The sequence below is a fragment of the Sinohyriopsis cumingii genome, unplaced genomic scaffold (genome assembly GCF_028554795.1).
Source record: "Sinohyriopsis cumingii isolate HCF-2022 unplaced genomic scaffold, ASM2855479v2 utg002790l, whole genome shotgun sequence".
NCBI lineage: Eukaryota > Metazoa > Mollusca > Bivalvia > Unionida > Unionidae > Sinohyriopsis > Sinohyriopsis cumingii.
In genome coordinates this window covers 7,559-79,647 of record NW_028316300.1, presented here as the reverse complement: position 1 = coordinate 79,647, position 72,089 = coordinate 7,559, and positions in this window count along the sequence as shown.

Sequence of the window (72,089 nt, the reverse complement as noted above, 5' to 3'; positions counted from 1 at the left end):
AGATACCTGTTATTATTGTAAAGAAAAAGGACATTGGTCTCCAGATTGCCCAAAAAAGAAACAAGAGGAGTCAGAAGAAAAGAAGGATTCTTCAGAAGAAGAGAGGGATTCTTCGGAAGAAGAGAGGGATTCTTCGAAAGAAGAGAGGGATTCTTCAGAGGAAGAAGAGGAAGAAAGAAGACAATTCGATTTAAAAGAGGCAAAGAAACAGGAGAAGAAAAGAAGAAGGGAAGAAAATGAGGAAAAAACGGTGAAGAAATTCAAAAAACAGAGACTAAATAATGAGAAAGAAGAAGTGTACGAACTTTTTAAAGTGTTCTGTGGTGAATTGTGAATTGGATTGTAAAAAATGGATAAAAGAATACATGAATGATATAAGGTAAGTGTCTTTGAGTTTTGATTTTAAAATAATAGGGGTAAAATGGGTGGGGTTTATTTTTGAGTTATTGGCAAATTGAAATTGTATTTCTTTTCGAGAAATGTGGGTGGCCCTGAAAAGGGCCTTTTTTCTTTATGGTGTAGGAGTGAGTTTAACCAATCAACTTTAACTGCCTTAAGCCTTTGCCACGGCCGAGGCCTACTTCTGATGATTGGGTTGAAATCACTAAGGGTGGTACGACAGGCTTAGTCACAGGGTTGGCGTGTTTAGCTCGGGAAGGTCGTATTCTCTTCGGTCGTGATAAAGAAGTCTGATACATTTGTTTCAGACTTCTTAACTCCGCTAAAATGTCCAACAGTACCGTAGCCGTTTGATTTTCACCGTCTTGTTTCTTTGCTGCTACTTCTTCTTGCTGTTGTTGCTGTTGTTTTTTTCTTACCTCTTCTTGTTGCTGTTGCTGTTGCTGTAGGAGAAAAGCTTGTTCCGCTTCCTTTTGTCGTTGCATAAATTTCTCCAATTCTTCTTTCTGTCTCTGTCTAAAATTCTCCACTTGCGGTAATGAAGAAGGTAACGAAGGTTCCGGAACAAATTCTTGCGAGGTAAGAAAATCAACAAAATCCCAATGTACCTCTTCTGAAAGTAAGTCCGGGTTCCCTTGGGCAGTCTCCCCTGCTGGTGCACCCCAATGGATCGTTTTCTGAGTTTCCGTCATGTTGAATCACTGTCGCATAGATTGACTGCACACAAGCGCTAACGAATCTATATAGACCACGTGACGTCACAGACTGCTCTCTTCGGATTGGATGCGAGCTGACTGAATTTTGTAACGCGTGTTCGGATTGGTGAATGAATTCAATCCGTTTCAATCCTTCCTGTACCTATAAATAAGCGCAGTTCACTGCATTGATTCACCTATTCTCGTCGCTTCAAGATGTGGACCACAGTTGAGTCATCCACCCTTGTGTCTTCCATGATGTTTAGGACGGACATGCTCATGTATGTCAGGTCCAAGTGGACTGTTGTTGATAGGACAGATACTAGTCAATGGATGAGGAGGGTTTACATAGAAAGACAAGGATATCTCAAGAGGGTACTTGTGTATGGACCGGCAGTTAGAAGGAGTTTAAGAAGAAGAAGATGTGACAGATGCCATCTATGTTAATATTAATATTAAATAAACCCAAAGGCCCTTTTCAGGGCCAGCCATATTTCTCGAAAATAGATAGCCTTTCCATTGCCTACCCTTTTTTAAATTTAAATTTAAATTTAAATTTAAAAATACTTTAAAAAAAATAATAAAAAAATCCCATATTCAATTCCCCTTGTCCCTAGACAAACCCAAACTCTATTCCCATGTTCAATTCCCCTTGTCCCTAGACAAACCCAAACTCTATTCCCATGTTCAATTCCCCTTGTCCCTAGACAAGCCCAAACTCTATGTTAAATTCCCATTGTCCCTAGAGTGGCCCAGCGTTTTTCTCCATGTTAAATTTCCATTGTCCCTAGAGTGGCCCAGGGGTGTTTTTAATGCTAAGTCCCATTGTCCCTAGGGTGGCCCCATTCACTACTGCTAGGTGCTGGTAATTAATTATAATGGAGTCGATTTATTATTCCCCAAAAGGATAATTGAGGGGTAGCGCAGCAATTAGTAAACTCGCTGAAGCAGCAAAAGTTACACGCGATACTGCTAAAAAGTGGTTATCCAAACAGGCAATATGGCAAATTTACCAACCACCGCCTAAACAAATTCACTTTGCACATTTTGATGTTAGTGTTCCTAATGAAGTTCATCAGGCTGACATATTATTTCTGCCACATGATACTATTAAAATCCGAAGACGTCAAATAACATATAAATACGCGTTAACTGTAGTTGATGTTGCAAGTAGATACAAAGATGCGGAACCGTTAACGACTAAAACAGCATCTGAAGTAGCCAATGCTTTTGAACGAATTTATCAACGAGGTGGTCTGCGATGCCCACATCTCTTACAAGTTGATCCTGGCAAAGAATTTCAGGGTGCAGTATTATCGCTGATGAAACAACATAACGTCAACATCAGACGAGGGCATACTGCAATTCACCGTGATTAGGCAATTGTTGAGCGATTTAATCGAACACTTGCTGAGCGGTTATTTGGATATCAATACGCGAAGGAATTCATTCAAGACAAGAGGTCACGCGAATGGGTCGCAAGATTGCCAAATGTGATAGCTGCATTAAATAATGAAATTACTGGAACAACCAACATGAAACCTATTAACACAATTACCAAAAAACATATACCACAACGACGTGATTTTTCAGCACAACCAATACTGGGTGATGTCACTGTGAGATATTTATATGAACCAGGTGAACTTGAAGGTGGTAAAAAAAGACTGATCCTATTTGGAGTATTACCACAAGATATCTAACATAACTAGATCTACTGGTAGACCATAAATCTACAAGCTGGATTCAACTGCTCCTCAACGTGGATTCACACGTGAACAATTACAAGTAATTCCCGAGGACACACAATTACCGCCCAGATCACTTAACTAGCACCCCTACGCCGGTTGCACTCCAGAAAGGACAGCACCAAATTCTCGCGTGTATGACCAAGACGATTATCTTTTCTATCTACGGTGAAAGGTCTTGGATTGTTACTCGAATACTGCCACAATATTATACAATTACAGCTCGCACAGTGATTATTCTGCTGTTGTTTCAGTGTCATGATAAATTCAACATCAAGGTCAAATTCTCTATTATTTTTTTTTGTCACTCTGTTTTTAACCAGTTATATTTTTTCTTATTATATCACTGTTGTTTTTATTATTAATTTCATCAGCCATTGTCTCATCCAAGACAATTCTTCGCAGTTGAGATATTCTTCTGACTCTGGACACAGCCAAGTAAACTAAGTTTGAGCACTCGATTCGATCATCAATGATCAAAACAACTGTATCAGAGATAGTCCTTGAGATGAATGTATCGTCATTGCGTATCCTAGCGTCCACGGGGATTTATGGACGCGCAGTGCATCTTCAACAACATTGATATCAACTGCAACAACATCATTTAATACGAGATTTTGTTTCCCTGACTGTCCTGGTATATCAACGTCGATATTCTGTAACCGCGTATCAGCTGGTCTATAACACAATGGCACTGGCAGTGTTGGAAAATTTTTCTTGTGTAATTGAAACAACTGTTGTTGAAGTGTGTCTCTGACTATCTTTCTACTTGCCACTATCAAATCGTTTGGTCTCCACGTTTGCAGAAAGTCGTTCAAGGAAGTTTCTGAAATCACCTTGAGCATTATTTCACATTGAATTTTATTCGGTTGTAGTCTGATTAATTTCTTAAACTCGTTTAATTCTGCATCAAGTGCTCTATAATCATCAGTTATCTCCTCGTAATAATCAACACAATCTTTTAACCACAAATGTGGGGATGGTCCAACAAACGGAGGTGGCTGACCGTGATCGCCGCACATTATCACAGCTGTATTTTTTGTTAATAACCAATCGAGAAATATTTTTAATGTTTCTAACGGTACCGTACATATTTCGTCCCAAACGATAATCCTCGGAATATATTTCTCCCCCATTCGATCAGGAGTTCATGTGTCACCCTTGTATCTGAAAAGGCTGTGATAAGTGCATGAGTTAACCCCACGTTGTTTCATCTCTCTCGCGAGTCTGTGTGTAGGTGTTAACACGATCATATCTGGATTCCGAAATAATTCAATTGCTCGAGTCGTCTTACCAGACCCGCCTGGCCCATTGAGATAAACAGTCTTGTGTCTGGACACTGGATCGCACTCGACATTTCTGATAATTCTGATTTATAATAACTATCTTTAATCTCAACATCTGCGGACTCACAATAATCATATACCATTTCTTCTTTCTATCTCCACGAACCCCATGATTCATCATCAGTTGTAAAACGAGTTACCAAATTCAGGTGTTTCTTGTTGATGTAAAATGAGTCCGTTGCAACTCTAACTGCAGTGTCAGGGAATCTATTTATCATCGATAGCAAATTTATAGAAACATAAGCTAGCATTGAAGATCTTAAATGATTATACTGAGGTGACTCGCCATCAGTATAACTTACAATCGTACCCAGCCGAGTTCCATCAGATAAATAAGCTTTTTCTCGACTTACAAATATACCTCTCGCAGTTGCATCAGCGACCACAAATTTATACTCTGCGGGATCCATAATCATTCTTGCATAATGTCGTTCATGATCATATGCACCACCCTGAGTAAATTTACCAATTATTCTTCTACCGAGATCCTTCGCGTTTCTTTTCTCTTCGAGGTTGGCGATTAATGTATCGTAATCATCACTTTCGCAATCAACCAGTTCAGGTGTTGGTAACCAAACTTCAGTCTGTGCCCGATATGATATAATTGCCTCACTGACCGTCAACGATATCAGTATTTTACAATCAAGCATATATCGTAACAACACTGTTGGTGCCCAGCGCTTTTCACTAAAATGCCGACCAAACCAAACATAACAAATAACATGAAGACCCATAGCCATTTCGAATGACACTACACAAGCGAATCCTGTTAGGTCAAAATCGGGTAATGGTCCATTAATAGACACCCGAGTCATCGAGTTTGTGGGGTGTCCAAATTTTTTAAAGTATCCAGAACATTCTCCCATCCCGAGAAAGCTTCCTGGATAACACGCAACCATATCAACTGATATCATTTCCTTGTAATTATACTTGGTATTCCACAATCCGCCGTGTCCGTATTCACAACAACTTAATTGTATATCTTCGAGAAACTCACTTCGGGTTGGCTTCCAGGAATTTTTTCTTTGGCAGCATGGGCTACAACTGATGGAATAGTGAAACAATTAGTAATCGGTCAGTATCTTTTGAGTATCTCTGAGCAAGTTTTCTCATTGTTTCATGAAGAGATTCTTTACGGTATATTTCACAGTTAACGCGTACAAACTGATCATATATTTCATTATCTGAACTCGAAAATAACCACACTGACACAGGATCGTTTTCACCTATCTGTTTAATAAAATCAAACATGACTCTCGCAGAGTTCCTTCCTTTGGAATATTCCGAAGACGGGTAAAATCTCACAGTTCGATTTCGTGGAAATATTGTGACTGCACTGGTCCAAGCGTGAGCGTTATGATCAATGATATTTATTGGAGCTCCGATCCGATTATATTTTTATTTGTATAATACTTCCTCTGTTATCGTTGCTACGGTTATGGGGAATCTTAATGCTTTTTCTAACTCGGCAACATCGTTTATTGTAGCTCCTGTATCCTTAACCGATTCAGCCCATTTGTTTATTTGTTCACGTCATAACGCCGTTAGACCGTTTCTGCGCATCGCATTTGTAAAATGTTCTGTTACTTGTTCAGCTACACAATTCAGCTTTGAAAATTTCATTGGGGTAAGATCATTAATGTTGGGTTTTTTTATCCGATAAATTCCGTAAATGACCGCGATCACAGGATACGCTCGAGCGTAATATGGTTTATCAATCTCAGTCAGCGCTCCTGGTTTGGAATCGTTGCTTAACAGAGCAGTTGTTCCATTAGCAAAGACAGGGTCGCGTTTGTCACGGATAATCCACGTGTCATCATCCGAGCGCATAATAAACTTTACTCTGAAAAAATATTTTTGATTGAGGTAATCGATAATTGTTTTCGTTCGTGCATCACTCATTGTAGCGTCCTTGACATCGTCGTCGTGTATAATTTTGAATGTAGACCACACGTGAGATGCCCCATCATTACGAAATTCGTCTTTGGCATCTCTGATAATATCAAACAGACCAGTCAGGGCTTGCCTCTGCGAATCAGGGGTTAGTCTGTCAAGATCAGATCTAGAAGCTTTCCAAGGCTTGATTCTGGATAATCTCTCAAACTCTTCCATATTATATTTAAGACAAATATTTAAATAAGAAATATTATATATAATGCCTCCAGCCAATCAGTGCAAGTGGTTTAAATTGGGATCTGTAACTTTTTATAATAAATCCTGTAGAAAAGAATTCTGCGGAGAACATTTACAACGCATTCGGAAGGGAGGTTTAGGACCAATACCGTGTCTGCAATGTGGTATTGGAGTCAGGGGTAAAACACAGTTATGCGCAAGTTGCGGGGGGGGGGGGGTAAGATACCGTGAACTTAAAAGATATTATAACAAAAAAAATAAAAATGATGCGTTGAAATGTGAGCGCGATTATATAACTAAGTTCTCAGACAAATATAAATTAGACAAATAACATTATTATATAAAATGAACCAGGAATTTGTCCGACACCCCATCATTAATAATTACGAAGCGTCACGTGATGGCACAATTAGAAATTGCAGGTTCAAGAAACAGTTGGTGCTTTTAATAGTACTGGTTATCTAAGGTTCAGAGTTGGGGGTAAGAAAAATTATCTCTGTCATCGTTTCGTATTTGAGGTTTATCACGGAGTGATCGAAAATGGTCTTGTGATCGATCATATAGATAAAAATAAACTTAATAATTCTTTATCCAATCTGAGAATTGTCACACGAAGCCAGAATTGTAAATTTGGAAACGATAAAAGCGCAAAGGCAATTTTATCCATAAATTTAGAGATAAACGAAGAAAAAATATTTCACTCGATGTATGCAGCTAGCAAGTAATTTGATATTTGCAGCGCTTCAATACGAAAAGTCGCAGAAAATATATACAAATCCGCCCTGTCTAAAAACTATAATCAAATGATTGTTTTTCATTATTGCTAAATTGTTTACTTCAATCCGAGGGGTTTTTATATAAATTTAAGGGAGCTAACTCCATTAAGCATGTGTCATGCAATTAATTCCCTCCCCTTGACTTTCAGAAGATTTCGATGTCATTACCTTTTGCGGGTAATTATCCTGAAAAGTAGAACTAATTTCAAGTATTATTTTGCAACAATCAAAAAAGTCAAATGGTATACAGTTAACTGTAACGAATCGTATACACAGTACAACAAGTAAACGGTTCTCCGTGTTACCTAACAGGGATACACACTACAACAGGTAAACGGTTCTCCGTGTGCTACCTAACACGGAAGTAAATATCTCCAATTACTTCCCTTGACAAAGTCAAGGTGACAAAGTCAAGGATTTTATCAATAACTACAGGCGTAATCGTTTATTTACAATTTTTTCACAAACAATATACTTATTTTACTAAATTCGTTTGGTTTCTTGGTTCATCTGCATTTTTTCCGCGATTATATTTAAGATAAGAAATACGAAAAACCACGCCCACCATATGAGCTATTTTTGAATCTCTAGGTATCAGTCAGTTTATGTACTATAGCGTCCGAATTATATACTGGGGTTTCGAAACCCAATAAAGTTGCACACCTTCCGCATTATCACCCTTCGCGGTGACATTTTACACCTCGCGGGATTGATTTTGGGGAGGGTGTGCAACCTGTTGAGCGTATAATATAACCCCGTGTATGTCTGTGCTGTCCTTACACTACCCGTCAAACCTGCAAAAATGTTATAAAACAATTTGAAGGAGGCACGGTCAATAGTGTAAAAAAAACCACACCATTTCTGGACTTGCTAGGATGTTATAAGACAACCTAGGAGTTCACATAAACATAAATAAATGTAAATACTTTTCTTTTAAATATATAATTATATAAATAATGAATTACGAAAATATCAATGATGTAATTTCTGCGATTAAAAAATTAGAAGAAAACGAAATTAATATATCTGATGAATTAAATCCTGAAAAAATCATGTCTGATTTTGAAGCATTATATGTGGCTAAATTGGAAGGTCGGTATATTTTGCCTGCTCAGTATAAATTTATAAAGAAAATCCAGACAGAGTTATATACATCACTAGCTACAATAGAAGAACATCAGCTAGATGAATTTGTCCCTCTCTGCCGTGCAATCGAAAAAATTAGATTAGCATTGTCTGAAGAATACGAATAAAAAAAAATAATTAATACTCGTGTAAGACAATTGAGAAAAATTATGTCAGATTGTGAAGCGAACGAGAGTTAGATCCCTTGATTTCTTGGAAATGAAGTCAGGTACGTGGAAATGAAATTGAAAGTAGAATATCAGTCTCGTACTGACAGTAAAAAAAATTATTTTTTACCTGCATCAATCTGACCTGCATGATTTTTTTTACCTACCTCAGTCTGACCCACATCAATCTCACCTACATCAGTCAATCTGATGAGTTATTTTCACTTGTATCATCTGCATCTGCATTAATCTGACCTGCAGAGTTAAATAATATTTCCTTAATCCGATCAAATTTAATGCAGGAATGCGTGTAATTTAAAATCTGATCTCTGTCACATGTGATCACACAGATACGTTTTTGCCGCAGTTCATCTAACTGTCCCTGCGTTAATAAACAGTCTTCATTACCGAATACATCAATAATTAAATCAACTGTGCTGACCGGGGACTGCATAAATACCTCTTTGATGTAGTTTTCAAGTCTTTGCTTGTCGTGTATAAAAACCTTCACGTGCTGGTACATATATAATACTCGTTTGAATAATTGGAAATCGGGTTCTGTCAGGAAAAATTCTTTGCAGGTATATTTTTTTTACTGAATTCGCATGACTTTGACTAGTAAACCCCATCAGAATTAGCAAAATCGGACGATTTTCATGATTTTAACAGGCATATTACCCTTCCGAATTAGCAAAATCTGACGATTTTCATGACTTTGACAGGCATATTACCCTTCAGAATTAGCAAATCGGACGATGTGCACAAAATATACATAAATAAAATATTTTTACTGTTGCTTGTACACAAAAATAAAATTATTATACTTGCTTGTGAATTTCAGTTGATTTTCATGACTTTGACAGGCATATTACACTGCAGAATTAGCAAATCGGTCGATTTTCATGACTTTGATAGGCATATTACCCTTCGAATTAGCAAATCGGACGATGTGCACAAAATATACATAAATAAAATATTTTTACTGTTGCTTGTACACAAAAATAAAATTATTATACTTGCTTGTGAATTTCAGTTGATTTTCATGACTTTGACAGGCATATTACACTGCAGAATTAGCAAATCGGTCGATTTTCATGACTTTGACAGGCATATTACCCTTCCGAATTAGCAAATCGGTCGATTTTCATGATTTTGATAGGCATATTACCCTTCAGAATTAGCAAATCGGACGATGTGCATAAAATATACATAAATAAAATATTTTTACCGTTGCTCGTACACAAAAATACAATTATTATACTTGCTTGTGAATTTCAGTTGATTTTCATGATTTTGATAGGCATATTACCCTTCCGAATGGAGAGCGTTGACAGTTTTTCAGTAAAAAATAAATTTCTTATAATTCTGAGCGACAGTAAAAAAAAAATATCCACGCTGACTCAGGATTTTATTTTGAATGAGATTCGTAGGATTTCACAAGTAGATTAATATGTAGTGTTTTATGTCTTAAATCCAGAAGGTGGCTAGATTGGTCTGTTAGTTTGAAATTTATTCTTGATAACAGTGGATTATAAAACTGCAAATAAACCTGATTGATCGGCTCTTGCACAATCAGATACCCCAGGTGGTTCTTTCGGGGTGAATGAATAAAGACCAAATCCTCGCTGGGCTTGATTTGATACTGTTGTGTCTGTGCTGTAGCTGCCATCGATTACATCACACACAAGATTGATCGCGACCACAAGGGTTATATTTACAATTTCCGGGGACACATGTTGGCGTGTCCCTTCTGGGTCATTGTTGTGCCCGAAAATAGTTGCTGGTGGCAGTGTTTTTCTCCACGCAGCGAGTATGTCAGGAAAGAACTCTTCAATGATTTTGGTGGTGGAATTTTTAATTCATCTGCGTTATACCCGGGAAATTTAAAATTCGGCAGATCTGCTTCTGTTATTTTATATGCAGTTAAAAACTGTTGTTTATTCCATCCCACTGCTGTTTGTATAATAACTTGATGAACGGTTTCTATGTCGAATACAAGCTGATTTAATATTTCAATTTGCTTAATAATTTCATTTTTTACAGACGACGTGTCAAGGAGATACTCGGTAAATAATTGACGTAATTTTTTTTGTTGCGTCTCATACTCGCGGCTAATATCCTCGAGAGTAATTTTGATATCTTGTTCGAGATACGGTCGCTGCGGCGATCCATAATACCACCCCCAACGTTGAGCATCACCCGAAGTAATATGAAATCTGCTATTATCCGGTTTAGTATTTACCCCTTTCCATAACAGAATATTTTCATATTTTGGGATATAACCATGATACGATCTTTTGTCCGTGACATAATCAGACTTTTTCGGTTCGGGTGGTATCGATGGTGCTTCAGGTGGAATTTCAGGCCATCCTAACACTGTTCTGATCGAACTCTGATATATATCTACGGCGTAGTCTGGGGTGCTTATTTCGATCGTAGAAGACAGGGTTGGTTCATGAACAGCTATTGCTATCTTGGATTCTTTTCCTGTGAATTTTTTTATTCGACGTTGTAATTCCTCATTGATTTCTTCGATTTGATAAGACCCGGTTGGTATCCCAATGACGTTCCAGTCTGGTGTACCATCTTCTTTATTTTTATGTGGAAACACAAATGAATTATTTGCTGGTAATCTACCGAACGATTTTGATCTGATATTGGGCCAACTGTGATATACTCGTAATTGTGCTAGTGCGATTTCTTTCACGAGAATTGCAGTTCGAAAATTAATACTAAATTCAGGGTTAGTCGAACTTACCGTTATCATTGAAATTCTCTTGGGGCTTGTATTTTCGACTATCTGTTGAAGTAATTCCGTCATTATTTATCTTTGTTGATTTTAAATGGCGGGTGCAGTCTTCGTATATCTTAACCGTGTTCGCGAATTCGGAATCTGATATTGTCTCGTCGTCGATGCTTGATGATGTCAATGACGATAATTTTGAGTATGCTGCTGTGACTGTGTTTAGTTGTATGACATAATCGTGCAATTTTGTGCTCGTGCACGAGGATATTTTTTTCGCGATTATATTAAAATCCCCTGCGATGGCAGTTGATGAAGAAACGCATATCGTTACTACGATTGTTACTGGTGTTAGTGCTGATAATACTACTCCGGTGGATGCAACTAACGCGGATACTGAGTATACTTACGCATCCAGGATGACTGCTCGTCGTTTATATTTTTTTTACTTTTAGGCTGTATTTGTCGATGAGGGTTTTTAACTCTGATTGCCAGTCGCGTACTTGATCGTATCTATATTGTTGCGCATCTAATGTTGTTGTTGTTGCTGTCATGGTCATTTATTATCTTACGCAGTAACCAGTTGAGATGTTACAGCTACAAATTCCAAAAACCACCAGTAAGATGTTGCATTTAATGTCTTATAGGCTGCTTCCAGTATAAATTCCTCTTCGGTTCCCTTGTTTAATATGATAGCTACAACCCCGGAAAACTTGTCGGTGGAATGTCGCCAGGGATATTTTGTGAAAATCTCAAATTTTGCAGCACTGAACACAGAAAACCTGTACACGCCAGTGGCTGTTGCGGTGTATTTGATAGTATTATTTTGTTTAGACCATGTTGCAAATCCAGATAATACCGTGTACACTATGTTGTTAATATCCCCAGGAATAACTCCAGGTGGAATTTTAATCAAATTGGTTTTGTTAACAATTTCAGGAATCCCACTTACGATATCTTGCTGTGTTTGTTTGATCGTGTCAGTGTTGGTTTTGATATCTTGCTGTGTTTGTTTGATCGTGTCAATGTTAGTTTTGATATCAGAAAGATTTATGTCAGCGGTGTGCGGAGTACCGAAGAATCCTTCTGTGGTTTCATTAACTTTTTGAAAGTTTCTACGAAGTCTTGAAAACGCGTTTACGTGAACGTCATACTCGGCCCGAAGCGTGGATAATTTCTCGTCAACGGTGCCATAGTTAACGTCAACATATTTTTTCGTTGCAGCATCTTCGTCGGATGTTGAATCTCTTAAAACAACTATTTTGTTCCCGTTCATGTTGAGTTCACCTGTCATTGTGTCACCGGTATTTTTTAAACGATTTGATACAACTTTTTTCATCTCGTCTCTGATGGTTGTAAACGATACAGTTGAATCCCTGATTTTTCCACTGTCAGTGAACACAGGAATGTTATCCGGGGTAGCTCCAAGAACCCTGCGAACTATGTCATTCCATTTGATATTACTGGTTTTTACTTTTCCGTATCGGTCCTGAAAAATAACCTCATCTGGGTCTATCCCGGATAATGATAAAAGATTGTCGATTTCATCTTTGGTCGCATATTTTGATAAATCTATATCACCGCGCTTTTTTATCTTTGCTTCGATGAGAAATCTTCCGTAAATATCTACCATCATTCTCTTAAGGATTGTTTAAATCGACCCGCGGTATACTCGTGCACGACTTTGTGAGGCGGTTTGGTTGATTTTAATATCGCGTCAAGCACATTTAATACTTCACGACCACATATTGGCGGATCGGTTAGTGTTTGTGTTGGTAGCGTTGAATACCAGACTGGAATAGTGGTTGGAGTGCTTCGTACTCCACGTGCGTATTTGAGGAATTCAACTGGCGGTGCTAACCCATACGAATCGAAATAGATAATTCCACGTGGATCGATCGCGTATGCAAACCAGTGAGTTCCTGGACCATCGCTGTTATCGAGATTAATAATTCCAGTTTCTGGATTATTCGGTTGTCGCGGTAACTGATCTCGCATAAAAGCACCTTTGAAATTTTTTATTTTAAGTTGTTTAGCAGCATCGAGTAAATCAAAATTTGACATCGATGTTAAAACCGTTTTGGGTACCACGAAGGCGGAGTTCCTGGAAGTCTTAGACCCCGTCCCTTTTTTTTGCATCCTTTTCCAGTTGCTTTCTTTAATACCATCCAAGCAGCTGTTCCAACAGCTCCTAACGCGGCTGCTTTTGCGACAGCTGGGGTAGCAGCAGCTATCAGCGCTGGTATTGCTGCGAGAAGTGGAAATATACCACCGGTTTTAACCATATCCTTGATGGCTTTTGGAGCGAAATCAAGTTGAACTCCGGTTTTTGCCTGCTTTGCTTTATTGAAATGTTTTAGTTGAGTTTTAGTCAGCGATAACTTGTTTGGGCCACCATTAGCGATTTGATCGTTTTGTAGTGTTAGCGTTGCCCCCCCCCCCCATGCACTTGCATTTTTTGATTGTAATTTCTTTACCTGATCAGGAGTCAGGGTGACATTAACATGACTGTATGACATTTTATTTAATACGAGATTGATCTAATTGTCTACATGTTTTCCACTGGTGCATCAATGACTTTCATTCGTCCACCAACACCTTCAAGTATCATTGCCTTATCGGAAAGTATAACAGCGATTGCTCTGTAATTAGCTATAGCTCCTCTATTCACATTAGCCCGAAAGTGCACATCAACGACAGACTGTCTAGTTAAATCAAAATGCTCTAGTGAGAAGTAATAGATTGGATAACGTGCCATAAAATCCAATTGTGATATTTGCAAACCAGTATCGATATTTATGTCACGCGCTAGATATTTCATCAAGCGATGATATACACGTGCAACATGATAATTAGCAAAATTTAACTGTACATTTTCAGACGGATCTTGATGCCCGTTTATTCTTAAAGAAACGCCAGTAACACCAAGTTGATCAAATATCATGTGACTAAGTGTTTGTGAGTTTCTTCCTGTAATATCCTGAAGAGCAATGAAAATATGTCGCGGTGCAGAAACCCCTTGCTGTAATGCTACATGCCATGTAAATAAACCGTTAACGGTACTCTGAGCGCTGTCTGTGGTTACTGAAAGCCATGATAACAACGATTTACCACCTTGATCCATAAAAGAAAGCAGTCGCTGTTCTTTAGCAATTGTCGGAGTATTACCGGCATCCACAACAGAGGTTTTGTTATTAATACTTTACCAACGTCATCAGCACCACCAGCTTCTCGCCATAAGGCATCATTGTCATCATTTTTTCTAAAAAAACACAACCGTATGTTTTGCTCCAAAAATTACCTTTTTGATATCTCTACAAAATCCAAATATAAGCGACAGCGGAAGGGGACAAGAAAATTTTCTATCAGTCCTACTCAGCATTTGTTGACGTGTATGAAATCCTAGATTAAAAAGATTATTAAAACCGTGAACCACCTCCTACACATCAGCGTCGGCGTTGTTGGCAGAGTTTCTTGGTCGTCTAATATTGTACTGATTATCATCAGGACGATCAGAAGTGTCCTTGACAAACATCATTGATGGGCCAGGTGGTTTTGTATAATCATCGGAGTATCTTGCTAAACCTATTATTGTTGTAACCACATCAACATTGTTCTCAATTGACTCAATTTTTTTTCCGTCAATGAGATACACAGCGCTTTCAAATAAGGCCATAATTCCGTTATTGACAAAACCGATTTTAAATCCATCGTCATGTTTTGTATTATTTGTTCTTGAAATTTCACCCTCTACTTCGATAAACGCTTCAGCGGGCAAGAAATATCTACTTGTGTCTTGAACCTGTAATTCAATTCGTCCTCGTTGATTTGGATGTTCTATGCCATAAGAATAATACAGAAAATCACGCACTGATTCGTCCTTGAGTACTGGTGCATCCATGTGAAATGCTGGGTCAGATTGACGTTTAAACATTTTATTATAATTTGTTATCTTCTAAAACGAAGACCACTTCCCCACACCAGACTTGTATTTATTTGTTCAGCCCCTTGATTTATCAACTCTGCTAGTTTTTGATTTGCGGCTTGATTTATTACTTTATTAACATCTGCCGGCATCACTTCACTGCTTAGTAATTTCACCGGTGGTTTTGGTCTACATATTAATCGTGCTAGTCTATCCTTGATTGCCAAGAGCGCTTTACTAGCAGCGCTACCAACAGCACCAGTAGCTTTATCACGAATAACGTCAATAGCTTTCATTGATAATTGTTTTGCGATCGATATTGCTTTAGGAGCCATTCCCGCAAATAAGCCTTGAACAACATCATCAAATCCATCTCCGTAAGTTATTTTGTGTACTGGCAATCGTGAATTTACCACCCTGACCCTAACTGGCCTACGATGAGATTCGTGTATGATCATTTATTTAATTATTTATTTATCTAACAACTAGTCACTGTGATAGTCATCAACGAGTTCATTAATAAGTTCTTGGTAGATATCGATATCCATGATGCCACCTTGAAATAATCGCTGACAGATATCAGCTGCCTCATTTATTATTTCTGGTGAGTTATTCCCAGCTCGTTTACCTCATATGAGAACTTCTAACCGTTGCGCATCATTGATGATATTGTTAGAAGACTCAATAAAACCAATTCCTAAACCACTACCAGTAGGGCCGGGTGTTTTTTTTCGAGACTGTTAATATGCTTTGACATCTTGTTTAAATTTTATATAATCCGGATCATTTGGATCAATACGCGAATCTTCAGCAGCAAAATATACTGCAAGAGGCCAATTATGAGGCGTTACATCCTTAACATATTTAGGTCTTAGATAAAGTCCTCTATGTTCATAATCACTTGCAATACTGATTACTTCTTCTTGGTTCGTAAAAGTAGAGACTGTATCTGAAGTAAACATTTTTCTAGGGTTTACTGGTATCCCCCCCCCCGGCGAGATTCGGGTTCTGTTTGCTCAGACGATGAATAAGGAGGTGGTGGCGATCGTGATGCAGAATCAGAAAGTTTTTTCATTTTATTTATCAATTCATTATACTCATAACTCTTGACTTGTAGCTTGTGGAGACACACGCGATACATCCATTTTACAAATTATTCATTACCTATTTTGGCATATGCTGGTTTTAAATTTTATCTTTTTGATTTAAATTTTCTAGTATTACGGCGGGTAAATCATCTTCAGTCGTTGCTTTAAGTCGTTCAAGTTCATCTTTGTTACATTTTGCAATTAGTTCAACATTTTCTCCTATCTGTTTGGGTTTAGGCGCGAGTTTTTCTTTTACGCCAGCGACTTCAGTACGAATTTCGCTGATACCTCTAAGTATTTCTTCACCGGGTCGAGGTTGAGCTGCAGCTATATCAGTTGGAAGATCTCGTAAAATCTTTTTTGTTTTTTTAGTTCTCGCTGCTATTTTTTCAGTCTGCTCAGCGGTCTGTTTTAATATTGGAAGAATGCCCTTTCTTCGTTCCTCTTCCTCTTTAATATCGTCCTTTGGATCCCCCAATAAAGCTCTTTCAGTGACCGCAGCGGCTTTTTCAGCAGCTGTTATAACAAGTTTAAATGATTGTTCCGCGCCTGTAGCGTATTCAACTTGTGATTGTTGCCGCGCTTGTAATTTTTGTCTTACAGAATCTCTCACAGGAAGAAATTTTTTGATTGCTTCTAATCGCTCTCGAGCTAGTCTAGCGGAAAATGCTTCTCCGATGTTAGCCATTATCAATAACATAAATGTTTAATTCATAGCAGCGGGGGGGGGGCGACGACAACTAATTGGTTCATTTTTTGTAATCGAAACGCCATTAATAGGTTTTTCAACCAGAAACCGTATTTGGACTAACTCAGGAGGACCTCCCAAGGAGGTTTCTCCCTTCGAGAATTCCTCTTGAAACATAGTCGACGTTATTTCCGGTAGAAACCTTTTTTTTTTGGAGGGCTTATTTCGACATTTGGAACCTTCTAAATTTTGTAGGATTCGCCCTCCCTACTGCTCACCTTACGCGAGATATTAGATCGAGCCGCCTATCAAATCGCGTGACATGACATGTTAACCTCCGACTGGAGCTATTCCTATATCGGCATATGTTAAGATGAAAATACCCGTTTATTTAGCAGTATTTTACTCCCCCCACCCCACGTAGAAGAATACATCACAATATCAGATTGCATCCCAACAGTTATCCAACCCCTTTAATCTTTTGAGAATGTTAAATTCGACACACCGACCAGAGCCGGATCAGGTCATAAATTGGGAGGGGGGTCCAAAATTTCAAAAAAGGACCCTGGCTTTCCTCGAAAGGGCACAAAAGCAGAAGTCTATGCGTCTATCTACTCAAAGTGTGCATAATACCTAACAAACGTGCGCAAGAATAAAACGATGGCCAAATTTCAAGTGATAAGTGACTGTAGGTTTGTATATGTCTATGGGGGGTTTCTTAGCGGGGGGTGGGTGGTCAGGAAGACCCAGTACCCTCACCCTCCCGATCCGGCCCTGTCGACCTTGTTTTAATATCAAATATTTGATATTTCAAAAGCAAAATCTAAGTTGCAGGCTTTCCCGTACTTATTTATGTTTCGTCTAATGATGTTAGCAGTTAACAGGACGACTGGGGCTCAGTGGGACTTCGATGCAAAAATGTGAAAAAGGAGCGTAGGGTCAAGTAAATTTATAGGGTCAAGGGGAATTTAACATGGTGGGGCAGCATAGGGTCAACGGGAAATTAACATGGGTGACGTCATGGTACTACACACTGTTGAAAAATAGCAACAGTGTTACAAGTGGCTGACCTCAACCGTTGGAAACTTAGTAACAGTGTTCGAGTCGACATCACTACGCACTACTGAAGGTATGTATGGAAAGAAGGCTATATGAAATTGATTTATTGGGACAAGGGTTTACAAAGGGGTTTATAGAGACAAAAAAACATAGATATACACAAACAAACAAATACTTATGCAACACAAAGACACAAATTTGTGTGGGTAATAGTGAAAGGGTATATCTTTTCCAGGCAAGTGAGTGGACCTGAAAAGGGCCGTTTGGAGTTCTTCTATTGTGGGAAAAGCCTATGGAGGAACCCTGGTACATATTTATAGGTTCATATTGTGGAAAATTTCTATCGAAAAAACTGAGCATATATTCATTGTCTAAACTTGTTGGAAAATCATTTGGAAAAACCTATTTATAGCTACAACTTGAAGGAATTGAAGGAAATCATATGGAAAAACCCAAGTATATATTTATAGCCTCAAAACGAAGCAATATTATAAGTGGCTGACCTCTATTGGGCGGTGAATTAGTAACAGTGTTCGAGTTGACCTCAATACGTGCAAGTCTACGTAAGTATTAGATATCCTATGTTAAACGGACCATAGAGTTAATATCACTGGTCAACAGTGAAATCATTACTGACTTGAAAAGGCCCTAATCTGTAGTATTTTGGTGTGCCGAACACGAATATAACCGTGAAAAATTTGTATTGGCTCTCGTTTTGAAGATATTCATATACCTCATTTTCTATGTTTCACTGTGTAAATTTCTCCAGTAGGACTGCAGCAACATCCGGAATAATGATGTAACATTGCATAATACCATCATGCTCACATCATCCACAGTTGATTGCATCATTTTCTGATGCAGTGCAATGCTAATGCCATGCGGCTGCTGAAGTAAGTTGACGTCAGCAGTGTACTATACATGTGTAGGCCTATTATACTAATGCCAGGCGGCTGCTGAAGCTGACGTAAGCAGTGTACTATATAAAGCCCAATCAGATAGGTTCAGCATTTAAAATATTTTAGACGTTGTGCGAGACAGTTCAAGCTACTGTTACATAAAACTTATTATTTTATCCATTTACGTACAATAAAGAACAGTAATGCCTCGAAAGTGTGTTAATACCGCGGACAATTTTTGGTATATTTGTGGGGAAGTGACATTTGCCAACCAGAAGAAAAGTATCAATTCTCAAGTGAAGAAGGCATATCATCTTTACTTCGGATGCAAGGTTGGTGACCAAGACAAGCCTTGGGCTCCGCATATATGCTGTGCTACATGTACAACACAGCTTTCACAGTGGTTGAATTGCAAAAGGTCATCAATGCCGTTTGCAGTCCCAATGGTGTGGAGAGAGCCAAGCAACCACCTAAATGACTGTTACTTCTGCTTGGTTCCTCCTCTTTCCGGCGGAATAACGAAGCGAAAGAAGTCGAGAATAGTCTACCCAAACATTCCGTCTGCATTGAGACCAGTTCCACATGGTGAGGGACTTCCTATTCCAGAACCTGCAGCAGAATATTCTCTTGATTCATCTGACGAAGACAAAGGTGAGTCGACCTGTTCTTCTCCTGGTCCATCAGCATGCAGTGATCCAGATTTTCACTGTGGTGCATCATCAACCCCACACAGAATAACACAGGAAGAACTAAATGACCTGATTCGTGATTTGGACTTATCAAAGAACAAGGCAGAATTGCTAGGATCAAGACTCCAACAATGGAATCTTCTAGAAGAAGATGTCACAATTACTGCATATCGAAAGCGCCACCAGCAATTGGAGCCTTTCTTCAGAAAGGAAAGTAATCTGATATTCTGTTCCGATATTGAGGGCCTCATGAATGCTTTAAAAATCACTCATGACCCACAAGAATGGAGACTATTTGTGGACTCTTCGAAACTGAGTCTCAAGGCTGTGCTTTTGCACAATGGAAACATTCTTCCATCTATTCCAGTAGCGTATGCTGTCCACATGAAAGAGACATACGATAACTTAAGGCAGCTACTGAATTCCATTGAGTATAACAAGTACAGCTGGCACCTCTGTGGTGATTTGAAGGTAGTTGCCCTTTTAATGGGACTGCAGCAAGGATATACAAAATACATGTGTTTCTTATGCGAGTGGGATAGCCGAGCAAGGGAAATGCACTACATGAGGAAGGAATGGACTCACAGGCAGAATGTAGCCATTGGAGAGAAGAATATCCAACACCCAGCTCTGGTTGAGGCTCAGAAAATCTTGCTACCACCCCTTCACATCAAACTAGGTTTGATGAAGAACTTCGTGAAAGCCATTGACCGGACTTTGCCAGCATTCCGATACCTGCATGAAAAATTCCCTCGACTCAGCGAAGCAAAGATTAAAGAGGGAGTTTTTGTGGGTCCTCAGATTCGAGAGCTTTTCAAAGATGACCGGTTCAACAACTTGCTGGAAGGTGACGCGAAACAAGCATGGAATGCTTTTCGCCTAGTTTCTACAAACTTCCTCGGAAATGTTAGGGCAGAAAACTATAAGGAACTAGTAGAAGACATGTTGATGAAGTATAAGAAACTTGGCTGCAATATGTCTCTAAAGATTCACTTCCTTCATTCCCATTTGGATTTCTTTCCTAGCAACTGTGGTATTGTTAGTGATGAACACGGCGAACGTTTTCATCAAGATATTGCAACAATGGAACAAAGATACCAGGGAAAATGGTCCACTACAATGCTGGCTGACTACTGCTGGACACTCCTCAGAGATGCTCCCGAACAGCTGTACAAGAGACAGGCGAAGAAATCTAAGATGTAGTCAATGACTTGATTTTTTATAGGTAGGCTATTACAGTTGACCTTTTACTATTGGAATGCATTTCGTTATGTAAACATTAATTTCTTGCAGATTACAAAAAAACTAGAGCCAATTTTGCAATTTGACTGTCATATTCGTGTTCAGCACATAAAAACTGATAAGAATTGACTAATTTTATTTCAGTAACATGACTTTTGTAAAAATTTGTTGTCCAGTGTATTCGGCGGGCTCTAAGGCCTCAAAAGGGGTTTATATAGTGAAAACGGTTTATATGGTCAAAGGAAAATGGTCATGGTAAAGGTTTTAAGTTTCGATGGTCAAATTAGAGACACACAATACCTTGTGTTAGCTTATAGTGTAAGCGAGGAAGATGAAATCCTACAAAAATGCTATCACATATCTTATGTACCATCCAACATCCTATTATACACTCCATCCAAAAATGCCTTGTGTTAGCTTAGAATCTAAAAAGAAGATACCTCACAAACATAATATCCAAAACATCACCTATACCATTCAACACCCCTTATACACACTATCTAAACACCTTTGTAGCTTAGAGTATAAGACAATGAGACGAAAGCAGATAAACATACTATCCATCACGTCATAAAAATATTCTCAATCACCACTATACCACCAAACACCCCTGACACATATACTATCCTAAAACGCCCTGCGTTAGCTTAGAGTGTATGAGGAGTTGAAATCTCACAAACACACTCTCATACACTTTATATACCATCCAATACCCCATAACATACTATCCATTACACCATCTATACCATCCATCACCCCACATGCTATCATAAAAGCCATGGGTTAGCTTAAGAAAAAGAGATGAAATTTCACAAACCTACTATCCCTTACACAACAAAAATACTATCCATCACACCACTATACCATCCAACATCCCAATACCACCCAATACTCCTTACACACACTTTCTAAAAAGGCCCTGTGGTAGTTTTGAGTGTAAGAGAAGGATATGAAAGCAAAGAAAAGCTACTATCCATTACACCATAAAAATACTATCCATCACACCACCTACACCATCCAACATCCCAAACCCATTCAACACACTTTACAAACACTATCCCAAAGCGCCCTGTGCTGGCTTAGAGTCTAAGAGGAGGAGATGAAATCTTACAAGTATAATCTCACACATCTTATATGCCATCCAAAACCTTTTAAAAATCCTATCCATTACACAACCTATAGCTCTATACCATTCATCACACCCAAACACTATCGAATAATCGCCTGTGTTAGCTTAGATTGTAATAGAACGAGATGAAATCAAATAAAACATATTATCCATTACACCATAAAAATCCACCACGCCAACTATACCATGCAGCATCCCTTTACCATTCAACACACCATACACACTATCACACACATCCTGTGTTAGCTTAGAGTGTAAGAGAAGTAGATGAAATCTCACAAAATATACTATGCCTTACACCGCAAAAATACTGTCAATTACACGATCTATACCATCCAACATACCTCACACACAAAAACACACATACACACATCCAAAATCCTATTTAATCCATCATTCTATGATGTCAGTGTCTGCGTGTGTGAATATTTATCTAAAGTTAACAAATCAAGACACAACAATGATGGATGAAGAGAATGATAAATTTTCTCACTTGCATGCATTAAGCGCGTACATGAAATAAAACATTCCTTCCATTTCATTTCCGTCTAAAACACGACCGAGATGGATAGAGAGAGGTTAAAGAGAATATATTCATACAGTGTCAATAAAGAAAACAGCATACATCATAATTATTATTAAAAATCAAGATCAATAGACACGTACGTTTTGTTTCTGGTATATTCTCTCCTTTTTGAAGTTACAATGAATTTTCACAATACATCACTAAAAGTCCACTGCTTCTTCTTTCACTCTTTCTTTTTCCATTGTTTGAATTTTTTCACTTTCACGAGTTTTCTCTACTTATTCACTTTCTTCTCGTTTTCTTTTCTAATCTGTTTTCAGTGGTATGGGTTCTTCTTTTTCTGAGGTTCTTGTTCATTTTCGGAAGATTTCTCCATATCGTTTTTCTTTCATCAGTTTTCTTTTTTATTAGGGCTATCTAAAGACCAACGTCCTCTCTCCTGACAATGATAACATACATGTTGACCTTCGTCTCTCATTTTTCCTTTCTTGCATTTACATTGTTGACATTCTGAAGCCTAATGTCCTTTTTCCTGACAGATATAGCAAGTATCTTGAATTATATTTCGAGAGAAGTACTCCGTCGTCTTCTCTGAAGTAAACTTTTGAATGAGTCTTTCTAAATTTCTGATCACAGCAGCTGTCTCTTGTGCCAAATCTCTAACCAAAAGGGTAAGTTATGTGGACTCTTCCATCTTCCTGATCGTTTGAGAACTGAATGAATACTCTAAGACACTATATATATCCACATATATATATCCACACACACACACACACACACACACACACACACACAGTTGATCTTTCAACCAGGTATAACATTATCAACTTTTTAGGGAACAGATGGGCCTGTACTTTACCATTCTTCCGTGGAATGAACCAGAAAAGTATCGTTTTCAAATGTATTATAAACAATACGTCTGCCGCATAGGAAATGTATATACGGTACTTCACTTTATCCACAACAAAGGGGTCAAAAAGAACAACAACACAAAAAATCGGTAAAGCGTGTGATAGTCGCACGGTGTTGATATATTGTCCACTAGTAGAGCACATACCAGTCAGCTACTTCACAGGCAGATAAAACCAGACGTTGTTCTCAGAGCAAGGTCAGTATCAGTAGTATATGGGGGCTATCTAGGACATGTGGAAATCGCATTCAAAAATGTCATGGGGCTGTTTAGGGTCTAACGGAAATTTAACATGGGGCAAAACCTTGGGGTTGTATAAAGCCAATCAGACTCCCAGTCAAAAAGGTGTTCCGGCACTATGGGGTCAAAATTTAACTTGGGCGGGCATGTATAGGGACAACGGGAATTTAAAATGGGAATGTCACCTGGGGAATTGAACTTGGGTGACGTCATGGTGTTTATAGGGTCAAACTATTTATAGGGTGAAATGCATTTATCAGGACAAAGGTTGATAGGGACAAACATAGACATACAGAAACAAACAAATACACATTCAAACAAAGAAGATGGAAACACACACAAAAGAGGACAGAGATGTTTTAAAGAAAGGCTCACATATATAATAGAGAATCGAAAAAGAAAAGTCTATTGTATGGGTACAAAACATTTATTCAAGTATATACATGGGCTCTCTGGCTTGTGTTTTGGTCTAAGCACTATCCATTTTATACATAAACATTTGGACATGAAACAAACCTATTTACGAGTTACTTAGTTATTGGTTCTAGTAAACTACTTTTTAAAATTAAAGTTCACGCAATTCTAAAAATCATTTCATATACAACGTATTAACATGAAATGTTCATTTATAAGAAAAAGCTAAAACAAAACAAGTCACAAACATTCAAATAGGTCAAAGTTCATGTTTCTTTCTATATTAGTCACACACGTTGTTTAAAATCTGATCAGCTACCACTTGTGTCCCAGCATAGATGTTTCTCATCACGTACTCCTTTTCATTCGTAAATCTGCTTTTTGTCCATCGTGCTAGGTAAACTTATCGGTAAGCAGATCAAGTGCAGTGAACGTCTTCTTCCCATGGAGGTACAATGTATGCCATATGAATGGTCACTTTCCATCAGTGATGTCAAGTTTTTCTCTCAACGTCTGCACGTCTTCAATAGCCCTCAAAAGTTTGGAAGAAGTTAATTCTGCAGGTGTGCTAAACCCGAGACATACAGGCGAGTTCAAACTGTCGTGATACATAGATAGGATCAAACGACCCCAATCTTTGACTTGGCACCGACGTCTGCGTTCCTCTGAATGTGAGTCAAGTAGGTCCTTAGTGAAACCTGTTACTTCCTCGGGTGGAACGTCAGACGCAAAGTCTTTAAATTTTTTCGTTTAGGTGTAAGTTGTCGTCCTAAATTTTCTCAAAGTGTCGCTATCTGAATCATTTGGATGCTAAAATACTCCTTAGGTCTACTGAATCATTTTCCCTCTAAGGCGCACTTTGCTGTGACGGTATGGTGGTGAAAGAGGTCAATGATGTTTGTTCCTTCTCTTTTTTCATCTGCGTAGAGTGATTTATCTTTCTCGTCGCTTGTCCTCACAATGAAGTGTCGTTCCTGGAAGTCGTCCCTTTTTTATACTGGGTGATATCAGCATGTCCATAAGGTAAAGTCTTGTGGTCTAGAAGTTGCACTGGTTGCACATAGTTTATCATGGCGTTAGTACATAAACAACTAAGATGTGGTACTGTATTGGTGATGTGATCATGAGGCATAGCATCACACCGGAGTTTCTCGTTGGACTTGAGTCTTACGCTCGATACTTGCTGTTTCAAAGAATTCATCTTTCTCGATTGAAGTTGGTAGTTATAATGAACCATCGGCCTTGGACGTTGATCCTTTTTATATGCTGACCAATATCAACGTGACCGTACGGTAAAGAGACGTGGTTGGGAAGCCCAACTTTCTTCTGGTACACGATTTGATAGACTTTTTCCAAGGGTCGACAGATGATTTGGAGTGTGCGTAAGCGTACAATCTTGTTCTTTTCACGGGTGGTCACTTTAAAGTTTTCATCCTGCGTAGACTGCAAGGCTTCTTTCAATACACCAAAGTTCACCAGCCGACTGTTGGGTTAATTGAGAGTCAATATTTTCACTTTACATTCCGTGTGCACTTTTCCTTGTGGGTCTCGGTATTCGTAGCCGTAATTTTTAGGACCACTACTAGCAAAACGTAGAATCTTGTCGTCGGGGTGCTGGTCCGTCCAGGCTCCTAAAAGGTTTCCTTCTATGTCAGGGTCACGTTGACCCAGGCGATCGATGTAGATGAAACCTGTCCGTATCAAAGTACAGGACACGATCACCTAACAGTTATAAAGCTTCGTCCAATTTTAAGCGAGCATGTGCTGTCACGTAAGCCACAATGATGACATTTCCAAATTCGTCGGCTTCTACAAAGTCCAGGTCTTCTTCGTAATTTCATAAGATCAAGTCCTAACGAACGACGTCCACGTGTTTCATGTATTTGGTTTTGTACTGAATCATCTGGAAGTAGCGGAAACGTTCTGTCAAATACTCCGTGTTGGGTAAACATGTTCCTTGTGCCATTTTACCCCACAAGCAATTTAACATCACTTTGTGAAACGATCGCCTTCCATCGTTTTCTCCACGTTGTCTAAAGTGATGCCTTCCTGCTTCCAATACTTTTCTTTGAATTTCTCTTGGTCTTCGGGAGTGTGGCACTAGGAAGTATAGCCGCTGGCTTCTTGTTTCAGATTCAAAATGGCATCCACGTAGTCTGCGAAAATGCCTTTCTGAGTCTCGTCGCCCTTGTGGTACTGATCTGTCTTGGGAAAGTGGTAAATTTCGTACACTTCAAACAGTTGGTATCCCGGGTCCAGAGCTTGAAATAATTCCAGGCTGACCCACTTTCCCGTCTAGGCGAATTCTTCCTGGTTGTGCTGACAAGGTCGGTCCTGGTTGTACGTTTTGGCTCAAGAACGGCACAAGGGAAACATCAGTTTTCCATGGTAATGGTGAGATAAAACAGTTCTTGAAATTTTCCACAGCAACGCCGTGAAATGTCCACGTCGGAACGACAACACTTTAACATTTCTTCCTGAAAGTCGAAGGGGTCCGAAGCGTAAGTCTGGTACCAAGCGTAGAAAACTTGTTGTTGTTCAGTACGCATGTTGTCGGTAACGTAGTAGTGAGCCTCAGGCAAATGAAGCTGAACGGCGTGTTGATTGGCTTCGGTATTGAAAAAGTGCGGAAAAAGCTTTTGGTCATTTCTGTCATTCGAAACGTTTTAGGCATTCGACTCAAAAGCATGGTCAAGTAACTCATCGAATCTTTAAACTTGCATGGAAATAATTTTGGCTCCGTTCAAAGTCACTTTAGAACGTTCGGTACTTTGTTCCGTAAAGTATCTCAAAAGAAACTGTCCTTGGGATCCCGAGAAATTGTGAGCCATCACCGTGCATGGCGATGACAATCTTCGTAACGTTCGATGTCCTCTTGGCTCCACGTCTTGTCGATGGGGTCTAAGATACATTGGGTGAAATCGGCTAGAGTGTTCGGTCCCCGAAAGAGTTTTTCACGTTCTCCAAGAACCTTCCTGCAGTGTGGGCAATGACTAAAGATGGGCTCTTGAATGCACTCTGGTCATCCTCCACCTCCTCTTGTTTGAAATGGTATTTTGAATGTAACATTCGTTTCCACGATTTGGTGACAAATTTGACATCGTTTCCTTCCTGAACATATGTGTGTCTTGGCACTATTGGTACCTATGCCTTGTCTACAAGTAGGGCACAATCTCAGGAGTTGACAAGCACGTTTCTGCTGTGAACCTTGCGTCTTCAGATGTTGGTAGCAGACAGGGCTGACGAAAGTTCGCTGATAAGCATGGCAATGCACTTGTTCTTGTCCTTCGTCAAGACAGGGTTTAGAGGCCAAACATCCTGAGCATTTCGATCCACAATGCTTGTGTTGCTCTCGATTGTTATAGCCATAGTCACATTTCTCACGATAATAACTGTACCCCAGGAATGGGGCGATAATGATGATGGCATTAAAATGTTCATCGCGGTGATAGACGTGAATGTATTTTCCGTCTTTGAAATTTTTGCCTCGAAATAACAGAAGTCCACGAACTTCTTGAGGGTACACTTTCAAAGTATAGCGTGGAGCCAGGAATTCTTGCAATTTTTGCATTTCAGGAATGTCACAGGGTGTGTCATTGGATAGTCCCGCATTCTATAACAGTAGTTCTGCTTCACTTCGTTGTTTGGCTCGGCCCCATTGTCGAATGTTCTCACAGGCTCTTTTCCATTTTGCCGTGTCGTTCTTGTCAGCACACGTTCGTCCCACCACGATGGCACGGTCTAAATACATCTGGTCTTGAGTGTTGTTAATTTGAACGAGGCTCTTTTTGGTGCAGCGAAGTTCCTCCACCAATAACACCTTTTTTCGTCCTGTCCCTTGGGGAAGAGAAACGTGGGTCATGAACAATCTCGCTCTTCAATCGGTGAAGTCAAACTAGTCGTTAGAATTTTGTGTTATGTATATTTGATTTAATTTATATTTGATTTACTTTAATTGTTTGTAAGTTTTAAAATCTTTTTATTTTTATTTCATTACATGTTATGTAATGTAATTTTGTTTACTTGAATTAGATACTTTCCAGAAATTAGTTTAACCTGACTGTTTAGTCTAAAGCACCTAAAAATAGAACTTTGTATCTTTTTGCTGACCTAGTTTCTGGCCTTGATTGAGAATCAAGTATTTTTATTGTGGGATACATAGAGTGAGATCGAGGCTGCACTGAAATACGTGACCATACGTGTACTTTTGGAAATTGTACATGATCTAAGAACACTCCTAACTAACATGTCTGATCCCTTGTGCTAAATAATCAGCCTGAATTAGTCTAAAGTACATTATCAATAGCAGCTATTAAAATAGGGAAAATGAACTTTGCCAGACTAGACAATACCAGCTTCTGAAAGTGCAATGAATGAATTAACAAATATATAAAATGTAAAAAAACGTTATCAGCTCTTTTTTATACAATTTACCTCTGAATTTCAGGAAGTGAAAATGACCAAGCACTTTTTTGAAAGGTGCACATCTGGAGCAAAGCCAAACCGTATACACTATAACCCATTGTACACCGATCAATCATACACCAAAATAAAGGGAATTAAAGGTTCTTTGAATTATACCTAAGATAAACAAAGTCTTTTTTTAAAGAGCCAGTATAACCGATGAGGAAAGCGGGGGAAATTTTTTTTCTTTAAAATTCTAACCCTATGCAAAATACGAAGAGCGCCACCTAAACTATTCTGGAATGTGATCAGGTGACCCTCATACAGGTATCTATTTTGCGCCTTATTTGACTGTATAACATTTGTCTGTAGAGAAATTAGTCAGTTGGGCTTTTACACTGGAAATTGTGTGTTTGTGACCAGTTTCGAATTAAATTTTAATTTTTATCGAAATTATTTGAAAGATTAATTCTTTTTCCTGGAAATATTTTAGTGCTGATACAGAATTCTGGGACTAAAACATTTCTTGAAATTTTATTCGGAAATTCAAACACCGGAATATTGTTTGTGAAACAGCAAAGAACTGTAGACATAACAGCACAATACTAGCTACAGTATACGTCATCGCCTTCCATTTTGGAAATTTCGTCGGGTCTCGAACTTGAATTCATTAGAACATTTCATTACTAAGACTTCTAAAAATTAATTCGTGGATTATTCTTGGATTATTTCTGGATTTGGTTTCTTAAAACCGTAAGTTCTTATTTATTCATTTTTACATTGTTTTTCCAGGGAAATAAATTATTTGTTAAATTTTTCTTAGCTTGTTGTTTTCACTTTTCTTTGTTACTGTTTATTAGAGCCTAACAATGTAACATAAGAAATTTGGCTCTCGTCTTTGGATATTTGAATTTTGGCATTTATTTCAGAAAACTTTAGTTTTTGAAAATTGTAATTCCCCATGCTTTTGAAATTTAAAAAGAAAATACCTATTATTCTTTTACAATTTTGAAATCTTTTAGTCAAATCAATAGTCTTTTTCATAATATCATCAAACGTAGAGATATCTTTTTTTATTGAATTCTACCCAGTAGTGGTTGGACATTTTAAAAATAGAAGTACAACTTAAAGAGATGGAATTAGATATAAGACAGGTTTAGTTTCCGATAGAAAATATACAAATGGAAAGAGAGAGGGAAGTAAGACAAATGCAGTTTCAGAAAGAGAACAAAGAGAGAGAAAGACAATGGCAAATGTAAAGGGAAAAGATGAAATGGAATTTCAAATTCGGTTTAAGGAATTAGAGTTGGCAAAAGGAAAGCACTCCCCTACTTTTGATGTTTCAAGAAATATCAAGTTATTACCTTCTTTTCTGGAAGAAGGAGTTGACAGATATTTATCATATTTTGAAAAAATTGCTGAGAGTTTTAAGTGGCCAAGAGAGGATTGGTCTCTATTATTGCAATGTGTACTCACTGGTAAAGCTAGTGATATTTACATTTCACTGTCACTAGAGCAGAGCGCTGAATATGATGTAGTTAAGGACTATATATTGATGGGCTATAAGTTAGTCCCTGAGGCTTATCGGCAAAGGTTCAGAAACTATAGAAAAAGAAGCTGATCAGACCATTGTCAAATTAACATGGGAAAAAGCACGACAATTTGGTAGGTGGTGCTCTTCTAGAAAGGTGAATAAAGATTACGAAAGTCTTAGACAGCTCACATTGGTTGAAGAGTTCAAGAACTGTGTCCATATTGACATTAGGATTTATTTTGATGAGCGTAAGGAAAATGCTGATCGTGCCGCTGACGCGAATTCTTTAGCTCATGAAGATTATTTTGTATATAAGACTTCATCTCATCAGTGTTCTGCCAGAAAGTTTTTTCAGTCTAATACAAGCCATTCTAAATCTCAACCTGGCACTACTTTTAAAAATCAAGCTTCAGATAAGCTTGATCAAAGATCCCTGTCTCTTCCTACGTGTACCTATTGCAATAAGAAAGGACACATTATTTCTGATTGCAACAAATTGAAAAATTGGCATCATAATCAAGACAGACATATTCCAAATGATCTTATTTCTAAGAGATCAAGGTCACGGTCATGTATTGAAAGCAATACATGGATGGGTCTAATAAACCTCAGTCTGATTTTATTATGGAGATTTATGAACCATTCATATCAAAGGGTTCTATATCACTCTTGGGTGATTCGGCCAATCCTATCCCTATTAAAAGTTTAAGGGACACAGGAGCTACTCAAAGTCTTTTATTGTCAGGTACATTGCCTTTTTTCTGAGAAGTCTTCTTCTAATGAGAGTGCTCTTATTCAGGGTGTAGAGTGCTTTGTTACTGTTCTTCTCCATTGTGTAAATTTGTCTTCAGATTTAGTCTCAGGACCAGTGACAGTCGGCACAGTGTATGTTTTACCCGTTGAGGGCATACATTTATTACTAGGCAACGGCCTAGCTGGAGACGAGGTGTGGTTAATCCACTTGTAACTAACAAGCCTTATTTGGATCAGAAAGTCCATCCAATTGAAAAAGAATTTTCTGATTTATTCCCAGCTTGTCCAGTTACCAGAGCTATGGTAAAGAAAGCTCTTGAGAATGATGTTGATAAGGAAAGTATTCCTTTAGCTGACACATGTATTGGTCAGGCTTTTGATGAGGTCACTTTCACACCTTGTTTGAATCAGTCAGAAAGTATTGATCACAGTGATCCTTTAACGACTCATTCTCTTTATTCTAATCAGGGTGTCAAACGACAATCACTAGTCGTCGAACAGGGAAAAGATCATGAGATCTCCTGTTTGTGTCAAAGGGCCATAAATTAAACTGAAGCCACTGAAGTACCTGTCTATTATTTCAGTAAAAATGGAATTCTTATGTGAAAATGGAAACCTCCCGAGGTACCTGCTGGTGACGGATGGTCTGTGAACTATCAAATTGTAGTTCCAAAATCATACAGACAGGAAATTTTTAGTCTGGCCTATGAAACTCCTTTGGCTGGTCATTTAGGGATTAATAAGAATTATCACAAGATCTCGACTCACTTCTATTGGCCAAAAATCAAAAGTGATATTTGTAAAGACTGTAGATCTTGTCACACTTGTCGAATGGTAGGAAAACCCAATCAGACGATACCTAAGGCTCATCTGCAACCTAATCCTGCATTTGACGAACAATTTAGTAGAATTATGGTAGATTCTGCTGGTCCCTTACCTAAGATAAAGTCAGGTAACCAATACCTGTTGACCATTATGTTTGCGTCAACAAGGTTCCCAGAGGCAATTCCTTTGAGCAATATAAAACTTTGATGAAGACTTTTACTCAGTTCGGGTGAAGGGTCAAATTTTAGGTCTGGAACTTTTCCAGCCTATTATGATTGAATTTGTCATTCAGCAGTTCAAGGTAAAAGTAAAATTATGGTTTGACAGAACTAGAATGGAGAAAACTTATGAGTCTTGTAAAAGAGTTCTGTCACTCTTGCTCATTCTTTAAAGTTTCCTTCAGATTAGATATTGCGGCCATTATAAAGTTAAGAAGAAAATGAATTAGTTATATAATAATATTAGTGCTCCTGGGACCTCAATAAGAGATAGCCAAGTTAACCATGCACTTAATTTAGTTTATTGATTCAAGATGGCCGCTATCACGTAACCGGCTTGAAGCAGCTGTTCCTTTTTTTGTGCCGTTTTCATTATATTTGTGCTTGTTGCCTGTCTTCGTCTACGTTATTGTGTTCATTATATATTGGCTCTTCAGTTCGTATGCGTTTCTTCATCTACTTGTTTTGGAAACGAGATACATTTTCTCAGCTTTCTTGCTCCACTGCTACAAGTTCCTTTGTTTTTGAACAAACCGCCATCACGTGATACTCTCCCGTCAACCCATTTATGCTATGATGGACCCTCATTAATTGCTTTAAATTACCATTCCTTGGCTCTCCACACTACATTGTGATCTACACTAAACGAACTGGCACTACATTCATCATTACCTAAATATAAACAGAAGGGAAAAAAGAAATTTTGTTTCAAAGCTGGCCTGCGTAGAACAGGAAGAAGAATTCCAGTTATCTCCCTTATGCCCTTTCCGGCTCAACAATTTAAAAATTTCACCGTTAATTTAGATAACATTTTTCAAATCCCTATTAATTCGTCAACCTTTGTGTCAACTATCCAAGAGATACCTCTGCGTATTGCATTATTTAATGTCCAATCAGTAGGACCACCGGAAAAGCGCAGAGAAATAGTTAATTTTATCAACGACCAGAATATCGACGTCTTTTTCCTGACAGAAACATGGCTAAAAACATCAGGCGATGAGCCGAGTGGGCGGATCTAACAACCACTCTTGACTCCATTAAGTCGTTCCACCGTACTCTCGCGGAGGTGGAATTGCTGTCATCACAAAGGACAATTTCGACCACATATCGTTTGAACTAGTCCAAACCACACTCACACTGGAGCAAAGGTCAGTTCATTTTTTCTGCCTATACCGCCCTCCTCCTAGTAGAAAAAAGCAAGCTGACTGAACCTTTCCTTTGGAGCAGTTTCCGAATCTCCTGGAGTATGGAAATTCGATAGGTGGCAACCTGATTATTCTTGGATATTTCAACTTTGACTGTCCCGGAAACCCAAACACATCAAAACTCCTAGATTCCATATATGTTTTCAACCACAAACAATCAGTTAACCAACCCACCCATTAACATGCTCACATTTTAGACTGGAATCTTCATAGACCTGATGATAACATTCTACGGTCCTCCCTGGTATCCCATGAACTTGCATCAGATCACCTCTGCATTATATGCCATCTTGACGTGTCAGTCCCTAACCCTCCACCTTTATCTGCTACTAAGAGAATTCTCCATATGATAAATTGAACCAAACTAATGCATGACATCCAAACAAACCTAACAACTTGCTTACCTCCTAAGGCAGAACAACTCGGTAACTGCCTGCGTTCATTCCTCGACAAACATGCCCCAGCCACCAAGTGCAGAGTATCAATTTAAAAGTGTTCTCCATGGTAGAGAAGTGTTAGGGACCAGCTTCGCACTGCTAAAAGAGACCTCCGTAAAGCTGAGAGGCTTTGGCTTTCTTCTGTGACAAAGTACAAACCATTAGAGATAAGCCTGGCACCACAATTTGAATTGACTCGTCGTCACCATGCAGTTGAGATACAGAATTTGAGCGGCAACCATTAGCAGCATTTGAACCTGTCTCTATGGATTTCGTACGTACAATCCTGATGAAGAGTGCACCAAAGTCATGTGAACTTGATCCAATTCCAACATCACTGCTGCTTGAGTGCTTAGATCCAGTATTGCCTTCAAAACTGCCATTGTAAATCCTCTGCTGAAGAAACCAACACTAGATCATAATGATTTAAAGAACTACCGCCCAGTTTCTAATCTCCCATTCATATCAAAATTCTTGGAAAAGGTTGTTCTATTGCAGTTTGTATCTGATCTGAATTCAAACAGTCTTTTTAGCAATGTACAATCTGCATATCGCCCTTGCCACAGTACTGAAACTCCTCTTCTGCAAGTATTTAGTAACATTCTGCTTTGGATAGCGGAAAGATTACAGTCCTCACCCTCCTTGATTTGTCTGCAGCATCTGACACAATAGACCATGATATATTACTTCACCGTCTCCAGCATGTACTTGGCATTCATGATACAGCCTTACTGTGGTTCAATACCTACTTGGTCAACAGGACACAAATTGTCTCTGCAAATGGAATACACTCCAGCCCAGTTGATCTATGTTGTGGTGTTCCACAGGGGTCTGTTCTTGGACCTGTTCTCTTCATTATATACACTCAGCCGCTCTCAAGTGTCATAGGTCATCATCCAGTGTCTCACCAATTGTACGCTGATGACACCCAAATATACAAATCTAGCCACACAACTGAAGTTGATGCTACCATCCAAGGTGTAGAGAGGTGCATTTCTGATGTGAAATCATGGATGACATGTAACAAGCTGCAGATGAATGGTGATAAAACTGAGGCCGTTCTGATCACAACACAAAGACTTTCTCATTCACGTCCTTTACCTCAAACAATAAAAATCAGCAACACCAACATTAAATTCACACAATCAGTACGAAACCTAGGTGTTACTCTGGACAGTGCTCTCACATTGCACCAACATGTCATGAACATATGCAAGGCTGCATATCTTGAGATGAGACGCACCAGCTCCATTCGCAAATATCTTTCAGTTGACGCCACTAAAACTACTTGTGTGTTCCTTAGTACTTTCAAGACTGGACTATTGTAACTCAGTTCTGTCTGGTTCATCTCAATATCTACTCCAGAAACTTCAAAAAGTTCAAAACACAGCTGCTCGGATCATACTTAGAGTACCACGATCAAAGCACACATCCCCTCTGCTCTGTACCCTACACGTCCTATCCATTTGATCCAGAATCAAACACAAAATTTGTTCTCTGTGCTACGTCCAACATACCTATCCGACCTCATCCATGTGTATACATCAGCAAGATACTTACGCTCCTCTTCTGACAATCGTATACTCATTATTCCCACACAATGAAAACAAAGTCATATGGACAGCATTCTTTTGCATATCAGGGCCCAGCAACGTGGAATGAATCGCCCACTGAACTTAGACACAAAGACACAGTGATCACATTCAAGGGGGCTCTCAAAACTCACTTATTTCGACTGCAAGAACAAACCTAAAGACCTAATAATGTTTCCTACCTTAAATATTTTCAGCATGCTCTTTATGTTTTCTAATTTCATGGTCTTTGTTTTTGTAATCATATCATTATATATGTTTTTTATGTTATAGGTGTTGTCTAACATTGTAAAGTGCTAAGAGATTCTAAAGATTAGGCGCTATACAAAGTCCTCATTATTATTATTATTATTATTATTATTATTATTATTATTATTATTATTATTATTATTATTATTATATCAATCTCAACGGATTCTACTAATATTGGAGTGACAAATCTTCGGAATTCAGATCTAGACCAGAAACTTTCACATTTGCAAGAGCAAGAAAAAAAATAATTGAAAGAGCTATTAATTCAATATGAGCACTTATTTCCAGATGTTCCTACAAGAACAAACAATATTTTCCATGATGTTGAAATTGTAAATTCCAAACTTGTGCAACAACACCTGTACAGGATGAGCCATCTCAAAGAGGAATACTAGAAAAGAGAAATTCAATATTTGCTGGAGAATGATTTAATAGAGACCAGCAAAAGTTATTGTAGTTAACGATGCATACTTGTTCCGAAACAAGATACATCTGTCCGTATGTGCACTGATTATAGGAAGGTGAATAGTGTCACAAAACATTCATTTCCATTACCAAGAATCATGACTGTATTGATTTGATTGGAAATGCCAAGCATGTCACCAAATTTGACATTCTGAAAGGATTTTGGCAAATTCCTCTAACGGAAAGAGCAAAGAAAATTTCGGCATTCGTGACTCCAGATGGACTTTATCAATATAAAGTAATGCCGTTTGGTATGAAACAGTCGCCATGTACTTTTCAACGTCTCATGAATATGATTACCTCTGGTCTAGACAATTGTGATTCTTACATCCATGATGTCATCATTTACAACAACACCTGGAAAGAACATTTAGCGACAATTCGGAAATTATTTGACAGACTTACAGATGCATGTTTGCTAATTAATTTATCCAAATGTGAGTTCTGCCGTGCTAGTGTAACTTTTCTAGGACATATCGTGGGACATGGACAAGTTAAACCAATAGATGCTAAGGTCAAGGCTATCTCTGAATATCTCAGCTATATAGGGTTATCATTTTCAGAGAAAATAATAATCAAATTCTGGAAACCATTGCAGGTAATTGCCATGATGACAAAAAGAAAATAAGCGCGACTTTGATCTCAGTGCTGAATTTATCATGACGCTGAAACAACAACAGAATAAACATTGTTCGAGTTGTAACACAGTAATGTTATGGCAGTTTTCAAATAATAAACTAAGACAGCTTACCGTAGATAGAATTAATAATAGTCTTGGTCACACACGCGAAAATGTCATGCTGACCCGTCTCGAATGTAATCGATGTCTAGGTGCCAGTTCACAAACGTGAATGCGGTGGTAATTGTGTCTTCAGGAATTACTTGTAATTGTTCATTACAAATCCACGTTGAATCTAATCTGTAAATTGCAGGTCTACCCGTGGATCTTATCACACTGGAAATGTTATGTGTCGTAATACTTCAAATAGGATCAGTCGATCTTTTTTTACCACCTTCAAGTTCACCAGGTTCATATAAAAACTGACAGTCACATTACCTAGTACAGGTTGTTTTGAAAAGTCATGTCGTTGTATTGGTATGTGTCTTTTTTTTAATTGCATGAATGGGTTTTAGAGAAATTGCACGAGTAATTTCATTATTTAACGCAGCTATCACACCTGGTAGTCTTGCAATCCATTTGCGAGATCTCTCGTCTTTCTGAATTATTTCCTTTGCATAACTATATCCCAAAAATATTTCAAGAAGTGTTCGATTAAATCGGTTAACAATTGCCTGTTCGCGATGAATTGCGGTATGTCCTCGTCTGATTTTGACGTTATGTTTTTTCATCAGAGGCGATACTGCACCAAGAAGTTCGTTGCCAGGATCAACCTGTAGTAGTTGTGGCCATGGTAGACCACCACGTTGATAAATTCGTTCAAAAGCAGTTACAACTGCAGCTGCTGCTTTAGATGATAGTGGTTCTGCCTCTTAATATCTACTTGCAACGTCAACGACATCTACTACTTCTAACAGTATCGTGTAGGAAAAGCAAAATATCTGTTAGTAACAGCCGTAAAGGTGTTATATAAAACATGCTTTATTTAATTTTGTTAAGCATCACCATTGTGCCCCTGTACAGGATGAGCCATCTCAAAGAGGAATACTAGAAAAGAGAAATTCAATATTTGCTGGAGAATGATTTAATAGAGACCAGCAAAAGTTATTGTAGTTAACGATGCATACTTGTTCCGAAACAAGATACATCTGTCCGTATGTGCACTGATTATAGGAAGGTGAATAGTGTCACAAAACATTCATTTCCATTACCAAGAATCATGACTGTATTGATTTGATTGGAAATGCCAAGCATGTCACCAAATTTGACATTCTGAAAGGATTTTGGCAAATTCCTCTAACGGAAAGAGCAAAGAAAATTTCGGCATTCGTGACTCCAGATGGACTTTATCAATATAAAGTAATGCCGTTTGGTATGAAACAGTCGCCATGTACTTTTCAACGTCTCATGAATATGATTACCTCTGGTCTAGACAATTGTGATTCTTACATCCATGATGTCATCATTTACAACAACACCTGGAAAGAACATTTAGCGACAATTCGGAAATTATTTGACAGACTTACAGATGCATGTTTGCTAATTAATTTATCCAAATGTGAGTTCTGCCGTGCTAGTGTAACTTTTCTAGGACATATCGTGGGACATGGACAAGTTAAACCAATAGATGCTAAGGTCAAGGCTATCTCTGAATATCTCAGCTATATAGGGTTATCATTTTCAGAGAAAATAATAATCAAATTCTGGAAACCATTGCAGGTAATTGCCATGATGACAAAAAGAAAATAAGCGCGACTTTGATCTCAGTGCTGAATTTATCATGACGCTGAAACAACAACAGAATAAACATTGTTCGAGTTGTAACACAGTAATGTTATGGCAGTTTTCAAATAATAAACTAAGACAGCTTACCGTAGATAGAATTAATAATAGTCTTGGTCACACACGCGAAAATGTCATGCTGACCCGTCTCGAATGTAATCGATGTCTAGGTGCCAGTTCACAAACGTGAATGCGGTGGTAATTGTGTCTTCAGGAATTACTTGTAATTGTTCATTACAAATCCACGTTGAATCTAATCTGTAAATTGCAGGTCTACCCGTGGATCTTATCACACTGGAAATGTTATGTGTCGTAATACTTCAAATAGGATCAGTCGATCTTTTTTTACCACCTTCAAGTTCACCAGGTTCATATAAAAACTGACAGTCACATTACCTAGTACAGGTTGTTTTGAAAAGTCATGTCGTTGTATTGGTATGTGTCTTTTTTTTAATTGCATGAATGGGTTTTAGAGAAATTGCACGAGTAATTTCATTATTTAACGCAGCTATCACACCTGGTAGTCTTGCAATCCATTTGCGAGATCTCTCGTCTTTCTGAATTATTTCCTTTGCATAACTATATCCCAAAAATATTTCAAGAAGTGTTCGATTAAATCGGTTAACAATTGCCTGTTCGCGATGAATTGCGGTATGTCCTCGTCTGATTTTGACGTTATGTTTTTTCATCAGAGGCGATACTGCACCAAGAAGTTCGTTGCCAGGATCAACCTGTAGTAGTTGTGGCCATGGTAGACCACCACGTTGATAAATTCGTTCAAAAGCAGTTACAACTGCAGCTGCTGCTTTAGTTGATAGTGGTTCTGCCTCTTAATATCTACTTGCAACGTCAACGACATCTACTACTTCTAACAGTATCGTGTAGGAAAAGCAAAATATCTGTTAGTAACAGCCGTAAAGGTGTTATATAAAACATGCTTTATTTAATTTTGTTAAGCATCACCATTGTGCCCCGGTTGAATCAAAAATATACCTACTCTATTTAATGACAATGCACTTACCAGCCAGAAGGAATCATTTATCCGCCAACACATTAAACCATAAGAAAATTTCACTGTAGCACTTGCCATATTTCCAGGACAGAAAAATAAATGTTCAAAGAATCCGTGAACTTGAAAGTCTAGCACATGATTATCCGTTGGAGTCCGATTTTGGAGGGTCTATTTATACACGGGGGTAAATTTACAATCAATATTAAGGAAAACACAAGTATGTCACATGCAGTTTCACCTCCTCCAAAGAAATTAATACTTATATACGATATTGACACAGATCTCTAATTACCCATGAATAATCTAAAGAAAGAAGTTACTTTTCGGTACAGCATGTACTAAGTATAGCTACAGTAGAGCTGAGTAGCCAATATAGTTTTTTTATTTACAATAAAGCTTTTTAAAATTGGAACTGATGAAAATAAAACAGTTTCTTGTAATAAATATTAATTATTTATTGTCAATTTCATATAACATCCATATATTAAATGTGATAATACCTCATTATTATGCGACGTTTTATGTTGTTGTTTTTCTTTGCTCGCGCGTATAAACTGTGTACTTCGGACGCAACGGTCACACCACAGCCCTCATTCACATATTTATATTCACACGCCGCATGTAAACATTGGACGTGAACACTAGTGAAGAATTATTTTTACTTTAAAGGAAAATATTGGGTGAGAAAAATAATCTACGTTGGGGTTTGGACCGAGACAAGGAAATCCCAGTCGCGGGTTTGTATTATATGTCTCCCCACTCGGGCAAGCCTCGTAGGGAGATAAATAATATAACCCTTGACTGTGATTTCCTTGTCTCGGTCCAAACCCCAACATAGATTATATATATCTTATTCATGAAGTGAGCTCTTTCATGCAACTAGGAATGATCCTATTAGATTATACGCAATTGTTATGTTTAAAATGTCCCAGTTTTAAATCACAGATCTGCAGACTTTTTTCGGCAGACGTGATTTGAACGTTCATTCGTGCGGAGCAAATGTTGTGTATTACTGCTGTGATGTGTCGTAGACGGATGTTGGAAGAAACGTATTTTGAACTGATTTGACATTTTGATCATACGGCTTGTCTGCTTACATCTTACATGTATGACGCCTTGTGTAGTTGCATTTTATTTCTAATCATTCGTGTGGAAATCTGTAGAATTAATTCTTTAGGGTGTCCCTTGTTCTTGGGTCTTCATGTTTATACGAGTACGTCACTTTCAGCGTAGATTATTTGATGCTTGATTTTGATTGGTCAGTAATTCTTTATTGCCCGATGATCGCAAGTGCTAAATTCTGATTGGTCAATAATAATAGTATAAATAGACGTCAACGTTCACGAACTTTGTGTCTTCCTAGTCTTTGTCGAAGGCGCTTAATACAAAATGGTTCAAGCAACCTTAAAATCAGATGCGGATATGGTAAAAAAATAATGTTAAAGTTGTCTAACTAATTCCATTGCATAAAATAACACTAGCAGAGTAGTGTTATTTTGTTACTTTAGCAAAATTACGTGTTTTGAACTTATTTCTTTTGGAATTTAAGTAGAAGGTGAATAACCTACATCTGCATATAACAACTTTATATTCAGTGCGCCTATAATGTATTATTCTAAATTCACAAACATTATATTGATACTTTATTCCTTTAATAGAATTTACACTTTTTATGTGAAATTCGTTATTGGGTTGTTTTCACAGACGTCACGGTTGTGTACGCAAATACACACAATGTAATGCGCGCGCACCTTATGCCGCCATTGAGTCCCGGTCAAACCGTTTTCGAAATCAATCATCACGTATATTCACGATAAAAATTTAATTTAATCGTCGAGAAGAATATTTACTTCACATAAATGATACAAATATTATATATGAAATTAAGAGCCCCTAAAGCACAAAAGACAAAATAAAGCTGGAAATACCCTGGCTTATATCGAAAGAGGGAATATTGAAGTTAAACCGTAATTACGCATATTAGTACCAAACATAAATGCAGTGACAGAAAATATTGTGATTTGTTGTTTTTTCTCGTTAAATTATCTTGCATAATGTCATTAAGATTGTCCGCTTAAACGAGTAGTTCCGGACACAAATCTTCGGGATACAATACCAGTTACGGAACATAATAGCCCGTGTATTATGCCAGAACTTGGATATAAAAATACTTGTCACTAAAGCAAGTGATTGTGCCAAAGACAGCTGACAAACCACTTTTAATTAATACGATCAATTATTGTATTTTTGGTGGACATCATGAACAGGATGATAATAAATGAAAGCGAGCGACAATTGTTCAAAGATGTTTCATATTCGTAATAAAATTAAGCATGTGCCTAATGGAACACGTTTTTGCGTCCAATGTCACAATCGATTATTCTTGAAATGCTTAATGAAATATGAAATTACATAGTAACGATTGTACTTGTTTGTGAATCCATTTGTTTATGCGTCTGTTTCTTGATAGATCTATTTATTTATGAAAGAATAACAAAGATGATTGAAATGTTAGTATTTAATTTGAGAAAACAGGGGCGAAGTAAAGAATTCGGTCTCGTGCGGTTGACATACACAACAGATTGTGGTGCATTAAGATACCTTTACGCACAAAATGATACGCGCGTTCATAATTATGTGGTTGAAACAATGTTTTTAGGTGTCGGTTTGCGTCGCTAGGGAATCAATATGGCGGATATGGAAGTGCACAAGTTTTGTGACGTCACGTGCAAACATCGGATAGAACTTTGTCGTCTGCTTGTGAGCAAACCATTGCACCAAGATGGGTAAAAAATCATAGCGGCAGTGAACCAGACATGCTTGGTCACTCTTGCACCAAAACCTGAAACTGTGAACCAGAACCATATGTTTTGAGTGCATCTTCACCCAAACCTTAGACACAATGAGCACCAAAGACTACGGTGCACCAACAATAGTAAACATTGAACCCAGATTAGGTTCATTTATTTTTGTTATTCCCCCCCCCCATGAATGAATAAAGAATAAATTAGAAAATATTGAACACCAATAGTTTGCATGACTCGATACTAAACATGTTAACAGTGCATATAAGAAATATCAAAATACACATGAGTATTTTAGTCTTTATTGCTAATTAGTTGCTTGACACACTGCATCCTCATGCACTTCCACGCTTCAGCTCTGTACATGTGTATTTAATAGTACTTTCGGTTAGAAAAGCATATGTAATTACTTGCTGCTTCCTGCTAGTCATAACTTATGTTAACAAACTTTTTGAACAAATTTGTGTTTTACTAACAGATGCAGCTTACACTAACATTACTTTATATCATAATATATTGCATTTCATAATGTTAGTCACGCTATAATTTCACAATCATTTCCCATCAGTCACTTGAGTTGCTTGGCTCATCTTTTCTGTCATTAAATAATGTTACCTTCATTTGACGCCTCTGTTCATTGATTGCACCCTTAGAATAAGATTGTTCCCATAGAATACGATAATACATGCATATCCTCAAGTGAACCAAAAGCTGATGACAAGACGGACCCTTTCTGAATCCGTCGCCCGTCTATGAGGGGCGACGTGACACTTCGGTAATAATAAATATGATTCCATTATGATAATAATCGGTTGATTAATTACTGGCCTCTAATACTAGTTTACCTTTCATGGCAGATCTTACTAGGAAGCTAGCAAGTTTTTTTATGAGAGATTTATTTTGTACGGAATTTAACGAGTGAATCAACTTCACATCTGCAATATGTCGTTGTTGTAAATCCTTATTTTTATACGCTACATCATGAACGTGACATGCTTGATCAATCGCATTTATTGGATACCCTCCAGGTCTTGGTTGATCTCGTTCGTTAAGTCGGATATCAAGTCGGGTTCCAGGACCACAATAATTATATCCAGGAAGATGTTCTTCTCCTGGATATATAGGTCACGGAGCTCCTGGTAATTTTCCTAATGAAGCAGCCATATCACCACCACTTTTTGTACCACATTTTACACGTTTACCTGTAAGTGCACTCTTTTTATTTTTTGTTGTTATTGTTGTTAATCCACTTGTGAAAGTTGGCGCTCTACATCCAACACAATTTAAATTCATAATTTTTTATTATATGTACAACATGGATGTCATTGATTTCTCAGCGACACGAAAGCAAGAGCTAGTAAAACATCATCCAGCGCTACCAAATTCTATTAGAATAATAATAATGGGTCAATCTGGAAGTGGTAAGACACAATTATTACTTAATCTAATAATGAGATGGTTAAAGTAGGATAAGTTGTATTTAGTAGCACCATCTTTGGACGATCAACCATGATACTATGTGCTTAAAGATTTTAATGAAAATGCAAAATTGTTGGACCTTGATGAAATCAGAATGATATTATTGGGTTTATCACCGATATTGATGAAGCTCCATCCATAGACGATCTTGATGGATTTATTAATAATTTAGTAGATTATGATGATGTGATGATGGACAATCAAATCCAGCTGGAATATTCTCACGATGCAGCATAAAGATACTGATATAATTTATGTCATTCAAAGATATACACAAATACCTAAAGTGATCAGAGATAACTGTAATATTTTAATAGTTTTTAATGGAGTCGATACACATACTTTAAGAAAAATTTATCAAACTTGGTGTAGCGGAGACGTGGATATAATCAAGTTTAGAAACTTTTTTCAAAGGCGCAGTCAATTCCACGCGGATTTATAACAATAAATTTGTATGATCCCAGGTCGCTATATCGTATAGGTCTGGATAAAATATTTGGTTGAGAGACTGATTTAATTGATGATTTAATTACTCACATATTTATAGGGAGGATCCGACCACAAATAAGTGTCCGAAATGTAAACAAAACATGTACAAATTTTTGAAAAACACGAACGACAAAGATGAAGTAAGAAAATAAACTAACCCAAGTAGAGAAACTCTTGGTCAGTTAGAGGCTATTTTTTGACGTTATTGCGCTTATATATTTCATTTTTTCGCATGAGGTTTTATTTTTCGTAAATGGACTTTAAAGCAAGTGGTCTGTTCACCCTCCCTGCTTCTGTACATCCAAACATGCCTTGATGTATTTCGCACAAAGACTGAACTTTTTCAAGTCACCCATGGTACGATTGTTTGTGCATTAGTTTTATTGTTTGTAAAGTGACTTCTAAACAGATACAGAAAAACACGTTTGATCTTCTCGCTGTGAGAATAACAACTGAAACCGATTTGAAGCTAAGGCGGTGGAAAATATCGGTTAGCCAATGAAGTCACTTACAATGAGTGGCGCATTGTTTGGTTCTGAATTCAAGGCAGATAGTGTAGTGGTTAGACGCAGAAAAAAAACCATGTCTGATCTTGTCACTGTGCGAAGAACGACTGAAGGAGATTGGAAGCTAAGGTGGTAAAAACATAGGTGCAGCCAATAAAATTGCTTCTAAGACTGACACATTGTTTTGCCCTGGCTCTTGCATTTTAAATATTGCAGTCCAGACTGACTCGAGTGAGAACTTACAATCATGTGTTGTGTATCGTAACATTTCTTCTTGCCACACCAAATACTTGAGTGTGTCATTATTGTTCGCGTTTTGAAACTGACCAAAACAAATTATTTTCTCACTTGGACATTTTGTCATGAACACATTCGCATAGGTAGACAGAAATTATATAGTACTGAGTGGTAGTCTTTTTCGAACTAGTGAATTTGGGGTTTGTATGAAGTAAATAAACTAAAGTACAGTGAACCTCAAGGATGATAACCCAAGATGTATGCCCATTGCTGCGTGTATTTACATCAGAATAAGTATGATCTCTGAAACACAAAGAAATAAGGCAAGCATGATTAGAATGAACACAAAGAGAGCAAACTGTAGTAACAAAGGTATGTTTTCCTTCACGTCCACATAACTTAAAGTTTCAATCTCCTTGCAAGACAATCTTGGTACATTTTGTAGAGTTTGAAATAATTTTTAAAAAAACTGAACAAACTTAAGCACTTTGATATATATATATATATATATATATATATATATATATATATATATATATATATATATATATATATATATATATATATATATATATATATATATATTCTTTCGCAGCAACAGATTAAACAACATAAATACCGTTACAACAATAAACAATCTTACAACTTCTATAAAAAACAAATACATCAAGAAATAGAATTAAAGATTAACGATGACTAACCAACAAAACCGAATTTAACAAAGGCAATGACATGTGTAGAAATGCTTCTCACTTTGAGAAGGTATTTCGACGTAATCTGCCATGCACCAACAACTTGAAAAGAAAAGTACAAACAGAGAGAAACCTTAATTCAAAATTAATTTTGTTCAAAGTTGTTGGTGTCTTTAGGGAAGATACCTAAGCAATAACAAAGGTTGGAACAGGGAAGATACACATAAAAGCTTTGATATTTCTGAAAAAAAGAGGGGATATTCCTACGGTTCTTAACCAACTATCTATGCTGGGACGGGTCTGTGGGATATCCACAAATAAAGAAGTATATATACTGGTCAGGTTGCTAGTGTGTGCTTGGTTTGGAAAATAGTAAAAATCGGATAGATATTTTTCTCGTAACACTTATTAAGTGAAGAGTCTGTGCAAGTGTCAAAAGCTATAGTCACATAACTTTTGTACGGCTTGTAAACATGTCCACTTTGGAAAATGTGAAGTATCGCAAATTATTATCACAAACAGAACTGGAACATAGGGGCTTGACAGTTGTTGTTTAGATGCTTCCGCTCAACTTTACAACTTACTTGTTCTGTCTCATAATTTGGTCTTAGGAAAGATAGTCTTTGTAGGTGCAGCAACAGTGGTAAGAGCAGGAGGTGACATCGTAGCTGCTGCCGTTAAAAGGTAGTTCTTTTAAAAATGGGTTCATTTTAATTAAAAATAAATCAAATGAAGAAAAGTGCATATTAAATCAGGGTTGGTAGACATCGTGGTCAACGAAAAGTAAAAGTGACAGAGAGAATGAGACATTGTAGTCGAGTAGCGTGGTTTTCTGGAATATGTACGTGTCCTAACGGCACAGTACCGTCTCTAGTTCTGTTGATGACACCAACCGTCTGGGCTTTTCTCTTGCAAATTTTTCTTTCGTGGTAGGATTTGAATCGAAGGGTCGTCAAGATGCATGAGGTGCTTAAGACGCACCATTGTCATTCGCATAAGTCAGCCAGGGTTCCTAACTGTTTGGACTTTCACTTGCCCTTGTGAAATATAGCAAGTCATTGTCATATAATCAACAAACGAGATGAAACGATCTCACGATTTCAGTGAGAGAGAAGAAGTAAGAGGAAGCGACGTGACATATCGCCTCTCACACGAAACAAGGTGATTCGCTCAAATCGAAGACATGAGCGAACCTAAACCAACACCTTCCACGTCTTCAACCAGACCGAGAGAGCCTATTCCAAACCAAATCCACCACCACCACTAAACCCTGAAAAGTACTACCACATTCGAGAGACGGAAAAGCGCTCCTCTCGAAAATGTAGAACCACGGCGTACACGTACACGGTGAAGTTTAAAGATTTCACGTCCGACGTACCGGTGGAGAAAGCAGTGGGGTTCATAACCGATGTGTGGGATTTTGTGTTAACCACACTGAAACGGCAATGTGAAGCCAACGAAGACGATAGCTTGACACTTTCCATTCATCACGATAGTCTGAAGTCCCCCATTTGCATTGAGTTTAGCAGCCCCGCAGAATTACATCGTCCAAAATCATCGACAAGATTCAACACTTGCAACTGTTACGTGTTTAAGAAATAATAAACAGTAACAAAGAAAGAGTGAAAACAACAACCTTTGAAAAATTTAACAAATAATTTATTTCCCTGGAAAAACAATGTAAAAATGAAAAAATAAGAACTTACGGTTTTAAGAAATCAAATCCAGAAATAATCAAAGAATAATCCACGAATTAATTTTTAGATGTCCTAGTAATGAAAAGTTCTAATGAATTCAAGTTTGAGACCCGACGAAAATTCCAAAATGGAAGGCGATGACGTATACTGTAGCTAGCATTGTGAAGTTGTGTCTACAGTTCTTTGCTGTTTACAAGCAATATTCTGGTGTTTGAATTTCCGAATAAAATTTCGAGAAATGTCTTTGTCCAAGAATTCTGTATGGGCACTCAGATATTTCCAGGAAAAAAAATTAATTTTTTGAGAATCCTAGTAACTTGAATAAAGATTAAAATTTAACTTCAAACTGGTCACAAACAAACAATTTCCAGTGTAAAAGCCCAACTGACTAATTTCTCTATAGACAAAGGTTATACAGTCAAATAAGGTGCAAAATAGATACCCGTAAGATGGTCACCTGATCACATCCCATAACAGTTTAGAAGCTATTTACATGTCTAAAGTCACGTATTTTAGCACAGCCTCGATCTCACACTATGTATCTCACAATAAAAATAAATAAAAAGTTGTTTACTTGATTCTCAATCAAGGCCAGAAACTAGGTCAGCAAAAAGATACAAAGTTCTATTTTTAATTTTTCGACTTAACAGTCAGGTCAAACTAATGTCTGGAAAGTATCAAATTCCAGTAAACAAAATTACATTGCATAACATGTAAAGAAATAAAAATAAAGATTTTAAAGCTTACAAACAATTAAATTAAATCAAATTTAAATTAAATCGAATATACACAACACAAGAATCCAACGACAAGTTTCACTTCACCGAATGTAAAGTGACGCTGTTCATGACCCACATTTCTCTTCCCCAAGGGACAGCACGCAAAAAAATGTTATTGGTGGAGGAACTTCGCTGCACCAAAAAGAGCCTCGTTTAAATCAACAACACTCAAAACCAGATTTGTTTTGCCCGTGCCATTGTGGTGGGACGAACGTATGCCGACAAGAACGACACGGGAGGATGGAAAAGAGCGTGGGAGAACATTTGACAATGGGACCGAGCCAAACAACGACGTTAAGCAGAACTCCTGTTACAGCAAGCTGGGCTATCCAATGACACACCCTGTGACATTCCTGAAATGTAAAAATTGCAAGATGTCCTGGCTCCATGCTACACATTGAAAGTGTGCCCTCAAGAAGTGCGCTGACCTCTGTTATTTCGAGGCAAAACTTTTAAAGACGGAAAATACGTTCACGTCTATCATCACGATGAACATTTTGATGCCATCACCACTATTGCCCCATTCCTGGGATAGTTATTACTGTTAGAAATGTGACTATGACTATAACAATCGAGAGCAACACAAGCATTGTGGATCGAAATGCTCAGGATGTTTGGCCTCTAAACCCTGTCTTGACGACAAGAACAAGTGCATTGCCCTGCTTGTCAGCGAACGTTTGTCAGTCCTGCCTGTTAACAACAACATCTGAAGACGCAAGGTTCACAGCAGAAACGTGCTTGTCAACTCCTGAGAATGTGCCCTACTTGTGGACAAAGCATACGTACCAATAATGCCAAGGCACACGTATGTTAGGAAAGAAACGATGTCAAATGTGTCGCCAGATCGTGGACTTGGAACACGAATGCTACATTAAAAAATACCGCTCCAAACAAGATTAGGAAGATGACTAGAATGAAGGCAGTTTCATTTTTTTCGATTTCGAATGTCTGCAAGAGACCGGCATCCAAGAGCCCATCTTTAGTCATTGCCCTCACTGCAGGAAGATTCTTGGAGAACGTGAAAAACTCTTTCGGGGACCGAACACACTAGCCGATTTCACCCAATGGATCTTAGAACCCATCGACAAGACGTGGAGCCAAGAGGACATCGAACGTTACGGAGATTGTCATCGCCATGCAATGTGATGGCTCACAATTTCTCTGGATACGATGGACAGTTTCTTTTGAAATACTATACGGAACAAGTACCGAACGTCCACAAGTGACTTTGAACGGAGCCAAAATTATTTCCATGAAAGTGGGCCGAGTGCAGTTTAAAGATTCGATGAGTTACTTGGCCATGCTTTTGAGTCTAATGCCCAAAACGTTTGGATAGACAGAAATGACCAAAGGCTATTTTCCGCACTTCCTTGAGTAGAAAAACCACTTCCTGTAGCACCAGGAGGATCTTCTTCTTATTCATCATGTAGTAGTGATTCAACTGCATCTTCTTCTTTTTGTCTTCTTATTTCACGCTTAAAATGAAGAAAACGCGAGTCATCTTCATTTTTTCAGGAATTAACATATCTAGGTTTTGCATATTTTTCCGTTTGGCGGTACCCCCGTGCGGCAACTTTTACTAATTCATCGTATCTTAAATTGCTGATATCGTTAAGACCTTTAGTTGTAAACTTATTTTTAATATCAATTATTTCTGACTCATTTTTTTAGGAGATTTTAGTTTTTTTTTTCGACCGAGTAATTCGTGACACGGGAGATTGTGGTTGTTTTTGTTGGCGTTCTATTTGTTGCTGCGGTGGGGGAAGTCGAAAAGAAGGTTCTTGCTGGGCAGGTTGTAGTTTAGGTTGAGGTAGGGAAGGTTGTCATAAAAGAAATTGAAAACATAAAAGATATATATCTATTTCATTTAAATACGCTTGATATACAACATCATCACTCGAGATTCGATCTTTTTTATTTTTGATTTTATGCGATATATCCATTTATACCGGGTTTCATTACTTACAGGTTTATTATACTCAGGTTTTAAATATCTTTCTTATAACTAAAACTTGAAACCGCAAGCACAACAAGTTTAGGTGTATCTCCTATTTGTTGCTATTGCCTTAATAGCAATATCATTTAATTTTTCAAGTATCTTAACCTGTTGTTATTCTGGTTCCGCTTCTTCATTTAGTTTTGGCTTTGGTGTAAGAACTCTTTTTATTTCACCAATACCTTCAAGTATTTCTTCATCTGCGGGGGTGGCTGAGTAGCAGCTATATCAGTTGGAAGTGTTTTTAAAAGTTTTTATATTTTCTTAGTTCTTTCTGCTATTTTTCTAGTGTCTCTAACGTTGGGCGAAGACCTTCAGTTGCTTCTGAAATTTTTCTGTACCTTCTGAATATTCCACTTGTGATTCTTGACTTTCTTCAAGATTTTGTCTAAGAGAATCACGAACAGGCAAAAACCTTTTGATTGCTTCTAATCTTTCTCGAGCTAATCTAGCTGTATAACATTCAGCACCAGGTGCCATTATTGATATAATAATGATCTAATTATAGCAGCAGAGAAGGCGTGACCTCAATGAAACGTCAGGCAGGTAAGCAAAAACAGATACAAATTTCGACAAAAACACTAAAGACAAAGATAAAGTAACAAATTAAACTAACCCAAGAAGAGAAACTCTCGTTAAAGTTAGAGGCTTTGGTTTAGCGTCAGTGACCTTATTATTGTTTAAAAATTTTCGTATGAGGTTTTAGGTTTTAAAGCTACGTTTCAGCAAAAGGTCTGTTCGCCCCCCTCTGCTGCTTCTTCACGGCGCTCATTTAGACTACGATAGCATGATGATGCGAGCTTGAGGAAAGAGAGTTTGGCCAGGAATTACAGGAGAAATTAAACAAATGGTTGAATCATGTGAAGCATGTGAAGAATGTAAACTTAGATACTAATGAGAGCCACTTTTACAGCACAGTGATGAAGACAGACCTTGGAATAATGTTGGCGTGAATCTATTTGAAATCAAAGTTTGCCCATATTTTGTTAAGAACTCGGTAGATAACGCATCTGTATTTATAAAATTGGTGTCCGCAATTTAGTTCTGCTGTATAAAAAGAAGTTACCTCAGTACTGGAGTTAGTAAACGAGCTAATTCAAGGTTTCTTCTTTTACCGCCATGACCAATATTAAAAATATTACATTTATGGAACGTGATCAAAATATAGATACTGGTTTACAAATATCACAATTAGATTTTACAAAATTAGAACCAATCTATTATTTTTCGCTGGAGCGTCTTAATTTAGCACGACAAACTGTCGTTGATATATATTTCCGAGCTCGCGTAAACGTACCCGCCGATGGTTACAGAGCATTTGCAGCTATTCTTTCAGATAAAGCAATGTTACTTGAAGGTGCTGGTGGACGAACGCGTGTAATTGACGCTCCAGTAGAAAACGTAATTAAATCACTTATCATATATATCGTATAGTCACGTTAATATCACTCTGACTTCCGGTCTGGTGAAAAAAATACATGTAAATGTGGAATAAAACTATCAGTAGAAAATGAAAACATATCTAGTGGTGGACCAAACATATTATCATTAACCAAGACTCAGCTTAAACATTTTAATAAGGCTTTAGAATAAAAAACCGGAGTTCAACTTCACCTTTCTCCGAGCGCTATTAAAGATATAGTTAAAATTGGTGGTATATTTCCACTTCTTGCAGCTATACCAGTTTTAATAGCCGCTGTAGCTCCAGTCATCGCAAACACAGCTGCACTCGGCGTTTTAAGCGGTACTGCTGGAAAGGTTCATAGATGCTTGTTGATAAAATAACAGGAAAAGGATATAAAAAAGGGAATGGGTCTAAGATTACTGGGAACACCTTATCGGTACAGAAAAGGTCTGCAACTTCCAGGAACACTTCGCTAATTGTTCCAATGTCTAACTTTGATTTACTTGATGCTTCTAAAAAAATTAAACATAATAAATTTCAGAGGTGTTTTTATGCGTGACCAAATACCAAAACAACCAAACAATTTTGAAACAGGAATCATAAATCTTGATGATAATTCAGGGTCTGTACTCATTGGGTGGCATACGCAGTTGATCCACGTGGAGTCGTTTATTTCGATTCGTATCGGTTGGCTCCACCAGCTTCATTTGCAAAATATATAAACACAATAAAAACTCCGGTCTGGTATTCAACATTACAAACACAAACACTAACTAATCCACCGATATGTGGTCTTGAATTAATTAATGTACTTGACGTATATCAAAATCTTCCAATGCACCTCATAAAGTCGTACATGATTATACAAGTAACCGCGTCGGTTCAAACAGATCTTAAGGTATAATGTTAGATATTTACGGAAGATATTCTTCTATCAAGGATAAGAAAACAAGATGATGTTGATTTATCAAATTACGCGACTAAAGATGAATTCGCTGATATTATGATCCTCTCTGGAGTTGACCGAGATGAAGTTGTTTTTTTCATGATAAATACGGTGTTATAAAGACCATCAACATCAAATGGTATGATATAGTTCGTAGAGTTCTCGGTGCTACTGAGGATAACATTCAAATATTTACCAACCACGGTAAAATCAGAGACTCAGATGTATCAATCGCAACTATTAGAAATGAAATTACAAAAAGTGTTGCTAATCGTTTACGGTCTACAGGTGATACAATGACAGTTGAACTCAGCATGAACTGAAATAAGATAGATGTTTTGCGAGATCCAACATCTGATGAAGATGCTGCAACAAAAAATATGTAGACACAGTAGACACTAAATTATCCACGCTACGAGCTGAGTATGACTCTCACGTAAGCGCGTTTACAAGACTTTGTAGAAACTTTCAAAAACTTAATGAAATCGCAAATGATTTCTTTGGAAGTCCGTTGACTGTTAACGTAAAACTCTATGATATTAACGCAAAACTTGGTAATATTAATTATTATATCAGATATTGAAACGATTAGAAAAAAAAACTAGAAGATATTATAAGTGGGATTCCTGAGATCGATAAAAAATTAATCTGATTAAAATTCCCCACAAGCAAATTAACAACATGGTATATACAGTAGCATCTGACCAAGCATTATGATCACCACTCAATAAAACCATTAAACATTGCGCTGAGGTTGCTGGTATATACAGGCTCTCAGTATTCGGTGTTGTAACATTTATAATATCTACCACGATTTCACGGCGTTATTCGTCAGGTGGATCCACGTTAATGATGTTAGATTAAAACGACGAGGTAACATTTAATGTGGAACATGAAGAAAAAAGCTCGGTTTGATTTATTATTGGTGCCTTGAATTAGTAGCTAAGTTCCCACCTAATTAAAATATAATGAGTATTCAACGTGATGTTGCGGCGCAACATTATAGATACAATCAAGCACGTGAATGGCAAACAAAATTAAAAAATATTGTTGACTAGAATGTAGTAAAAATAAAGAAATATCTCGAACGTGTAGTTATTGTTATTATAATTGTTTATTCAGCGTCTGCTGTTATTGGTGGAACCGGAGTGTTATTATCAACAATAACAATGATGGCACCAGTAGTTGTAACAATTTGTGTTTCAACTTCAACAACGATTGCCGGTATTCTCAACATCGTTGCAGACAAAATATGTACGTGTACAAATGCAAAATTACATGATTATATAAAACAATTACACACAGCGATGTTAGCATACTCCAAATCATCATAGTCATTATCAACTAGCCTTAGTGATGGAAAAATATGAGATTTTGATTTCACGGAAATGATCAAAATCTACAAAGAAGCAATGACCGTAATTGATTTATAAAATAACATTCAAATAACAATGTCAACTCTACTGACATCGCCAAGCGAGCTACTTCAACAAATCGTAACGAAACGAACACAACACCGTCAAAAACTGCGACGATATCAGTGGGCTAAACTAGTCCAGAATTTAGTGTTAACTTTCCAACTGCAATTTCAGTGAAAGAAATCCCACTAACATAATTGCGAGTATATCACAGCTGGCCAAATATCAGATCAAAATCATTTGGTCGATTATAAATTCGCTTGTATTTGCAAATAAAAATAAAGATGATGGAACACCAGATTGGTTGGTTGTTTATATTCCTACAGGTAATTATCAAATCAAACAAATTAATGATGAATTTCAGCGCAGACTAAAAACTAGAACTGGAAGAGAAGCAAAAATAGCTATTTCAGTTCACGAACCGACGTTATCATCTGCGATTGAAATATATTCTCCAGATTACGTAGTAGATAATTATCAACAATCAATCAGATCTGTTTTAGATTGGACAGAACTTTCACCAGAGTCTCATGGACCATGAGAACCCAAACTCACTGATTTTATCACAGATGAGAAAAAATGTATAACAACTCCAAAATATCGAAATATTTTCCCGTGGAATGGAACTGATGGTGTATATAACATGTATGCTTTTAGCTGAGAAATAACATACTTGCAAGTTTATAAAATGTATTCCGATCCCATTAATTCTGAAGTTAAACGATTAATCGACAAAATACAAAATCTGTTTTTGTCGTTATCACAACATTATATTGATGATATAAAACAATAACTCATTGAAACAATACATCTAAATCAATTAGAATCAGATTATAATCATGTTAATGGCACTTTCATTAAGGAAGCATTTAACCATGCTCTTTCTTTCCCCCGCCCTAAAACATCATTTATCAATCATTATAAAATAACAGAAAAAGAATATGAAAGACCAGGTGAATTTACATTTGTGGTACCAGTATTTAATAAGGAGGAACTTAAACAATTTATCAGCCAAAACTTTCTTAAAATTGTTGAGTCATGGAGAAAAATAGCCCCACCAGCATCTCTTCTCAGAAATAACAACGATCCATACTGAGGCGGGCGTCATATTTCACCAGGAATCGTTGATATAACATCCATAATCGCAGTCAATCTTGTATGTGACGTAATTGATGGCAGCTATCAAATAGATCTTGAAAAATCAAATCAGGCTCAGCAAGGATATATTTTATATACATTTACTCCGCAAGTACCTCCTGGATATTTGATTGTACAAGAACCTATTAATCCTGTTTATCTACGATGTCATAATACTGTATTATCAAGAATAACATTTAAACTTATTGACTAATCCGGACACTTAATAGACGTGCGTGGAGAATTTCTTAATGTAAATCTCTACGAAAGATATTAACGATTTTCAACCTCAGCGTGAAATTAGATTTATTTTATTCTGATCACAAAATTAACTTTTTGTATAAAATTGTCAAGGAAAATCTGTCAGATTTCTTTATTCTTGAGGGTGAAAACCCCAACGATTCTCTAATCGTTTTTCATGCATTTGTTCTTCTGTTTCTTGACTGATATTCGAGTTTAAAAAAAGATGATTTATCGAAAAATGGTCAAAACCAATTAAAGAAAAGCTGGGGTTTTCACCCTCAAGAATTACGAAATCTGACAGATTTTATATGACAAAAATGACTAAAATTGGTGAAAAAACGATGATTTTAGACTAATTTTCATGAAAAAAAAAGAAATTTTGACAAAAATTCTGAAAAATTAAAATATTTCAGAAAAAATAAAAAATCATTATATAAAAAATATTGTCCGTAGATCTTTTTGATCATGAAGATATTTTTGTAGAGTGTTTCACAATTAATTAAAATTAGGAGGAATATTATATAATGTATCAATATGTGAGACCTTTCATACACGACAAGGAGGTGATACTTGAAAACGCCATCAGAATAATAATAATACAGTGAACATAACAATTTAGTGTTGATATAATTAATGATGAATACGGCAACGAAGACTTTTTGTTGACGAAGGAACAATTAAATCAACTGCGACGAGAACATATTTCTATGATCACGTGTGATAGAGATCAGATTCTAAATTGTGCACAATCCTGTATTAAATTTGATCAGCTTAAATGTTTTTAAATCTAATTCTGAATAAATATTCTAATTCCATTTATTCTTTAAAAAATTAAAAAAAACTACAAAAAATATTATAAAAGAATAGTTTTTAATGATTCTCGGGTAGAATAAAAGTTAGAGGATAATTTACCACGACATTGCCGTAACTTTCATTTTCATCAGTGATGTTGTCACTTTCATTGTTTTCACTTTCACTTTCAAAATTCTTCTTACTTTTTTCGCTTTCACGATCTGATATAATCTTTCTTAACTGTCTCACGCGTGTGTCAATAAATATTTTCGTTTCTTATTCGTGAGCTAATTCTAATTCAATCTTTTTATAATGATTGGGAGGAATACGAATTTTTTAACTTCCGAATCTTTCACAGCAGCCAAAGATTGGAACATATGCTGCTGTATAATTTTCATGAACTTATATTCAGCTGGTAGTGTATATTTATCTTCCAGTGATTCAAAATCAGACATAATTTTCTCTGGAGGAAATTGAAATTTTATGCCGTCTTTTTTTAAATTTTTTATAGTAGAAATAATAGCATTAACATTTTCAAAATTCAATTTGTTATATATATTATAAAATATATATTTATATTGCATTCCTCAATCAAGACGATACAGTACAACTATGTAATATAACGTAAACACAACATCTAGACTACTGAATAAATGTTTTACTTACCTGTTCTCTAGAATTCACCTCCAGTCCGACTGGGGATAGAGAAATTCTGGTTTGCTCTTATAGTCAAACATTTTGGGAAAACCCATAATTCTAGAATGTTCCAGAGAATCATATGATTAAGTCATTCTGGAAACCCCGTCTGGGAAAACCCATCATTCTAGAATGTTCTAGAGAATCATTTGATTAAATCATTCTGGAACATTCAGAATCATGGGTTTTCCCTGAATGTTTGACTATAAAGAAGTGAATCTCTCTCTCTCTCTCTCTCTCTCTCTCTCTCTCTCTCTGGAAATTTGTATTTTAAAGTGGACAGGAGGTAAGTGAAATATTTTCTTAAATTACGTGTGTTAATTGTTACGTAGATAGTTAAATTATTGCATGCTTACAGATCAAAAAATAGCTTACATGTACAGCATGTTTTTCTGCCTTGATTTCGTTTCTAAGTTAGAAATAATAAATATCCTTTTTACCAATTAGAACTATTATACAATTATGTTACTTCACCGACATTAATTATGACACAGATTGTTAATTAATCAACCAATAATGCAAAATATATTACAGTCTACGCAGAAATATATACTACAGAATCTCTGGTCTTTTAGGTCATTGACCTTAAGAAAAGAAGAAGCAGTAGTATATAAATGGGGGTTTTGAGCGCATTTTCATACCGAAGGTCTCAGAGTAACACAATTACTATTGTATGATTAATAAATTGCTGAATGATTACAAAAAAAAAATTAAATAAATAGTTAGTGAATATAAGCAGGATAACTACTTAATTACTCTACCAGAGATAGCTTAGCTTGAAATTATCTCTCTTTACAATAATGGAAAATGACTTTTTGTTTATATTTCTTAGATAGAGCAGATCTAGTGATATTATTTGCAATAAAATATAATGATTTTGATTGAATATCGAAATAGTTGGCAGCTGCATTCATTGATTGAAATATCATTTCTTCGTCATTCTCTGTATTTATCAATTTAACTGCCCTGTTTGCAACTGTTTTTTTTTCTTCATATTTATCAGCACCAGCACATGCTGAATTCTGGCTTTGTGTGATGGCCCTCAGATTAGATAAATTATAATCGTTTTTATACCGTTGATATGATGGATCACAAGACTATTTTCGATCAATCCATTAAAACTATTAAATATGAACCTATGGCAAAGATATATTTTCATTTTATTTTCCCTGTCACCAAACATGAAATGACCAGTCTCAATGACAAAGCCAACTGGTACTTTTCGTCAACAGTGCCTGATTACACCTTAACGATTTGCTTCGTAAATCATTTTGACTGGATTCTATATATATATATATATATATATATATATATATATATATATATATATATATATATATATATATATATATATATATATATATATATATATATATATATATATATATATATATATATATATATATATATATATATATATATATATATATATATATATATATATATATATATATATATATATATATATATATATATATATATATATATATATATATATATATATATATATATATATATCTTGTTTAATTGATTATTTGTGTAAATCATTACTTTGATAATCAGGTCAGATAATATTCTGCACTTTTTATGACTTTGTCACTGTCATTATTTTTTATCATAATATCTTTTCAGTTCTCTGTATTCTTTACCACCACTTTGCAAACTCAACCGCGTGTTTCCTCTAACTCCAAAACCGCATTTCAAACACGGTTTTGGCCCTAGATTTCCATTACGAACGCTTTGCAAATGATGTCCACAGAATTCTTTTACGCGGGCTTTGTTACAAGTAGTCGTAGATCCTATCATTAGCCATCTGCATTTGTCCTTTGTTTGAATCATTATATATATATATATATATATATATATATATATATATATATATATATATATATATATATATATATATATATATATATATATATATATATATATATATATATATATATATGCATAACTAAAATTCACAATAAAAGTAAATCAAGAGGAGCTTCGATCGAAATTATTGATCATAATGCGCATGCATGGACTAATACAGTAACAATATTTCCACAAAATCGAACTGTTAAATTTTACCAAGGAGGTATATTTGATTTTGTTAACGAAATAAGTAAAAACGATCCTGAATCCGTGTGGCTGTTTCAAAGTTCGGATGATGGAAATTATGATCAGTTTGTACGACCTAATGGCGTTAAAAATCTCTCCATGAAGAAATGAAAGATCTTACGTTAAAATATACCGATGATGCTGAACAATTACTCAGTAATTGTTTTACTGTTCCTTCAGTCGCGTCTTATTTTGCTAGAGTGAAAAATTCGTGGAAACCAACTCGGTTTAATTTTCTCAATGATATAAAATCGAGTTGTGTCAAATAGGACACGGTGGATTATGGAATAGTAAATACAATCATAAAGATGTTATGTCGGTTGATATGGCTGCATATTATCCCTGAAGTTTTCTTAGTATGAGAGAATGTTCTGTATATTCTAAAAAATTTGGTCATCCCACACAAGAAATGAACAGAGTATCGATAATCGGACCATTGCCAGATTTTGACCTGACTGGATTCGCCTGTATCGAGTCATTCGAGTTTGCTAAAGGTCTTCATCTGATTTGTTATGCTTGGTCTGGCAAACATTTTTCAGAAAAAATTTGGGTACCAATAATTTTATTACGATATATGCTTGAAGTAAAAATAATGATATTTCTGACAGTAAGTGAAGCAATTATATCATATCGGCCGCAGAAAGAAGTTTGGTTACCACAACAAAAGAAATATTCTGATGATAAAAATCCTGATATAACAGATTACGAAAGTAAAATCGTAAAAGATTTCGGCAGAAAAATAATTGGTACATTCACCCAAGGAGGATCATACGATCATAAACGACATTGTACAAGACTGATTATAGATGATGCTGAACTAGATTTTATAATTGCTGATACAACAAAAAAATACGTTTATAAGTCGAAGTAATGCTAATTTATCTGACGGAACTGAATTAGGTACAATTGTAGATTATATGAACGGTGAGTCACAACAGTTTACTCATTTAAGATCTTCAATGCTCGCGTACTTCTCGATAAATCTATTATCGATGATAAATAGAGTTTCTAAGTTTGCTTTCAGAATCGTTACAGATTCGTTTTATATCAATAAAAAATATTCAGGATTGTTGGAAAAATTATACACGATTATTTTGAATCCGCCCACGTTGAAATCAAAAATATTTATTTCCCAAAAAAAATAATATCAAAATTGTCATCTGTACCGTCAGTGTATGATCCCGTAGCTAGACATAAACCAGTTTATCTTTATGGATCAGAAGTTTATAGAAAAACAACTCGTGTGACTAAACTATTTCGGAATTTTGATATGTACGTTTTAACCCCTACACACAGACTTACAAGAGAAATGAGAGAAAGAAATATTAAATCATGTACTTATCATAAACTCTTTCGTTGGAAAGAAGATAAATGGACTCCTGATCGAATGGGCGGAAAATACATTCCAAAGATTATAGTTTGGAATAAGAAATGTACAGTGTCGTTAGAAACGTTAATAACTTTTCTTGATTGTTATTAACAAAAATACTGCTGTGATAATGTGCGGCCATCATGGTCAACGACCATCTTTTGTTGGATTGTCCCCACATAAACGGCTGCGGAATTTTATTGATTATAATGAAGAAATAACTGATGATCATAGAGCACTTGATCCAGAATTAAAAGAGTTTAAAAAATTAATCTGACTACAACCGGATAAAGGTCAGAGTGAAATAATGAGTGAAATAATTTCAGGAACTCCTATAAACAAATTTTGGAATTTGTGGATACCAAATTATTTGATAGTTGCAAGTAGAAAGATAGTTCGTGATACACTTCTACAACAGTTATTGATGATACATAAAGAAAAAATTTCAAATCTACCCATGCCATTATGTTATCGACCGGTTGATACACGACGACAGAATATCGACGTTGATATACCAGGATCGTCAGAAAAACAAAATTTTGTACTAAATGATATTGTGTTGGTTCTTGTCAATGTTGTTGGGATGCGCTAATAATGGACAAATCTCCGTGGACTCTAGGCTACGCGATGACGATTCATTCATCTCAGGGGTTAACTATTTCTGATACTTGAGTTTGGATCGTCGATGATTGCATCGAATGGTCAAATTTAGTTTATCTCGCAGTGTCTAGAGTTAGAAAAATATCTCTATTGCGGAGGGTTATCATAGACTTTACAAAAACCACTGGCGATGTTATTGACAATGATATAATAACAAAATATTAGTTATAAACAGTGTGACAAACAAAATAAGCGTGACTTTGACCTTGATGCTGAATTTATTATGATGCTGAAACAACAACAAAACAATCATTGTGCGAGCTGTAATACAGTAATGTTGTTGATTAATATTCTTAATGATTCAAGACAATTTACCGTTGACAGAATTAATAGTAAGTTTGGTCATACAAGCGAAAATGTAATGCTGACCTGTCTTGAACGTAACCGACGTCGAGGTGCTAGTTTACAAAAGTGAACGAGGTGGTACTTGTGTGTCTTCAGGAATTACTTGTTACTGTTCGCGTACAAATCCTTGCAGAGGAGCAGTTGAATTTAGTCTGTAGATTACAGGTCTACCCGTGGATCTTACCACGCTAGATATTTTATGTGTCGTAATACTCCAAATAGGATCAGTCGCTCTATTTTTACCACCTTCAAGTTCACTGGGTTCACGTAAATGCCTGACAGTAACATTACCTAACACTGGTTGTTTAAAAAAGTCACGTCGTTGTATTGATATATGTTGTTTTTTTTTTATAATTGCATTACTAGGCTTCATGGCAGTTGCTCGTGTAATCTCATTATTTAATGCAGCTATCACACTTGGTAATCTTACAACCCATTCTGAAGATCTCGTATCTTTCTGAATTATTTCCTTCGCATACTGATATCCAAATAACCGCTCAACAAGCGTTCGATTAAATCGTTCAACAATTGCCTGATCACGATGAATTGCAGTATGTCCTCGTCTGATTTTGACATTATGTTTTTTCATCAGATATGATACTACACCAATAAATTCTTTGCTTGGATCAACTTGTAATAGTTGTGGCCATCGTTAGGGTCCTCGTTGATAAATTCGTTCAAAAGCAGATATAACTTCAGCAGCTGTTTCATTTGATAGTGGTTCTGCTTCTTTATATCAACTTGCAACGTCAACGACAGTCAACGCGTATTTGTTTGTTATTTGAGGTCTACCAATTTTGATAGTATCATGTAGTAAAAATAAAATATCAGCCTGATGAACTTCATTAGGAATGCTGACATTAAAATGTGCATGCTGAATGCATTTAGGTGGTGGTAGCTAAATCTGCCATATTGCCTCTCCTGCTAACCATTTTTCAGCAGCATAACGTGTAATATCTGCTGCATCAGCGAGTGTGCTAAACGCTGCTCTACCCATCCAATATCCCCATTGGACTATAATAAAGCGATTCCATTATTTCAATAATTGGTTGATTAATTACCGGCTCCGAATACTAGTTTACCTTTCATTGCAGATTTTATTACTAATCAAGCTAATTTATCTTTAAAAGATAAATCTTTTGTGGAATGTAATGCAGGAATTAATTCTATATCTGCAGTATGTCTCATTTGTAAATCATTGTTTTATACGCAACATCATGAATATGACACGCTTTATCAATTTTATTTATCGGATATTCTCCAGGTTTTGGTTGATCCTGGTTATCAAGTCGGATATCAAGTAGGGTACCAGGACCACAATAATTATATCAAGGAAGATGTTTTTCTCCTGGGTATTTAACCCATGGTGTTCCTGGAAATTGTGACGTTAGTGTAGCAATGTCACCACCATCCTTACATTGAATTTTAGGTAAAAACGAAAAGAAAAAAATCTGTTACATATTACTCATTTTCCACCATATGCTATTTTTCCATATTTTGTTGTAACTGTGGCTGAATCCGTAGTTGGAATTTTAACTCTACAACGTAAACAATATATATTCATGTATATTTATAATATGGATGTAACTGATTTCTCAGCGACACGAAAGCAAGAGCCAGTCAAACATATTTCAGCATTACAGAATTCTATCAGAATGATTATAATAGGCCCGTCTGGAAGTGGAAAGACACAATTATTACTTAATTTGATAATGAGATGGCTAAAGTGGGATAAATTATATTTAGTTGCACCATCAGTTGATGATCAGAGATACTACGATGTACTTAAAGATTTTAATGAGAACGTAAGATTGTTAAATGAAGATGGTGACGACATTATTAATTTTATAACCAATATTGATGAAGCAACGTCCGTAGATGAATTAGATGGATATATTAATAATCTCTTAGTATACGACGACGTAATGCTGTACAAACAAACAAATCCAGCAAGAATATTTTCTCGAGGTAGGCATAAAAATACTGATGTGATTTATGTTACTCAACGATATACACAAATACCTAAAGTGATCAGAGATAAGTGTAATATTTTAGTTGTGTTTAATGGAGTTGATACACATACTCTGCGAAATATTCACCAGACTTGGTGTAGTGGGGATATGGACATGATAAAGTTCAAAAACTTCTTTTCAAAAGCAGAATCTGCTCCACATGGATTTATAACAATAAATTTACACGATCCAAGAACAAGATATCGTGTAGGTCTTGATAAATATTTGGTTGATCTAATTATAGCAGCAAAGGAGGCGTGACCTCAATGAGACGTCCTGTGGGTAAACAAAAACATACACAAATTTCGACAAAAATAAAGTAACCCAATTAGAGAAACTCTCGGTAAAGTTAGAAACTTTGGTTTGCCGTTAGTGACCTTATTTTTTTTAATAAAAATTTTTGTATGAGGTTTTAGTTTTCAAAGTTACGTTTCAGTACAAGGTCTGTTCGCCTCCTCTGCTGCTGAGGACGATTTTTCAGAACCTTTTTCAATGATTTGGGAACTATAATTGCCTCTCCTTTGCCAATTATTCCATACTAAACACTAAGGACATCCCGCATACCAAAATATGGTAACGCTGAGTATGGCACTTTGTCTCTAGCTTCAGGTCAGCCCTCAATAATGAGTTCCATAAGTAAATGCATATCAACGTCTTCCAAAAGTTGCTTTCTTGACTTCTTACAGTCTCACATCTGGGAAGTTGTCGAACATAACGTTCAGAATCCTTGGTCATTCGGTTTCTATTATTTTATTTTTAGTCTGACTGGCTTCCCTAAGTTCTTTTATATGTTTATTTGACTGCTCAAATGCAAGACACATTTGTATGGATTTGTCCAGGTTTAGCTTGTCTTCACTTAGTAAAAGTTCCTGAAGTTTTCCCGTAACTGTGAAAACTATTTTATCTCTGACCATTCTATCCTTCTTGCTGAAATTACATGAGGAAGCTCTCGTCCTAAGCTCAGTTAGGAAGCTTTGCAAGGTTCTTGGTACTGTACATTCCAGGACCTCATGTTTTCTGGGATTAGAATATGCCTTAAGTTTTTCAAGCACCTTGCCGGATTTGTTTTTGTCGCCATCTGCGTCCCATACAAGTTGATCATTAATATCTAAAATATGCGGTCCTGCACAATGCAAAATTATGGTTGTTTCTACCATGTCATCTTTATCAGTTGCTCCACTTGCAAAGTTGCACTTGTTTTAATATTGGCGGTAAGCGGAATGTGCTTATGAGACCGTCGGCCATGTTGTCGTTAGTTTTCCAGCCACTGGACCAGTATAGTACGTAACACTGTGATAAAGGATGCAAAATGCGTAACTTCGAAATTCAGTTTACCTCTAAAACTGCAGAATCATCGATGCGTCCTTAGTTGGTCACCGCTGCCACCATGTTGAAATATTGTCAGTGACGGATTACCAAATAGGCAGAGTAGGCACCAGCCAATGGGCCCCACGCCTTTTAGGGGCCCTGCGACAACGGATCAAAATAATATTGATTTGATATTGAAAGAAAATTACAATCAAGTTTCCACAAGATAGAAAAAATGAAATATTGTTTAATAATATTTAACAATTTTTATTTAATAACATCATGTACATACTACACATTCTATCATAGGCTAATAACAGACACGAGTCATGTGAATACACTAAGAAGACGAATGAGTCTACTATGCTCTGTTTCAAATTATGCTACAATACTTTTATTCAACACACGGCAAACAAGGTTCAAATTTTCGGAATGGTATTTTCCTCTGGTTTATTATACTGATTATCTGAATGTGACAAATACTAGATAATAGGAACTACAAGTGGAACTACAAGTGGTTTACCGAGAACTTATCGATGAACTTGTTGATGACTAGTTGTTAGATAAATAACAAATAAAATAAGATGATAGTACACAATAATCATCGTAAATCCATACAGGTCACAGTGGTAAACTCACGATTACCAATCTATGAAGCAATCTACGGAGATGGACTTGGTGATATTGTACGGGGATTATTCACAAGGATAGCTCCAAAAGCAGCACCTGTTGCAAAACAATTATCGATGAAAGCTATTGATATTGTTCGTGAAAAAGCTCCTGGTGCAATTGTTAATGTTGCTGGTAGGGCTTTCTCGGCGATCAAAGATAGACTAGCACGATTAATGAGACGAAGATCACAACCAGTAAAATTACCAAGTACTGAAGTGATGCCAGCAAATGTCAGTAAAATAATAAATCAGGCTGCAAATCAAAAACCTAGCGGAATTATCTGAAGAAACAGAAAGAAATATAACAGCAAATTTAATAGCAGGAAGCGGTCTTCGTCGACGATAATTTAGATCACCATTTGGAAAAATAGTAATTATAATAAAAATGTTTAAACGTATATCAGACACAGCATTTAAAATGGAAGCACCTGTGCTTAAAAATGAATCTGTGCGTGATTATCAGTTTTATTCCTATGACGCAAGACAACCAAATCAGCGGGCAAGAATCGAATTACAGGTTCAGGATACAAGTAGATATTTCTTGCCCGCTGAGGCGTTTATTGAAGTAGAAGGTGAACTTGTAAAGGCGGATAATACTAACTACGGCATCAATGACCGAGTTGGTTTTGTCAACAATGGGATTATGGCACTGTTTAGCAGCCCCACATACATGATTGATGGAAAAAATATTGAATCAGTTCAGAATGATGTTGATGTTGCTACAACAATAATTGGTCTAGCGAGATATTCTGATGATTACACAAGATCAGCTGGTCCAACAATGATGTTTGCCAAGGATATTACTAACCACGCTGATCATGTTCAGTATACTATGAGACGACCAAAAAAACACTCTGCCGCTGCTGATGACGCTGATGTGGAGTCTGTATTTATTAGTGTTAACGCGACTTACAACTTAGGGTTTGCAACACGCCGAGCAGCGTTGTCAGGAGATAATAGAAATTTCTCATGTGCAATTCCATTATCTCACTTCTTTCGATTTTGTAGAAATGTTAGAAAGGTAATCTTTGGAGCTAAACACACAGTTGTGCTCGCAAGAAAAGGTGATGATAATGATGCAATCTGGCGAGGTGCTGGTGCTGCTGATGCTGGTAAAGTAAATATAACGAAGCTTTCATTGTGGATGCCAGTAATGATTCCATCTGTTGCTGAAGAACAAAAATTACTCTCTTTTATGGATCAAGGCAGTAAATCATTATTATTATGGTTGACAGTAACCACAGATGCTGATCAAAGTTTTATTGTGCGGATAAACGGACAACAAGAACCAACTGAAGATATACAACTAAATTTTGAACAAAATCATGTAGCGCGTGTTTGATCGTTTGATGTCATTCATGGGACGTGATCAAAACGTGGATACTGGGCTGCAAATATCACAAATAGATTTACAACATTATATCCGATTTACTACTTTGCGCTGGAGCATCTTGATTTATCCAAGCAATCTGTCGTTGATATACACTTTCTAGCTCATGTTACTAACCCTCCTCCTGATGAAGCTGGTCCACCCCTTATTCGCGGCATCAACAGAGCAATCGCCGTTATACTTAGTGACAAAGCGATGTTACTTGAAGGTGGTAGTGGTCGAATGAGAGTCGTTGATGCACTAGTCGTCATGTTAATGTTGCTCTGACCCCCGGTCAGGTCAAAAAGCTTCAGTCAAAAAACGCCAGCAAATGCGGAACTAAAATATCACTAAAACGAGATCAGATTGGTGGTGGACCGAACAAATTATCTTTGACAAATAATCAGATTAAACATTTCAATAAAGCCCTAGAATCAAAAACCGGAGATCAATTCCATCTTTGTCCGAGCGCCAAGAAGGACATGGTTAAAACGGGTGGTATATTTCCACTTCTTGCGGCTATTCCAGCGTTAATAGCTGCTGCTGCTCCAGCCGTAGCAAAAGCAGCTGCATTAGGTGCTGTTGGAACAGCTGCTGAAATGGCTCTAAAAAAAGCAACAGGAAAGGGATACAAAAAAGGGACGTGGTCTAAGATTACCGGGATCTCGCTGTGGAAGAGGTCTGAGGCTTCCACGTTAGATGCTCCAGCATCAAATTTTGATTTGATAAAAGCTGCTAAAAAATTAAAAATAAAAGCCTTTAGAGGTGTTTTTATGCGAGATCAATTGTCGGACCGACCAAACAAACTCGAAACAGGTATTATTAATCTTGACTCAAATTCAGGACCCGGTACTCATTGGGTATCATACGCGGTTGATCCACGTACAATTGTTTATTTTGATTCATACGGTTAGCTCCACCGCGTGAATTTATCAAGTATGTTGCACCACTTCACGCGCAAGTTTGGTATTCAACGCTACCCACACAAACAATGACAGATCCGCCAATATGTGGCCGTGAGGCAATTAATATACTTAACGCTATATCAAAATCATCCAAACCGCCACATAAAGTCGTGCATGATTATACAAGCAGCCGATTCGTTTTAAACAGATCTTAAAATATAATGGTTGATATTTACGAAAGATCTTCTTCTACCAGTAAGAAAAATAATCCGACGTTGATCTGTCAAAGTACGCGACTAAAGATGAACTCGCTGATATCATGAACCTGGCTGGAGTTGACCCAGATGAGGTTGTTATTTTTCAGGATCGATATGGTAAACTAAAAACGAGCAACATCAGATGGAATGATATAATTCGACGAGTACTCGCTGCAGTTACGGATAATATCCCTGTGTTTACTGACAGCGGCAAAATCAGGGATTCAAGTATATCGTTTACAACCATCAGAGATGAAATTGCAAAAAATGTTGCTAATCGCGTGAAAAACACCGGCGACACAATGACGGGTGAACTCAGCATGAACAGAAATAAGATAGTAGTTTTAAGAGATCCAACATCCGACGAAGACGCAGCAATAAAAAAGTACGTTGACGTGAACTACAACACCGTAGATGGTAAACTAGCCACGCTGCGGGCCGAGTATGACGTTCACGTAGGCGCTTTTGGAAGATTTCGAAGAAACCATCAAAAAACCGATGAATCCATATAAATTCTTCGGCACTCCGCACGCCATTGACATAAAACTTTCTGATATCAAGACCAACATTGGCATGATCAAACAAACACAGCAGGATATCGTAGCGGAGATTCCTGATATCGTTAACAAAACCAGTCTGATTAAAATTTCAGCCGGAATAACTCCCGGGCATATTACAAATATCGTATACACGGTGTCATCTGGATTCAAAACATGGTCGCAGCAAAATAAAACTATCAAATATACCGCAACAGTCACGGACGTGTACAGGCTGTATGTGTCCAGTGCTGCAGAATTTGAAATATTTACAACGTATCCATGGCGTCATTCAACTGATAAGTTTTCCGGGGTTGTATCTGTTGTATTAAATAGCGGAAGCGAAGAAATTTTTATTCTGGAAGCAGCTGATAAGAAATTAACTGCAACATCTTACTGGTGGTGTTTGGAATTTGTAGCTGAAACACCTCAATTATTTACTGCATAAAAATATATGGATGGTGCACAATACAGGTACAATCAAGCGGGTGAATGGTAGGCAGCATTAAAAGATCGAGTCGAGCAGTATACAGCAAAAGTAAAGAAATATCGACGACGATTAGTTATCGTTGATGTGATTGTTTATTCAGTATCTGCTGTTGTTGCTGGAACAGGTGTTATATTATCAGCGGTGACAATGATGGCACCAGTAGCCGTAACTATTTGTATTTCAGCAGCAACAACGATTGAAGGTGTGCTCAATATCATCGCAAAAAAAAATATGTACCTGCACGAATGAAAAATTATCCGATTACATAATAAAATTACACAAAACGAAGGTAGCATACTCGAAATTATCTTCGTTGTTATCAGTGAGTCTCAGTGATGGAATTATATCTGATTTCGAATTTTCAATGATGACTAAAATATATGACGAAGGTATCGGTATTAAAGATACAAGTACTAATAATGACAGAATTACTCCAGCAGATCGTGACTAATACAACTCCGCCAAATATAACGATGGTATCGGTAGTTCAACTAATCCTGAATTTAGTATTAACTTTCCTACTGCAATTCCAGTAAAGGAAATAGCAATGGCTCAATTACGGGTATATTACAGCTGGCCAAATATCAGATCAAAATCATTTAATGGTACACCAGCAAATAATTCGCTTGTATTTGCTAACAAGAACAAACCAGAAGGTACTCCTGACTGGATAGATGTTGGAATACCCACTGGTAGTTATGAGATCGAACAAATCAATGAGGAATTTCAACGTAGAATAAAACCAATAACAGGAAAAGAAGCGAAAATATCGATTAACGTTCATGAGCCGATGCTGTCTTCGACGGTTGAGATACATTCTCCTGATTATGCCGTTGATATTTATCAGTCCACGATAAGATCCGTACTAGGTTGGCTGGATGTTTCCCCAGTGTATGAAGGACCACCTGAACCAAAATTAATTGAATTTCTCACTGACGAAGCCAAGTTTATAACAACTCTAAAATACCGAAATTTGTATCCATGGACTGGTAGGGAGGATGATACTCGTTTTATTCATGATGGTAAAATATATCCTATAACACCGTTTTCTATCATTGATTTTGATTAAAAAAACTTCAACTAATATTGTTTATGAAAGAAATTTTAGATCAAGAGCTAACGAAATTAAAACTGAGTACACAATTACATTAACGACGTTAGTACGTTTATTTAAAAATTATATCCTGGAGTATCCCAATATCGATCGAAAACATCAGATCATTGCAACGATACAACATTTAAATCAAATTGTATTAGATCTTAAATATTTTAATCAGACTATTATTGAAGTAATAAATGCTAATAATTATATAGTTACAGGAGAAAAAAAAACAGTATCAAACAAGCGTATATTGATCATTATAAAATAGCTGAAGGAGACTTATTATAATTTACATTAACAGGATTTGAAACTGGCGAATTAATAAGATCACTCAATGATCTTTTCGCGAAAAACTTTCCTGAAATACTAGCTGTGTGGAGAAAACAAGCTCCACCTCCAACTGTTCTCAGACATAATAATGATCCACACGGCGGCGGTAGGCATGCTTCTCCAGGAATCGTTATATAACCAGCACGATCGTGGTCAATCTGGTTTTTGACGTAGTTGATGGTAGCTATCAAATAGATCACGGAAAATCAAATCAGGCTCAACAGGGATATATCTTATATACATTTACACCACAAGTATCCCCTGGACGTTTAATCGTGCAAGAACCAACTAATGTTGTGTATCTGCGGTGTCACAATAATATGTTAACACGAATAAATTTTAAGCTCACAGACCACCTTAATCGCTTAATTGACCTACGTGGAGAAGAGCTTGTAATAAATCTGTATGTGAAATCGTAGACCTTTGATTTTAAAGATCCAGTAAAATATTATATAATGTACCAGCACGTGAGGGTTTTTATACATGACAAAGAAGTACTTGAAAACGCCATCAGAACAGCGTATTCACAACCTCCAAACACAGAACAATTTAACGTTAATTTAGTTATTGATGAATACGGAAACGAGGATTTCTTATTAACACAAGAACAGTTTGATGAGCTCCGTCGAGAACATATTGTCGGGATCATTTGTAACAGAGATCAGATTTTAAATTATGCACACTATTGTATTCAACTCGATCAACTTAAAAAAAATAATATTTCAAAATAAATAAAATGTTTCAGTATAAATAAAAATATTTTTTATTATTGATATGGTGATTGGTACTCAAAATTATGCAAAATAATCAGATTGTGTCTGATGGGGTGATTGGTACTCAAATTCGTGTAAATTAATCAATGTATTAATTCTGATAGGGTGATTGGTACTTAAAATCGTGTAAATTAATCAGATTGTTGATTAAAATCGTGTAAATCAATCAGTTTTGTAACTAATTATTATAATCTGAAACAATTTATTCAGAAAAGATATATTTTATTATTATTCTGAAATATTTTATTATTATTTTAAAATATTTTATTATTATTCTGAAATATTTTATTTTTATGAATTCAATCAGTTTGTGTCTCTGATGATACTCAAATTGATCAGATTGTGTCTCTAATTTGTAGTTTGGTACTCAAATTGATCAGCTTTGCAAACAATACTACAACAAAAAAAAAGTATGTTTTTATTCAGAAATATTTTATTTTTTAACACTCAGATTGCTAATCTAAGCTTTTTATGATGTTTGTTGAAACTATCAGAATCTCTATAAATATATTTGTTTCTGATAGTTTCAACATATACCCGTGATGGTAATACAAAAAAAAAATATTTTATTATTATTCTTTATTATTCTGAAATATTTTATTTTTTGGGTGCTTACTCAAAATTATGCCAATCAATCAGATTTTATGATAAAAATAATATTTCAGAAATAAATAAAAAGTAATATTTCAGAATATTTCTACTCAGAGTTGCTTTGGTAATTTGTATCTTCGTTACCTGCTGACATAATTTTTCTTAAGTACCTTATGCGGGTACTGATTGTTTTTTCGTTTCGTACTCGTTGGATAATCCCGATCTAACCTTTTCTATTGCAACAGAAAGAGGAACAAATTCATTTACTTGATCACCGTTCACCATAGCTAGTGACTGAAACATAGCGGCCTGAATCCGCTTTGTGAACTTATATTGAGATGATAGAACATACTTATTTTCATTTTTAAGTTCTTCTAACGTTTCAAAATCAGATATTATTTTATCAGGATTTAGTTCATCAAATATATTAATTCCGTTTTCTTCTAGTTTTTTAATAGCAGAAAAAATGTCTTTGATATTTTCATGGTTCATTATATAATATATAAATCTTTAAAATAATTTTTGTTATCCCTATAGAACCCCATCGAGTGTTTAGCGAGTTCGGCGGGATGTTTCAAGGACGGCACAACATATAGTATTTATATATTTACAACCCCATTAAACTCGTAGCTTGCCACCACATTCTACTAAGTTTAGAGGATATACGGAACACAACACGTAGTATTTACATATTTACAACCCCATTAAACTCGTAGCTTGCCACCGCAGTCTACTAAGTTTAGAGGATACACAGAACATATAATCTTAATTAAGGACGGCAAAACATATAATATAAATAACGAGCCCCTAATCGAGTGTTTTAGCGAGCTCAGATTATATATACAATGAATGAAGGACGGCACAAACATCCAATGAATGAGTATATACAATGAATGAAGGACGGCACAAACAT